The 72,089-nt window shown below is 46.2% G+C and overlaps 1 protein-coding gene across 1 annotated transcript; it reads left to right on the forward strand.

Moving 5' to 3' along the window:
* Positions 1–41,710: 41,710 nt before the first annotated feature.
* On the forward strand, positions 41,711–46,388 carry FZD1 (frizzled class receptor 1). The gene has a single exon (XM_069648421.1). The coding sequence runs from the start codon at positions 42,191–42,193 to the stop codon at positions 43,907–43,909; it is 1,719 nt and encodes a 572-aa protein (XP_069504522.1). The 5' UTR covers positions 41,711–42,190; the 3' UTR covers positions 43,910–46,388.
* The last annotated feature ends 25,701 nt before the right edge of the window (positions 46,389–72,089 follow it).

Raw genomic sequence — 72,089 nt, forward strand, 5'->3', positions numbered from 1 at the left:
CCACCTGGTGCACGTGCAATCGGTGCGAGCTAATGCCAACTGAGGAGGAGAACTGCTGCTGCCGTGAAAATTCCGGGTGCTTGGCCTACATTTCGGAAGGCGAGCCAAGTCCGCAATGCATCACCGAGCTGCCAGAGTTCAGGGAAGCCTGCCTCTCACGGACCGTGTTGAGGATGATGATGGTGCTTATGGACGAACTTCGCGGCACTGTTCGTCCGCGTAATCCGAGTAACGAGTAAGTATACTCTGGTTGTGATGTCAGTGATGCCACTACTATTTCATGGTCGTCTCCCACATATAAAATTACATCTACATATCATTCGAACGCATGTAAATTGGTTCCATATTGTGCATTTTCTAGATAGAATTTTTTTCAAAGCAGAATGACATTTTTTACCTGAATCGACATTGATAAGAAAGTTTTGTCATTTTAATACAGTTTGCATCTTTCTTTTTCACAGGTGGTACAGGCTGGTGGCCTATCTTTGCTTCACTTGGTGGCTTCACGGTAGGCTCGGACACCGCGTTCGGAGAGTAATACCTGCCTGTGCGGTACTTGCCATTAGACAACATTTCCCCAGCGACAGTGGACAATTCTGCGGATTTTCCCTGGATGTGCTGCAACCGGAACTTTACAATGTGTAATGTTTATTATTTATGTTCAATTGTCATTAAGATCTAAAATAAAACCCAACATATATTTTAACAATGGTTGTTTTGATTTTTTAAATGAATCTAGTGTGTCTCAATTGAATAGTCTTCCTGTGCCTTGTCTTGTCACACCACATGTCTCCCGCCAGCATCCTCCCTCACGCTGGCCGCCCACCTTCAATCCACATAACCGTTGAACCCATATGCAGCAGACATACATATGTTATTTTGCGGGTTGGCATCAAGCCTCCCGGCCTTGCCTCCTCCCCCAAAAATACTTACCACACCACTTTGTTCAAGCGTTGGCAATAAAAGGCCGTTGGATTTTATTGATACAAAACATGGTTATAGGTAAATAATCCATATGGTTGATCATAATAAATCATCCTTTTGGGCACCGGGTACAGAGATGACCCCCTCTGGCCCGTGCCGCCTTGCCACCACAGGCCAGCCTGCTGCTGACTAACTGCCTAGGCATCCAGGGTCTCCAGGGTGAACTGCACCCATATATTCTCCTGGGAGGGTGAGGTATTTATAAACTCACCCCCCTGCCTTCCATGTACTAGATCCTGTAGCCTGCCTCTTACATGCAGTTAGATGGCCTCTCCTTGGTGAGGCCCTGCGGCAAACGAGTCTTGTTTGCACGACCACCGCCCCAATCCACCCCCCCCGCCCTATCAAAGGCAGTTCGCACTGGGGTACTTGTGCTGGCAAGTGGAGCTGTCAGGGAGCGATAAAGGCCAAGAGGTGCCAAAGACCATGTACACTTCAAAGTGGTCTATAGAGCATGGGTTGTTGTCCCATGTCTACCTCCAGACCCCGTGTCTCCTGCCAAGCATCCCCCCTCACGCTGGACGGCACCCTGCAATCCACATAAGTGTGTCTCCATTCACGAGTCTTCCTGTGTCTTGTCTGCACGACCACCGCCCCAATCCACCCCCCCCGCCCTATCAAAGGCAGTTCGCACCGGGGTACTTGTGCTGGCAAGTGGAGCTGTCAGGGAGCGATAAAGGCCAAGAGGTGCCAAAGACCATAACACTTCAAAGTGGTCTATAGAGCATGGGTTGTTGTTCCCATGTCTACCTCCAGACCCCATGTCTCCTGCCAAGCATCCCCCCCTCACGCTGGACGGCCCCCTGCAAACCGCATAATGCCACGACATATACACGTCATTCATTCACAAACACACCCCTGTTTCGAATTCTTTATAACCCACTTCATATTTCTAATGAGAACTTCTTTGCGCTTTGCTAGTCAACCCGTGAAGGTGCTGGTTATCTGCTCTTCATCTCTGTGAACTTCCGTGACCACTTCGAGGAAACTCGTCAGTTTGCAAACTGCTCCCTGTTCTACGACAAGAAACTACTCTGATCCCTGCATCTAACTATTTGTTCGTCAAGGTAAGGCCATGTACCATAATCATTTTGGGTCCAATTTCTTTTCGTTCAAGACAGTACATGCAAGGAACTAGTCACATGTTCTGAGTTTAGTCAAATTATCTTTCTATTTTTTTTAAGTTATTCAAATACTTATCCGCATGTGAATAACGTGTATAGTTCCAAGAACCAAAACAAACCTTGCATTGAACCTTTTATGTGTCATTTAATTTTTTAACACATTGGTATTCATAGAGAATTGTTGATCTTTACTTTTCAGAACTTTCCACAATGCCTGCCTGTTCCATTGGCGGTTGCCCTTCGAAGACCCATAATAAATCTGAAGGTACTATAATGCATGTTTTCCCTAAGACAATAGATCAGATAAGAGAATGGGTCCGATATTGCGGATATCCACCGTCTGAGCTTGAAAGTAGAGTCCTAGAAGTCTTTGCGGACAAGAGGGGTGATCGATACCGCATCTGCAGCAGGCACTTTAGCTCAGACATGTACTCCACATCATTGCTAATAAAGAAGAAAACACCGCGAGCGAGGCGAAAATTGCTCTCAACCGCTATTCCCACTCTATTCGTCCACATCCCTCCACTGGTGAGTCAAGTTTACGTATTTATCTCTCGGCCTTGCGGTAGTGTGTTGCATTCGCTAACAATAATTTCCCCATTTATGTATCCACTCAATATGAAGGCGGAAGATTCTCCATCCGTGTCGTTATTGCAGTCATCAGCCACTTCAAGCGCCTATCGGGTAATCTTACTTAGCTATTCTGCCACTGGCTTGTTTTGGGCATGTAAATCAATAGTTTTAATTTATCGTGTGATTATTTTACCTAATGGTATACCCTTGCACTCGTCCTCTAGTCTTTGTTTTCAGTTATAATTATTGTTATCCAAAATAATGCAAGTACTGTCTTTCAGGGAGATGCTGAGGATTCCAACGTATTGACGACAACCGTTGATGTCACTCAGATGCTCGAGGTACGTTTCCGGACAGTTCCATCGATGGAGATCATCAGATCTTGCATTCTTGTAGCGTGATTGTTACACACAATGTTTCTTTCGTTTATAGCCATTGATATGTCCTTCTGTCGTCGCCCTCCTATGTGTCTTCTTTTTTCAATATTGTGTTCATTACTAATGAAAGTCCTATGTTTCAGGGAGTCTATGGAGCATTAGTCCAAGAAGAAGGGGGAGCATGCAGTTACGGGTCGGCGCAACAGCTTGCAGAAGTGTGCACCGCAGTTACATCGTCCCTTGATGTTCTTATGCATTTCGAGGTATGGATACTGACAGTTCGATCAAGCGAAATCATATGACGTGATTACATCCGCTATACTTCCTTCTTTATTAACGCAAGTACTATGTTTCAGGGAGATGACGGAGCTTCTTCTACAAGAACACCACCCCTAGTAGTTGATGCAGATCTCTGGGTGGTGACACTTCCAACGATCGAGCAAATCGAATCATATTTACATATCCATTATTTATTTTAGACAACTGATCATTTGTGCAGGTCTGTTTAGATGAGCCGTTGACGCCTGCACAAAGTTTATGTTCTTTTTAACAAATAGAAAACCATACTAATGCAATTACTGTGTTTCAGGGAGTTACTGAAGCATCATCTTCAATAATATCATCAATGGAAGTCTATGAGGAGCCCGAGGTATGGATCTTGACAGCTCCATCTAACTAGATCAACAATGCGTGAATAATTGTCGTTTGAATGTTCTACACAAAGCGTTCATTCGTGTTTTGCTATTGAGATGTACGTGGGTATTGGTCCTCAAGTACATTTTGTGTTTTCAATATTATTATACATACTAATGAAAGTTCTATGTTTCAGGGAGTCGATGGAGCGTCAATGCGTGATGGATGTGCTTATCATGAAAATATAGTCATTGCAGCGCAAGAGGAAGTGGAGACATGCACACACGAGTCGGAGCAACAGCGTCCTGATGTTGAAGTTCGAGGCAAGAAAGTTTCAAAGAAAAGAAAGCAAAAGAAGGTTAGTGTCCTGGTCACTATATTATGTTGTTTTTCACTGTTAATAGTTCAATACTGTTAAGTTGTGTTTAAACTGAACATCCCTTTTCCAATCTGTCCTCTAGTTGCGAGTGGGTGTACGAACTAGATCTACACAGACAGTGAAGCGAACGAGAGATGTTGCTTGTCAAACCTTTTGGCAGGGACTTGAGACTGGAGATGCATCGTGCCAATGGGAAGAATATGAAGTGATTGACAACGGAGCTATACCACCACCAGCCATTGATAGTGAATGTCCTCCTGGTAGTTCGGATGCAGTCGGAGATCAATTTACAGAATCCACACCCGCAAAAACTAAGACCGCGAGAAAGTTGAAGAAATTGTTTTATTCACCCATCGCCGGAGAAGGAACAGATGTTGCAATGGAAGAGAATGAAGTGGACGACAATGAAACACCATCAATATCACTGAACATAGCGGAAGACGATATCAGAGATTCTACCTTTCATGTGAGTGACATGTCCTCAACGCTACAGGCCGAACCAGCTGGGATGCAGAGTGACAGTATAAGGAAAGAGGCCAAATTCATTGTATTCGATAGTTGTTTGATTGATATTATTATTCGGATGAAATGTGGGCATTCGGTTGGTGGGGAAGTATGTGGGGAGCCATTGATTAATGTGACTCGTGCAATTCGAGGCACTAACTTTAAAATACATGCCACCTGTACAAAATATCATCCTTTCTCATGGTCTGCGCAACCCATGCTGGGGCAACTGCCAGCAGGCAATCTACTTTGTGCAGCGGCTGCACTTTTTAGTGGTTCAAGTTTTAAAAAGTTAGAGTCTTTCTTTCAGTTTGTGGGAATCCATTTCATTGCGAAAACTCAGTTCTACAAATACCAAACCGATTATCTATTTCCAGCCATTAGCGAAGCTTGGAGAATGGAAAAAATGTCTATTGATAGTACATTCGCGGGCAAACGGTTCAGGCTAGCCGGTGATGGACAGTGCGACAGCCCAGGATTTTCAGCCAAGTACTGCACCTACCACTTTCAGGACATGGAAAGTAAGAAAATTGTGAGTTTGGTGGTCGTCCAGGTGTCACAAAGTACATCCTCAGTGGCCATGGAGAAAGTTGGCTTTGTAGCATCATTGCAAGAACTACAATCGCGGGGAATGGTGATCGACCTGATAGCCACGGACAGACACGTTTCAATTGCCAAGACAATCAGAGAAGAGTACAAAAATATAAATCACCAATTTGACGTTTGGCATCTTGCAAAAACAATCAATAAAAAAATGTCGGCTGCAGGTAAAAAAAAATATATGCAAGGTATTTCACAGTGGTCCAAGTCAATCGGCAATCATCGTTGGTGGAGCTCAAAAACATGTGGAGGGTCGTTGGAAATTCTACTGGAAAAATGGCGGTCAGTAATGCTACACTGTAGCAACGTTCACCGCTGGACCACAAACCAACATTTCCACAGTTGTGAACATGGCCATTTGTCCACAGAGGAGGCACGGAAGAAGAAGTGGTTGATTCCTTCATCACCCACTCACAAAGCCATTGAAAAGATTGTATTTGATAAAACTATAACAAGAGATTTGAGGGGACTCACGGAATTCTGCCACACTGGAGATTTGGAGGTGTTCCACAATATGTGCCTAAAGTACAGGCCAAAACGATTGCATTTTGGCATGGAGGGCATGATAAATCGGACTCTTCTAGCGGTCTTGACACATAACCATAATGTTGGCCGTCAACAAAGTAGGACGACCGGAACTTTAGGGACGCTTCGCTACAATAAGGCCTTCACTAAAAGAAGTAAACAATGGGTTATCAAACCAGTGTTTGAGGATATGCAATATGACTTTATTGAGAGACTTATTGTTGATGTCCTAGATAGGCACATACATGGAGTTGTGAACGAACCTGTGCAGGGGACAACTGCATTGCCACCCAACATTGCCTCTGTTCCATGTCCACCTAAAGAAGAGCTCATTGAGAAATACACATCACGGTTTAAATGATTGTAATTTGATTGTCTCTTCTCTCGAGTCTCCTCATGTCGCAGGCCCATTGAATATGTGTAGCTATGCATTGTGTAAATAAAAGTGATTGCTCTGTGAGTCCTGTGAGATGGCCTTACACTGAATGTAGCTAACTAGGAATGTGTGCTCGTTCAAAGTGAAGGTCAGCTGCTTTGATTTTTTCTCGGGTGCCGGAATGGCGCACGACTCAGTATAAGGTTCTATTGTTATTTGACCTTGACAGGCCGGGACCATCCCGAAAGACTTATTTTTGGGGGTGTGGGGCAATAACGTAAGAAACGATAATGAATATAATTTCAGAAACGAAAACCATTTAATGTTCGTTCATTAGAAGAAATAACGTCGGCATAGAAGGAGTGGTATTTCGGGGCTGCCCTACGCACAGACACAATGGAAAATGCAAATATAATGTAAGTAACTCTTTAGATGAGTTTATACCGCAATTTAATTACTATAGAGTAGCTTTAAAGACGGGTTAAGTTGTACTTGTTCGTGTTATGTGGCATATTGTTTTGTACCGCGCACTATCTTGAGGAGAACCATCTCCTTTTACGGAAGCACCTCAAAACCTTCCTCTTTGCTTCTGCTTTCTCTCTCCCTCTCCCCTGCTACAACTGGTCCACTGTCTGCGACCTCGGTCCTGGGCCCTTCCACTCTCCACCTGCACTGCCTCCCTGTCAACCCCTGCACTGGGGGACTGTCTCAGTATCCTACAGCCCCCCCTTGACGTATAATACCCAGTTGCACTGTCCTAGCTAGGAAATAATTTCCCGACCTAATATATAAAATGAATAATTTTAATAAAGATCTGATGGTGAGACTAATTTCATTTTTTATGTTTTTAAAACAGGTACATCCTTCATTATTGTATGTGTCACGAGTACCAGACACCGGCGGAAGGCTTTTTCAACTGCCAGTTGCTTCTCCGCGTGAACAACGTTACCACCCTGACCATTTTATGGGACGATCGCCAAGTACAAGTATGCCCTTACGCGGTACTAACGGCTAGATGCAACATACAGACCGTTGTGGTGGCCTAGTGCCTCGTTGTTGGAACAGCCATGCGATTATCAGTGCGACCGAAGAGCTTATTTTATCGTAAACCAACACCCTGTGTACTGCACACGAACATCGCTTGCCTCAAGACAAACTATTTTGGATCGAGAGCAAAGAAAAATGCAAATCGCTGAATATTCTCTAAACATTTGATGTCCAATAAATGTACTTTGCCAAATGGACAATCTTGCCGTTTGCTTTTAAACCACAGTTTCATATTCCGAATTGTGGCGCTGTATTGTGAGATGATCTAAGACCCTGTGTACAGCAAAGGAACATCGCGTGCCTCAAAACGAACTTTTTGGAACGTGAGCAAATAAAAATGAAAATCGCTGAATATTCTCTAAACATTTGATGTCAAATAAATGTACTTTACCAAATTTACAATCTTGCGGTTTGATTTAAATGTACAGTTTCATATTCCCAATTGTGGCGCGCTGTGTTGTGAGCTGATCTGTGTTGGTTTCCGGGTTCTGTGTGGAGTCGCGTAGAAGACGCCTGGGCGCGTTTGCCTACGCAGCACAGTCACGTCACGGATAGAGGCGGGGAATATGAATGTTTTGATAAAGTCTGTTTCAGGGGCGGGGGATTTGATTTAGTGCCGCAAAAGCAGGTGAGCCAGGTCGATGGGGGGAAATGATAGGATTATCAGAAAATGGCGGCTGATTTCGAGTGCGTTAATGGACGAAAAGTCGGGTAAGGTCCATAGGAAAGTTTTCTACGATCTACCGATTTATGCTTAAAAACACATGGCCGAACCGTAGGGACAATAAAAAAAAAGTCCCGGAACTATCCTTTAACTGCATCAAGCTGTAGGCCTAGGGCACCATGATGGAATGTGAACAGCAGAGCAAGCGTCGGGCTGTGCCCGTCCTGAAGGACAAACCAATTAGAGCCAGATTAGAGGTCTCGAGTGCCAAAATGCTTGATCTAGATTTAGAGCACCAGCACTCCCCAGATCTTGGCCATCACAGTTGTACTGCCAGACGGCTGGACAATATAGTGCCTAAATCCATTAAATTTAGGCCAATTAATGTGGTCCTCCATGGAGCAGGGAGGTGTACTGTGGGTAGGCAACTGATAAAGGGGCAGCAAGAAGCAGAACATCAGTGATTTATGATACGAGGAGCAATAGGTGATGCCAACAAATCTAGTCCTGGGACAGGGACGTTTGATTGTGGCGCCTGTGTTTCTGGTATCAGGAGAAGTATACTATTATTTCAAAGGGCGAATTTGACCTCAGATTTGTCGACTGAGCACATGCTAACAACCAGGTGCATACCACGTGACTAGGCCGATGGGGCGGGTAACATCCTAGATGGTGTGATGAATGCTATGGAATTCTCACAAAAACTTTACCTAGAGTCTACTCGTAGGTGGCCAGGGAAAGGCAGATGCTTCCTGATTCTGACCCTGGTGGTGGCGTTAGCCAGGAGGATCACCTGGGAAGCGATGGGTCCCATGGCAACAGGAGGACTTCATGGGATGAGACGCAGTATTTGTCTTCATCAAGGAAGGGAATATCATTCATGCCAACCATTGTAATGGCATGTTGTCAAAGAGAGATATTATTCCCTAAAGTCAATTGTCAGAGTATGAGCAAAGACAATCACAACCAGTCATGTATTAGGCATGAGAAAAACTCTTGTAAAATTGCTAACAATCTCAGAGATAGAAAACCCTATGAGTCCCAAGGAAACTATGTCAAGAGGTTTTGATAGACTTCCTATTTAAATTCAGAAATATATCATTCCCCTGTAAAACCAAATATGTCTTTTCATTCTTAAAATAATCCTTTAAGGAACATATAAAAGGAGAGGAAAAGGCTTGGTAATGAAAATACTATTGAAAAAACGAATTTTTGTTTTGTGGACTTTGAGTCCCAGAATTCCAAAAGCATTAAGAAGGCTGCAGAGGAACAGGGTTGCAGAGTGCAGCCAATTAAGGTTGATGACCTGCACATGATGGTGGCTGAGAATCATAAAATGCTCCCTCAGGTGCAGACCATGAGATCAAGATGAAGGAAGGAGAAGAAGCTGGGGTAGCAGCAGGGCAGTAGTAGTAGTAGTAGTAGTAGTAGTGGGTGGAGGAGTTTCTAACTCTCCACAAAGCAGTAGAGAAAGAAATCATGGAAGAACCAGGATGCTGGGACACAGCAGCAAGTGAAGGTAATGCAGAAGCCAGAAAGCAGAGGAGCTGGAGGCAGCAAGGCAACTGGAGGTGCAAGCAAGAACCTGTGAGTTCACTGTTATACTGTGACCCCCGGAGTAATCCATGCCTGCCTACTGGCCGTGTCCAGACCCCCTTTTGCATACGTGTTAGGGAGAATTCTCTGTTTAGGCTGAATTTCCTAACCTAGTGAGTCCCCCAGCAGCTTTGCTGGATTTCTGGAGTTTGTTTTTTCCATCCTGCCAAGAGTGTGACCCTTGTTTCTCTCACTCTTGGACATGTATGTGAGTAATTCCTTTGAGATGTCAATGTGTTCGATGGGCTATGGGGTCTTTTACTCCATAGGGTCTCATCAGTTTTTCTATGTGTGTCACTCTGCACCCTACGTGTCGTGACACAGGGGCGCCCTAGCAGGTCCCCCACCATAGACTCCATACCCGGGGACTGACTACTGTCTCCCCGGGCATGTAAAGTCACCATTGGCTTTACTAGACCCAAATTTGCTAACAGAACTAGTACCAACCATCTTATTGTGGACGTGCTAGTAGGGGTAATTCGATTACTCCTGGATCTGTTAATCGAGGGGGCACTGTCCCGTCCCCCCTCGTCGAGTTTTGGCTGGTGGCAGTGGAAACTACTTGTTATGTTCGACCCCGAGCATAACCCTATGGGATTCGTCCCATTGTTGAAGATTGATACTGTTTTTCGTTAATCTCCAACGTACCACCGATCTACTTATCTTAAATAGGTTTATCGAGTGGTATTTTCTGCCAGAACTCGGTTTGTAAAATGGCGTCTGTGTTTATCTCTGTGACTACTAAACCAAAGGTTGAGCCCTTTGTTCCACTTTTGGCGGGCCTCTGGACAGAGACCCTCCAAGGTGGCGCCATTCTGTCTGGGTTACCTCAGGGGTGTGGGAGGGGGTTTAGACACCCTGGACCGAGCTGCCTTGCCAACTCAGGTCGCACTCTGGAGTGATTGGCCCAGGTGGATAGCCTTCCCGCTCACCACTTAGCATGTGTTGATTGACAGCTAGGCTGAATGAATGGGGGGCGTCTGCATAAAAGCAGGGCTTTTGGGACTGGATCTTCGGAAGTCGCCACTGGACCTAAAGAATCCGACGAGGGTAACGCTGAGCCGACCTGCACGACGACACCTCCGGTGGAGCCCTGCGGAATCGTCTTACAATCTCCCGACGACAGAAGAGATCTCCCTGCCGGAGAGTCTCTTTCCCTGGCTGGTGGGAACAACCAGTCTTCTTCTTTGTGCTTTTTGTTCGCCCTGGACGCAGTGGTCGAATTGCCCGTGCAGAGCACCCGGCAACCGGATAGCCACTACTCCTGTACCGTGAGCGAAAGGTGGTGCCTTGTGACGGAGCACTCCGCGGCTGGTTTCTTCCCTGGTGGTGCACCGGACATCTTCTCTTCGACGACGAGAGCATCTCTTCTCTTGGCCAAGACCCGTCGTGCATCCACCACCAGGAACAACTGCCCCCGCCGGAGCTGCCCTCCACAACAAGCCTGGCTTCCCTTTTCGATCGGTTCGTGTGAGGTATCTGATTCCTCTCCGTTCCGTTGGGTTGCCTCCAAGCTTTATTCACTCTTTGTTCTGAACTGGTTCAACCTGTCGCTAACAATTTGCTAACCGAGACTTGAGTGCATCGTCAGTAGAGACTTTCTAGGACATCGTGCCTTGCCTCTCGCCGAGTGGGCCTGGCCGCTGAACTTTGTGGTCTAATGTGATTAATGCCTTCCTGCCTTGCATTTTTACCCGCTTCAGTACGAACCGTGTTGACTTCATTACCTGCCTATCTCTTCTCTCCCTTCCTCACTAAATATTCGAGTGTCATCTGGGTTGAGGTATACACCTCTGTCTGAAAATAAGTGGTGCCGTAGAACCTAGAGTTGTCGATATTGTGTTTCGGGGGATTGAGCTTGATTCCATTCTGCAGAGTAATTGTATTTTGATTTGTTTGCCGTGATTTGCTTTAGTATTTTTTTATAGACGTTCTGTTATAAATAAATAACTTACTATCTTTATACTAAGCCTTGTTGCGTGCTTACTCGTTTTGCTGCGAAGAATTGCCCTATATTGTATGCTCCCTATACTGACCAACTTTTCTTGAGAGAAGTCTGACTGCTCAGCCACAGCTACCAATTCAATCTGTGTGGTACAGACTGCTACCAAGTGGGTTCATCGCAACACCTGTAGTCCTAAATCTTTTGCAGTGGTCCCAAAGGGAACTGCACAGGTTTCCGCCTAACACTGGTGTACAGCGGTGGGATTAGTATCGAGTATACAGTTTAGAGTGCTTTTCGACGCTGTAGGACGACTAACCACAAAACTTTACAAAAGCAACTTTCAAAAAACATGTCTACGATGGAAATTTACAGCCAAGAGTCTTTGTCAGATAAAAATACTGAGAGTCTGCGAGCTCTCTGTAGACAAGAGAATCTTCCTGTAAAAGGCAAGAAGTTAGAACTGATAGAGAGATTGCTGGCGAACCAAAGTCTGGGTACTGGTTCAGAGGAACCAAACTCTCCAGCAACTGTAGATAACAGTAATGGTGTTGATCTGAATCGTAATTCTGATGATAGCGATGAAGAGGCTGACGAGGACGGCGAGGCTAACGAAACTGTCTCCCCCGCTCCTCTACCTGCCTTACCAACTGTGCCTACGGGGCCCATACCAGGTCCCACAAGTAACCCTGCTTATTTTGATCTTGAAAAAATGAAGCTCGAATTAGAATATAAACGGTTCTTGGCTCAATCTGAACGAAACCAAGAGCTCGAGTTCAGACGAATGAATGCCCAGGCTGAGCAGAAACAAGCTGAGTTAAGACTCAGAGAAATAGAGCTTAATCATGAGTTACAAATGAAAAAGTTGTCTATGGCAAATGCTTCTCTCTCCTCTGGTTCCTCTAGGAGCTCCAGTCCCAAAAGACCCCGGATGCCGAAGGAATTAGTGGGTATGTACGAACCGAGATTGGATGTGTTGGATTGGTTGAAACTGTTTGAATACAATCATGGGCTCCAGGACATCACCGGGAACGCGTTGCTTCCCTGGATGTTCTCTAGGCTTCCTCCTGTTGCGACTGATGTGGTAATGGAATTGGGGGAGGTGGATAAGACGGATTACGAAAGTGTGAAACTAGCTTTGATAGCTAGATTCGGGAAGACCCCTTGCCAGTATCTTAAGAGGTTTAGAACCCTCAAAAAGCATGATGGTACCCCTTGGGCTACCTGGGTGAGTGAAGGGTTGAAAAACTTAGAGGGATGGATTAAGGGTTACAAAGTTGACACTTACGAGGGTATGCGAAATCTTTTTATGTTGGAGTCGATTTATGATGCCTGTTCTCCTGAGCTCAGACAGCACTTGGCTGATTCGAGGGAATTAGATTCCAGGGCTCTTGCTAAGGCTGCTGACTTGTGGGTTGCCAACAGGGCTACTCACAAGGATTCTGGGGCAACTCAGAAAAAGGACTAGGGAAAACAGCCTAAAAAAGACTCAAAGGAGAATTCGAATAACTCACATTCCAAAGAGGGCCCCAAACAAAACCAGAAGGGTAAGCCACCGGGAAAACCACAGCAGAATAGTGTGTCTTCTGGTGCCAAACCGGAAGGAGGTCAGAACAAGCCACCATTCCAGAAAGCATTCGGGAAATGCTTTGTTTGCGGCTCGACTGATCATGTGAAAGGAGATCCCAGATGTAAGGGTAAACCTTCAGGGGTCCAGCTTGTCTCCTTAGCCTTCGCTCCAGAGGAGGAAGTCCAAATGGCAAGTGGAAACTTTCTACTGCTAGCTGACGAACCCATTGGAGTCTCAGCCAGCGTTTCTTTAGTATCTCTGGGGTTGTGGGAACAACAGAATTTAGATGTCTATAATTCTATCCCCGATAATACTAAAGAGTATTATAAGGACAGTGTCGAGGTGAATGGTCAGGAGACGCCTGCCATTAGGGACACTGGGGTCAGCATAACTGTGGTGGATAAATCGTTTTTTCAGGCTGAGGATGTTGCTTAGGCACCCAAACGCCTCACCAAGTTAGCTGGAGGGCCTGTGCAGATGCTTCCCCAATTACCAGTTCTCATCCAGTGTAACGACATTACTGTAAAGATACCTGTCAGCATACAGAGTGAGGTACCAGGACGCGTACTGTTGGGTAACGATTTGAAAACTCTCGGAGTTGTATCGCATACTCCCAGACCTCCTAGTAAACGGTTACAGGAGCTAACCAGACCTGCAAGAGAGAGGACCCTGCGCGGTACTCTCGGGGAGATGATGAAGAAGGAAATCACTCCTGCTCCATTGGAAATGGCGGCCGCTGTCTCTAGGAACACAGAAGTAAAAGGGAGACCTAAAACTTCTAAACCGAAACCAACAGCCCACATTCCAATGCAGCCGACACAGACTTCCCCGCGGTTGTCCAACGTCACACCCGTAACTCCACCTCCAGCGCAGGCTGAGGGGGAAGTACAACCCTGTATGGTAGAATTAGACTCTGAAGAAGAGCTAATGGAAGGCCAGGAACTCATTGGAGATCTGGATCCTGTTGACCATCCTGAGCTGCAGTCGTTACTGGTAGAAGGTGGACCCAGCAGGGCAGACTTCAGTAAGGGACAGAGAGAATGTCCAACTCTGGAAGGTCTTCGCCATCAGGCAGAAACTCAGGCTGAAGGGCAAGAGCCTGGGAAACATAGGTTGCACTGGGAAGATGGCCTCTTCTATAGTGAACCGACCGAGTCTGCACCTGGAGACTACAAACGCCTTGTAGTACCCCAAGAGAACAGACCACAGTTCTTGCAGTTAGCCCACGAGATTCCTTTGGCTGGTCACTTGAGTTTCAAGAAGACTAAGGAAAGGCTCTCGCTCTACTTCTATTGGCCAAAGATGGGGGCCGAAGCAGAAAAACACTGCAGAAGCTGCCATACCTGCCAGATCTCTGGTAAGGTTGGGTCCAAGAATGTGGCACCGTTAGTGCCTCTTCCCGTTGTGGGAGTCCCATTTGAGAGAGTAGGGATTGATATCGTTGGTCCCCTTGATCCTCCAACCTCCTCAGGCAACAGGTTTATACTTGTTGTAGTAGACCATGCTACTAGGTATCCTGAGGCAATTCCTATGAGGACTGTTACAGCTCCGGCTGTGGCTAAGGCCCTCCTTGGTATTTTTACTAGGGTCGGATTTCCTAAGGAAGTAATCTCTGACAGGGGGTCAAACTTTATGTCCCACTACATGAAAGCCATGTGGAAAACCTGCGGGGTAACTTACAAGTTCTCAACGGCTTACCACCCACAAACCAATGGATTGGTAGAACGGTTCAACCGAACCATGAAGAGCATGATAGGTGCTCTAGAAGAACCCCTTAAGCGTAAGTGGGATCTTCTATTGCCATGCCTTCTTTTTGCTTATAGAGAAGTCCCTCAGGAGGGAGTAGGTTACTCTCCCTTCGAACTGCTCTATGGTCATCCCGTCAGAGGTCCATTGGCCCTGATTAAGGAGGGGTTGGAGAGTGCTCCTTCCCCCAAGCCAGTCAGAGTGACTGACTACGTGATAGGTCTCCGGAGGAGAATGTCGCACCTGATGACAGAAGCAAGCGATAACTTGAAAGCTGGACAAGCATTGATCAAGCACTGGCACGATCAAAAGGCTAACATGGTTGAGTTCGCTCAAGACCAGCTTGTTCTTGTTATGATCCCCACAAGGCAGAGGGCCTTGCAAGATAAATGGATGTGACCCTACCGAGTAGTGGGTACGCTCGGTGAGGTTAACTATCTGGTGGACTTGGGCAACCCCAAGGAGGCTCCGACAGTCTTTCACACCAACCGACTTAAAGCGTATGTCTCACGACCTGATGTAGGAGCGTTGCTTCTAGCATCAGCCGAGGAAGAAGAAGAGAGTGAAGCTCTTCCGGATCTCCTCAGAGGCTTACCTTTAGATGAAAAAATTGAAGGAGTAAATCTCTCCTCCAATCTGACACCCGAGCAACAAGAAGAGTGCAAGTCTATGTTGAATCAGTTTGCCTCTCTGTTCTCGCTCTCACCAGGCTTGACCCCTTGGGGCCAGCACGAGATACTCACTGGTGACTGTCTGCCTGTCAAAAGCAGAGGATATCGCATGTCAGAAAACGTAAGAACCCACATCAAAGGTGAGGTCAGCAAGATGCTTGATCTCGGGGTAATAGAGCCCTCTACTAGTCCATGGTCTAGCCCAGTTGTGTTGGTACCAAAGGCCGGATCTAAAGAACTTAGATTCTGCGTGGATTATAGAGCTCTTAACGCAGTCACCACGACTGATGCCCACCCTTTGCCAAGAACAGATGAGTTGGTGGATAAACTTGGCGCCGCCAAGTTCCTCAGCACATTTGACTTGACGTCAGGCTATTGGCAAATAGCCCTGACCGACCATGCCAAGGAGAAAACTGCATTTTCTACCCCCGTTGGTTTATACCAGTTTACGGTAATGCCTTTCGGACTAAAAAATGCACCTGCTACGTTTCAACGGATGGTAAACCAGGTTCTAACCGGGATGGAGGACTTCTGCATGGCATACTTGGATGACATCGCAGTGTTCAGCAATTCCTGGGACGAACATGTAACCCACCTGAGAGATGTTTTGCAGGCTCTTGGACGAGCCAATCTGACCATAAAGGCGAGTAAATGCCAAATTGGACAGAGTAAGGTAGTCTACCTTGGGCATGAGGTAGGCGGTGAAGAAATAAGGCCTTTGCTCAGTAAGATTGAAGCTGTGCAAAATTGGACAACACCGACTACTCAGACTCAGGTGAGAGCCTTCCTAGGCCTCACCGGGTATTACAGGAATTTCATAGAGAACTATGGGACCATAGCTTCTCCACTGAATGTCATCTCCTCGCCCAAATTCCCTAAAAAGGTTAAATGGAACGAGGAGTGCAATCAGGCTTTTGAAAACCTGAAAAAGGCTCTTTGCCAAACCCCAGTACTCAGAGCTCCTGATTACCGCCAACACTTCATTGTGCAGACAGACGCTTCCAATGTAGGGATAGGTGCCGTACTCAGTCAACTGGATGGGAAAGGTAGGGAGCACCCCGTTTGCTACATCAGCCGCAAGCTGAAGGATCCTGAAACAAGGTGGGCAACAATCGAAAGAGAGTGCTTTGCCATCGTGTGGGCTCTGAAGAAGTTTAGGCCGTACTTGTATGGTTCTACTTTTGTTATTCAGACTGACCACCAACCCTTGAGATGGTTAATGCAAATGAAAGGGGAAAACCCGAAACTACTGAGATGGTCGATCTGCCTGCAAGGGTTCGATTTCACCATTGAGCACAGGTCAGGGTGTCACCACCAAAATGCTGATGGTCTCTCTAGGATGTATATCATCGACTAGAGGTATGAGATTCATCCAGGAGTGGATTAAATCCTCCTGTCCCTTAGTCTCGGGGGGGGCGAGTGTTAGGGAGAATTCTCTGTTTCGGCTGAATTTCCTAACCTAGTGAGTCCCCCAGCAGCTTTGCTGGATTTCTGGAGTTTGTTTTTTCCATCCTGCCAAGAGTGTGACCCTTGTTTCTCTCACTCTTGGACATGTATGTGAGTAATTCCTTTGAGATGTCAATGTGTTCGATGGGCTATGGGGTCTTTTACTCCATAGGGTCTCATCAGTTTTTCTATGTGTGTCACTCTGCACCCTACGTGTCGTGACACAGGGGCGCCCTAGCAGGTCCCCCACCATAGACTCCATACCCGGGGACTGACTACTGTCTCCCCGGGCATGTAAAGTCACCATTGGCTTTACTAGACCCAAATTTGCTAACAGAACTAGTACCAACCATCTTATTGTGGACGTGCTAGTAGGGGTAATTCGATTACTCCTGGATCTGTTACTCGAGGGGGCACTGTCCCGTCCCCCCTCGTCGGGTTTTGGCTGGTGGCAGTGGAAACTACTTGTTATGTTCGACCCCGAGCATAACCCTATGGGATTCGTCCCATTGTTGAAGATTGATACTGTTTTTCGTTAATCTCCAACGTACCACCGATCTACTTATCTTAAATAGGTTTATCGAGTGGTATTTTCTGCCAGAACTCGGTTTGTAAAATGGCGTCTGTGTTTATCTCTGTGACTCCTAAACCAAAGGTTGAGCCCTTTGTTCCACTTTTGGCGGGCCTCTGGACAGAGACCCTCCAAGGTGGCGCCATTCTGTCTGGGTTACCTCAGGGGTGTGGGAGGGGGTTTAGACACCCTGGACCGAGTTGCCTTGCCAACTCAGGTCGCACTCTGGAGTGATTGGCCCAGGTAGTGAGTCTTCCCGCTCACCACTTAGCATGTGTTGATTGACAGCTAGGCTGAATGAATGGGGGGCGTCTGCATAAAAGCAGGGCTTTTGGGACTGGATCTTCGGAAGTCGCCACTGGACCTAAAGAATCCGACGAGGGTAACGCTGAGCCGACCTGCACGACGTCACCTCCGGTGGAGCCCTGCGGAATCGTCTCACAATCTCCCGACGACAGAAGAGATCTCCCTGCCGGAGAGTCTCTTTCCCTGGCTGGTGGGAACAACCAGTCTTCTTCTTTGTGCTTTTTGTTCGCCCTGGACGCAGTGGTCGAATTGCCCGTGCAGAGCACCCGGCAACCGGATAGCCACTACTCCTGTACCGTGAGCGAAAGGTGGTGCCTTGTGACGGAGCACTCCGCGGCTGGTTTCTTCCCTGGTGGTGCACCGGACATCTTCTCTTCGACGACGAGAGCATCTCTTCTCTTGGCCAAGACCCGTCGTGCATCCACCACCAGGAACAACTGCCCCCGCCGGAGCTGCCCTCCACAACAAGGTACCGTAACCGCCTGGCTTCCCTTTTCGATCGGTTCGTGTGAGGTATCTGATTCCTCTCCGTTCCGTTGGGTTGCCTCCAAGCTTTATTCACTCTTTGTTCTGAACTGGTTCAACCTGTCGCTAACAATTTGCTAACCAAGACTTGAGTGCATCGTCAGTAGACACTTTCTAGGACATCGTGCCTTGCCTCTCGCCGAGTGGGCCTGGCCGCTGAACTTTGTGGTCTAATGTGATTAATGCCTTCCTGCCTTCCATTTTTACCCGCTTCAGTACGAACCGTGTTGACTTCATTACCTGCCTATCTCTTCTCTCCCTTCCTCACTAAATATTCGAGTGTCATCTGGGTTGAGGTATACACCTCTGTCTGAAAATAAGTGGTGCCGTAGAACCTAGAGTTGTCGATATTTTGTTTCGGGGGATTGAGCTTGATTCCATTCTGCAGAGTAATTGTATTTTGATTTGTTTGCCGTGATTTGCTTTAGTATTTTTTTATAGACGTTCTGTTATAAATAAATAACTTACTATCTTTATACTAAGCCTTGTTGCGTGCTTACTCGTTTTGCTGCGAAGAATTGCCCTAGATTGTATGCTCCCTATACTGACCAACTTTTCTTGAGAGAAGTCTGACTGCTCAGCCACAGCTACCAATTGAATCTGTGTGGTACAGACTGCTACCAAGTGGGTTCATCGCAACACCTGTAGTCCTAAATCTTTTGCAGTGGTCCCAGAGGGAACTGCACAGGTTTCCGCCTAACAATACGGAACTGAGATAAAAGAAGTTAACAATTGTCATGCATACCAAGCTGATTTTAATCAATGTAGGTAGCATAATATGAACTTAAACATCCAAAATGAAGGCTGTGTCTGTCATATATTGGATTATGGTAGAAGTCAAGCACACAAAAAGGCAATATATCAAAAAGGGAGCACAAACCAATATTGCCAAAAGCCAACCCAGGCTCATATTACGGCAATTGATAAACAACCAGTGTAACCCAGCCCAAAAGAAGATCATTGATCATTTAAGTGTTTTGCAAAGAACATTGCCCATGTGCAGAGGATCTTAAGATGGTTTAACAAACATTGCCAAAGCCAAAGAAGTGTGAGGGGTAAAAAGAGTTATTATCAGCATTTGGTTAATAATACAAAGGTGGAAGAAGAGCGGCAGGAGGGGTTGAGCATTGTCTGTCTAGCACTGTCATGGTCATGAAGTCAGGGGCACAGGCATGAAGTGGTCGCAAGCACAGGAGACCTGGGTGGACACTGTCCTGGCACCTTTGGCGCCAGGCTCATGAACAAAAGTAAACAAGAACATCCATTTAACACCAAAACGCTTTTATTATGGACATAGCACTTCAGATGCATTAACCTTGAACATTCCATCCATTAAGCAGGTGGCATTAACCTTGAAAATTCCATCCATTAAGCAGCCCCAAGTGTATTCTTGGGTGTGGCTGCTTATGGATTGCCTTCACACGTGCTCACTCTCTAAGAGTGGCAGGATGTGGCTGGTAAACCGGCCCTAAAGGGTGTGCCCATGATTTCAGCTATATAAGCTGCCCCGATCCTCAAGACAGACACTTCGCCTTATTCTGCACTTGCAAGCAGTATAACGCTCACCGTCGCCCGAGATTAGACTTACCTTTCAAGATCCTGCTTCCTGCGAGCATACTTACCAACTGGGGGAAGCTGTTCTTACCTGTACATCTCTTACGTGAACCCAGTATTCATCTTTACACTTTCCGGAACCCCGAAATATTAATCTTGGCACTGCAGCATGACCCGCTCCATCGTCGACAGCAGCGCCTGCAAGGAAAAACAGAAGACAAGGTTAGACATCGATAAAACGGTCCGTTTAAGTTTGCGCTTCGCCATACTTCGCGCTTTTCCTTAAACCATCACTTACCTGCTGTCGAACATTGCGGTAGCATCCATCTTCCATCCGGCCGCGTCTCGCTTCTCACAGCTGCATTGAGGCTGCATTTCCATCTAATGGAAGAAAACAGAAGAGATACATTATTGCAGGCACAAATAGGAGCAACATATAAAGACATTAAACAGAACGAACAGCATCACAAGAGCTCAAGAAAGACATACCAATTCTAAGGTGAAGCATAGTCACAGCTATACTGAACTAATCCTTATCAGGGATCCGTGAAGGAACTAGATCCCATTTGACGCGCCCCTGCCAGAAGTAGCAGGATGGAGAGCTTATCTTCCATAATTCACAGGTGAGCTTTATGGGCCGGAGTATGCTCACAGAAACCGTACTTTGGGGTGAGGGGTTAGAGAGGTACAACAATCACAGTTTGGTGCACTCACACACTTTTATCTCCATGCAGGAGCAGCATCACCACGTACCACTGCTCGCAGCTTTTCTACTGAGGGAGAGGCCTGAAGGGAGTAATTCAAGTTCAGGGAGGGCTGCAACCATGCCCCAATGCCTCCGCAGAGACCAGGTGAGCGTAGCAGAAAGCGAAGCCTCGAATACTCTCTGCCTGGGCGTTATGGAAACTTCAGAAACAGATCAGTTAGCCCTCTTACTAGGGGAATTATGGGCTGAAGTAGATGCTTCAAGACAGGAAACCAATGCATTACGGAGGGGTCTTATTGTAACTTGAGAAAGAACTGACAAATTGGCAAGACAAATACTACAACAACAAGCAGGACAGGTTCCACTGCCTGGATTGACCCATTCTTCTCATTCTTCTGCATCACAACAATCAACACCGGTTCAGGTGTTTCTTCCATGAGCATTGCCTCTAGCCCCTCCCGAATGCTTCATCGGCGACCCAAACACCTTTGCTGTATTTATGAACCAATGTCGCCTTCATTTCTTGTGCAGACCAGGAGCCTTTACTAATGACCAAGCCAAAGTGGCTTTTGTACTCTCGTATTTGGGAGGTAGTGCAGCAGACTGGCCTATACCTTTGGTAAATCAAGATGACCCTTTACTCCGGAACTTTGGGAATTTCCAACATGAGATGGTGAAAATTGTTTGCCTGTCATACCCAAGGACAATCTCTGGACAACGAGTTGTTTTCACTCAGACAAGGGAGTCCATCATAGGTTGCAGAATCGGAAAATGGATCGAGCTAGATCAGAGGGATGGTCAGTTTGCATACAACCTTGTGAGAATCAGACTAAACCACATGAACAGTCTGAGTCAATGCAAATTGGCAGATTACAAAGTCCCCTTACCAAAGCAGAAAGGGAAAAAAGAAGACAACAGCTTTGCTTATATTGTGGACAAGCAGGTCACTTCCTCTGTGACTGCCCGGTAAAACCACCCAAGAAAAAGGTTGGGGCAACAGACAAAACTGATGAAGAAAAAGAACAGAACTCGGGAAACGCCAATGCCTGGCAAGTGTAGGGGTCCGCTTGTCAAGCATGAAAAAGGAATCCGTACAGACCTCACATCTAGTCCTTCCAGTGCTTTTGGTGAATCACAAGCAACCATCAGAAATACATGCCTTGCCTTGGAGGCATATATTGATTGTGGAGCTGTGGGTAAATACATTGACCAAGATTTACCTCTCTGAATAGGCCTTCCTCTCTGACAGAAGCAGAAATCGGAAAACGTGACTGCTGTGGATGGTTCTCAGCTATCATCCGGCCCAGTGACACAATACACTGAGAAAGTCAAGCTTCTGTGTCAGGACGGGCATCAAGAAGACATTACTTTCGATCTCAGCAGTGCTCCTCAGTTCCATATGATATTGGGAATGCCCTGGCTGGACACCCATAATCCTAGGATTGACTGGCGAAAACGAGTTCAAACAATTCCTCATAATTGTGACGACACATGTTACATAAAAGATGACACCAATCTGAAACTGAAGAAAGGAATCGTGTTGGGCCTCATCAGCTCCTTACCGCTTGAATACCAAGATTACCAGGATGTCTTCAAAAAAGATAAAGCCAACGTTCTGCCCCTGCACAGACCTTACGATTGTCAAATAGATCTTGTACCCTGCGCCCAGATCCCTTGCTAGCCGAATTTACGGTCTGACAGAACAGGAAAATCAGCATCTTAGAATTTATCTGGATCAGTACCTGGCGAATGGTTTCATTCGCCCGTCCAAGTCACCTGCCTCCTCGCCCTTATTCTTCGTGCCTAAAAAAGAGGGGGATTTAAGAGCTTTCATCGGCTATAGAGCCATCAATCAAATCACAGTAAAAAAATCGATATCTTTTTCCACTTATACCAGAGCTCCTGGACCAAGTGAAACATGCTCAAATCTGCAAAAAACTGGACTTAAGCAGAGCATACCATCTTGTAAGAGTAAAAGAGGGAGATGAGTAGAAAATGGCCTTCCGCATGAAGTACGGCCTCTTTGAATATCAGGTCATGCCCTTTGGGCTATGCAATGCTCTTGCGGTGTTCCAATTCTTTATGAATGATGTACTCCACGAACTACTGGACGTTTGTGCTCTTGTTTACCTTGACGACATTCTTATCTACTTAAATTTCATGGAAGAACATGTAGGCTATGTCCGGGCAGTCTTAGAGAAGCTTCGACAACACCAATTGTATGCCAAGTTGGAAACATGTTTTTTCCATGTAACCGAGGTCGAGTTTATCGGTTTCATGCTCACACCACAAGGTGTACATATGGATACACGAAAGGTGGATGCAATCCTCCAATGGCCCTCACCAACATACACGAAAGGAGTGCAAAGCGTGCTCGGATTCACCAACTTTTACCGTCGGTTTATACCTGTTTTTTCACAAATTGTACATCCAATTACCTCCTTGTTAAAGAAAAATCAAAAGTTCTATTGGTCGACAGAAGCTGAAGTAGCCTTCCAGAAGTTGAAGCTAGCATGCACTATAGCACCAGTCCTTTGACACCCACGACCAGACATACCTTACATAGTTGAGACAGATGCTTCAAAAATAGTCATGGGAGCAGTATTGTCACACAAGACCCTGACACAGGACAACTACACCCTCTCACATTCTGGTCCCACAACATTTCCACCCCTGAGTTGAACTACGCAATCACAGATAAGGAATTACTGGTGATTAAAGCAGCATTCAAGGCCTGGAGACATGACCTTCTTGGGGCGAGACATACAGTCACTGTCATCACGGACCACCGTAACTTGCAATACGTGAAAATCGCCAAAGCACAATCCTCACGTCAACTTCGTTGGGCTCTCTTTTTCACGGAATATGATTTTATTATCACTGATAGACCTGGATTACGCAATGGGACAGCGGACGCGCTATCACGCATGAGTGAAGAAAAATAGGCTTTTACAGCATCCGACCCCGTGGCCCTAATTCCTGAGGAAAGGATTCAAACCACAATCTAGACAACAGGAATGGCTGTTAAAAAGTGACCAGTACACCATTGAAGACAATTTACCATATTTCCAAGGACGCTTATATGTCCAAGACCAAGAACTGCAAAAGCAAATCATCACAAATGACCGTGATTCATTAGTGGAAGGACACCCAGGAATAGCCTAAACTCAGGCTAAGGTAAAACAAAACTAGTGGTGGCCAACATGGCGAAAAGACATCACCCGATTTATTGAAACCTGCGGTGTCTGTGCACAACACAAGTCTCAGAAACAGAAATCTGCTGGCTTACTGCATCCCCTAACAGTACCGCCAGCACCTTGTCATACCCTGTCGATGGACTTAATCATGGATCTACCACACTACAATGGATACAACACCATATTAGTCGTTGTGGATTTATTCTCCAAAATGGCCCATTTCATCCCTCTGAAGGGACTCCCAACTGCGTCAACCTTCGCTTCTGTCTTCCTAGAGCAAATTTTTTGATTTCATGGATTTCGATCAATATTAGTATCTGATCGCGGAAATCAATTTGTTTCTGCCTTTTGGAGAAAGTGTTGTACACTTGCCAAAATCGATCTCCGGTTGTCCACAAGCCATCACCCTCAAACTGATGGGCAAACTGAATGAACCAACCAAACTTTAGAGCAATATCTCAGGTGTATGTTGCAACAGTCCGAGGATTCTTGGAAAAATATACTCTGGATAGCTGACTATGCATACAACAACTCAGTTCACACAAGCACAGGGCAAACTCCATTCTACACTGTGCACGGAAGACATCCGAGGACATCAGTATTTGATCCACCCGATACCCTGGAAATGCCAGCCATAACAAACTTGCATAAAACCATCACTCAGGTTCTTAAGGAGGCGACAGAGCATCTGACCAAGGCTAAGGAAAGACAAAAACTGTTTGCTGATCGACATCGGAAGGAAGCTCCCGCCTACCACATTGGAGAAAAGATGTGGTTAGCATCCAAATATATTCCCCTGAAGGGGCCAAGAGCTTTCCGCCCAAGATACCTGGGCCCCTATACTATAAAGTCCATAATCAAACCTGTCGCCATGAAATTGGAGTTACCATCTCACATGAGAATTCACCCCGTATTTCATGTCTCTCTCCTCAAAGCAATGAAATCCAATACACGGCTTAGTTCTCCGCCAGAGCCCAAAGTCATAGATGGAGAACCAGAATATGAAGTCAAATCCATCTAGGACTCCAAGGTGGTTCAATCAAAATTGTATTACCTAATTGACTGGAAAGGTTACAGACCTCAAGATCGAACTTTGGAACCTAGTGAACATGCCCATGTTCCGCGTTTAATCAGACAGTTCCATCGCAATAATCCCACCGAACCAGGACTGGGAGGAGAATCACCCTTGAGACGGGCCTTGAGGGGGAGTGCTGTCATGGTCATGAAGTCAGGGGCACAGGCATGCAGGGGTTGCATGCACAGGAGACCTGGGTGGACACTGTCCTGGCGCCTTTGGCACCAGGCTCATGAACAACAGTAAACAAGAACATCCATTTAACACCAAAAAGCTTTTACTATGGACATAGCACTTCAGATGCATTAACCTTGAAAATTCCATCCATTAAGCAGCCCCAAATGTATTCTTGGGTGTTGCTGCTAATGGATTGCCTTCGCACGTGCCCACAATCTTAGCTATGTAAGCTGCCCCGATCCTCAAGACAGACGCTTCGCGTTATTCTGCACTTGCAAGCAGTGTAACACTCACCGTCGCCTGAGGTCAGACTTACCTTTGAAGATCCTGCTTCCTGGACATCCTGCTTCCTACCAGCATACTTACCAACTGGGGGAAGCTGTTCTTACCTGTACATATCTTCGGTGAACCAAGTATTCATCTTTACACTTTCTGGAACGCCACAATATTCATCTTGGCACTGCAGCACACCACGCTCCATCCTCGACAGGAGCACCTGCAAGGAAAAACAGAAAACAGGGTTAGACATTAAAAAAACTGTCAATTTAAGGTTGTGCTTCGCCATACTTTGCGCTTTTCCTTAAACCATCACTTACCTGCTGTCGAACATTGCTGTAGCATCCATCTTCCATCTGACCCAGTCTCGCGTCTCACAGCTACATTGAGGCCTGCATTTCCATCTAAGGCCAGAAAACAGAAGATAGACATTATTGCGGGCATAAATAGGAGCAACATATAAAGACATTAAACAGAACAAACAGCATCACAAGAGCTCAAGGAAGACTTACCAATCATAAGGAGAAGCATAGTCGCAGCTGGACTGGATTCATCCTTATCAGTGATCAGTGAAGGAACTAGATCCCATTTGACGTGCCCCTGGCAGAAGTAGCAGGATGGAGAGCTTATCTTCCATAATTCACAGGTGAGCTTTATGGGCTGGCGTATGCTCACAGAAACTGTACTTTGGGGTCAGGGGTGCAAAAGGTACAACAATTACAGATTGGCGCACTCACACACTCTTATCTCCACGCAGGAGCAGTATCACCACGTACTACCGCTCACAGCTTTTCTACTGAGGCAAAGGCCTGAAGGGATGATTCAAGTTCAGGGAGCGTTTGCAACTGTTCCCCAACACCTCCGCAGAGACCAGGTGAGTGTAACAAGCACCAGTGTAATTCTTGTTTCCCTTAAAGAAGTTCATAAACCTAATTGTGTGAACCAGAAGGCATTGCTAATACTTTTGAAGTTGACCCTTACCACTGAAGTACTCAGAAACAGTAGTTTGGTCTGGCAAGGGAGTATACCAGACCATAGGACTATGTGCCGATTGGTTCTGTGCGGGCAGGAGAGTATAACCGAACAGAAAACTGCATTAGTTTGTCTTGACTAGCAGGAGATGATACGAGGTCCACAAACTTTTGTAACAATTGGTGTTGTTCCAGCAAGGAAGTACACCAGTACAGAGAGTGGCAGTAGTGGTAAACCTGGCATGAGTGTAAACCAGGTGAATGCTGTTTAAGTACTGTGGTGGGTAAAATGTATGAAAAAGCACTTAAATAATCACTCAAGTGTTTTGTCAAAATAGTATTGAAACTAAAAGTGGTGCCAAAATATCCTGACAAAGACTTTCGTTTTGAAACTGATATTCTTTGTTGACGACAAGAAACTGTTTCAAGATCTTTATTTGAAATAGACATTGTAGATGACAAGAAGCTGTCTCAGGACCTTGACTACAAGTGAAAGGAGGAAAGATGTTAACCAATTGTGTTTCACACCTTTGGACTCCAAGTTGGAACTTTGTGTTGTCAAGTTTGGATTAAAAGAGAACTGAAGTTGAACTTTTTGTTATGAGCCAGGATTTCCTAATCCTTTTTGAACAGCTAAACAAAAGCCTGCTTGAATCTGGATAAGGGGCGGGGGGTTTGCCCAGGTTATAAGAAGAAGCTATTGTGATGTAATTTATATTGCCATATTTGTTATTGTTGAATTGCCAGATATTTACTTATTTATTCAGTGTGTATATAAGGGTGAAGTACATAAATCTTGTGTTTATTCATTTATTTATTACTTTATATTCAAACAGAACATAACACGTAAAATATCAACATTCAAACTTATACACAATTGATTCACAATAGATTTAAAAAACATTTAGACTTCCCAAAGGAAATTCCCTAAAAAATTCAGTACCAGATTTTTACAGAATAACATTACAAATGTCCATATTTCATTTGTTTCACTATATTCACAATACTCAAAGTTTTAATTTTCGATTTTCATTCATTATAACATTATGCTAAAAAAAACCTTCTTAAAACTCTATGAAGTATTTAAAATAATTCAAATTTCAATTTTGAATTCATATTTTAAAATTTAGATTCAAATATAAATCTCTCAATTTAAAAATGTTCACCTTTCATTTAAGTTTCTCTAATGTTGGTTTTCAATTTTCCAACACAGTCCCCTCTTTAGAAAACCCTCAAATAGACTTCCGAATGTGGGGCCATACTTGATATATTGCAATATGTATGGATACAGAATAGGTATTAAGGATGTAAGTCCAGAATTCCTGCTCTTGTGTTGCCTCATACCTATGTACCAAGTGGGCAAAATAAATTGTATGCAAATGGCCCAACTTAGGGCATTCTGTAAAAAGATGTTCCCAGTGATGTTACAAATTCTACAGAATTCGGACTCCTCTTGCAGTTTCAATCTGGTTCATTTTACCGCCAGCACTGGTAGCTGGTTAATGCGCATCAACTGCCTGAGCTACAGACCTTAGGGTCGGGAGAAACCATCAGATAAGGCTGAGTTCTCATGAATCTGTGTGTCACATTAGATATTGCTGGATAACCATGGAGTAAAGACAGATATTCGTAATTACAAATGCAATCCCATTTTTCTACCATCTTCGCAAAAATTCTTTTCAGCGTTAAGTATTGTTTTTTCTTGCTGAAGTCAGGTAGCCATCCCACGGAGTGGAACATATGCCTTATCATTTGCAAATATCTATCCTGCTACTGTGGCACAATGGAGCCTTATCCTACCATCCGAGCCGACCTATTTTCTTTATTAATGGTATTGATTTGGAGGAATAATTCACCTCTCTGTCTCAATATCATTGCCTTCATAGACTTCAGACCAAGCTCCAACCATAAATACTCCATCGGAGTTGACTGCGCTAAACAAAGCATATTCCCCCCGCAAAATGATTTAACCAATCTAGGTTTGTCATTCCCAAGGATTCCACAGCATACAGTATTGAGGGGCAGAACCACTGTTTATACAGCGGTAGCATCCACTTCATGGAAAAACTGGCGCTCTCTCGGGCAAATCTCTTTACTGGAAATGTTAGCTGTGTAGCCTTTGCTGCTTTGGTCTTAATAATGTTTTCATAGTTTGCAGGGTATGTCAACTCTAGTACAAGGTATTTATTTGATGAGGTATAATGGATTAGACCCAGAGTGGTATCTATGGCTACTCTATTCCTTTTCTTTATTGAGGCCGGCATAACATTAATTTTCTCTAGATTTATTATTAACTCATTTTCTTTGCCGTAGTGATCCAATTCTCTGAGGAGTCTCTTAATTCTGGTAACTGAATATTACTAAGTCATCCGCATAAGAATTGCTGTGATTTTTTTCAGAATTAATGTGGGTGACCACTTGACGGCAGCCTCTAAATGCTGTATCAGGTTGGCCAAATATAAATTAAAAAGTAGCGGGGCCAAAAACACCCCTGTTTAACCACTCTGTTTATCTTTATTTCCCCTGATAGGAAGTTACCATTCCCTAAGTGTATTTTTGCTGTCTTTTTTTATGCAGGGATATAACCAGTTGAAGAAGCCAGGGCAGGCAGCCCCAATTCATCATTTTTGCCCACAAATGGTCTCTGTTCACTAGGTCATATGCTGACTTGAAATCAACTTAAGTGATATACAATGATGAACTCTGCTTTCTATTTGCATTGGAGATCAATGTATCTGAAATTCTAATGTTTAAATTTGTACTGGCCCCTGCTCGGAAACCTGTTTGTAAGGGATGTAATCATTTGTTGTCCTCTACCCATAATTGCAAATGTTCAAAACACCTTTCCTGTAGAATCGAGTAGAGATAATAACTGATATATCTCGGTCTCCGGCTTTAAAAATAGGGACCAGTATAAGCCGGGTCCAGTATTGTGGTATCACCCCGTGCTGGCATACCTTTCAAATAAAAAATATATTAGTACAGCCCATTTTTCTGGATCAGCTTTTAGAACTGACATGGCCAAGCCATTTGGGTCAGATGTTCCAGAATTGTTTGCCTTTGCAATGATGTCCATTATTAGCCCAACATTAAAATACAGTATCCACAGATCTTTAGAAATCATTTTACTATCCTCGTGAATTTCGTGACTAAACATTTTTCCTTCAATATACTTGCTCCAAGTTTTTTCTTGGATTGGGTTTATGAGCTTTTTCATATTTTTAGGGTCCTTAGCTAATGAGATGGTGTGCCATATAGTTCTTGGTTTCCGACTTAGTATTACATTAAGTGGCTGCTGCTATTTGGATGTTGTGCCTTCGATCTTTCATCTGTTGTACCAATTTCGATAGGTGTTCCTAGCTTTCTTAATATTAGCCAAGGCACCACTGTCGAGATTCAGGCGCAACTTTAAATGTCGTACCTCTCTACGTAACTTACCTTTGGCCAGCTACACCTCCATATCAAATGGGACATCACCGTTGTTCGTAGTCAAGGTTAATGGGTTGCCCTTTCTGTCCCACACCCTACTTGTTAATGATCAATGCTTCAATATCTTCAGCATTTGACCGGGACAGAAAATGTAAACCCCCCACTACAAACCATTCAATTCCTTACATGCCTTTTTAATGTTGACAATTGACCAACATATACAGTTTGCACCTTGGTTGACTTCCAGTGCGTCGGAGGCCCTTTCCATAGGGGTCTCCCCAGTTTCTTGTATGGTCAATATCATCATAGATTGGTCACTATACTGTGTTGAAACCACCTTTAACGACACGGCCCACTCCAAGAGAGGAACATTGCCACAAATATAGTCAAGAGTAGCTAGTTTCTTGCCCATACTCTGGGTTGATTTACCGGGGATATCGTTAAGAATCCAACCATTTAGGGGCATGATTTCCCAGTCTGTCAAAAAGTGGATCCACTCACAACCCTTAATGTTTTATTCTTTCAGAGCTAAGTTGTTTTTCTTTAGTCTATTTGTGTATCTTATCTTCAGGATAGATTCCCCGAATTGTGCATTTAAGTCGCCTTCAACCAAGACCCAGTCCGAGTCATGATCCACCATCCAAGAAAAATTAGGATGTCAAAGTATTCGAAGATGGCGTCTGTGTTATCCGTACTGTTAAGGGACTTCAATTCAGCACTCCAACTAAGTCAATGCCTGGTCTGGGATGCCCAAGGGAAGCCCTTATTTATATATTTTTATGACAAGTTATAATCTGGATGATAAATCCTTATAGAAGCCCCTCTCTTTGAATCCCCCTGACCTCGCTGAGCCAAGAAGTAGGTTTGTTTTGCAATTTACAAATTTATTGGAAAATTAAACAAGATATATATATCACACTTGTATAAATAAATTAATATTTGATAACACACTTATGAAGATAATGTTGATCAACAATGGATCCTAGCACACTTTTTTTCATCAGTTAGGAGTTGGTACAGAAAGGATAAAATAGCTGGGAATGCTTTATGGTTTCAAGGAAGAGTAATGGTGGACAGGAATGCAGTACAGAAATAAACTGATATGGTTTCAAAAAGAGATAATATAATCACTTTTCCGCTTTGTGGCAATTCACTCCCCCCTATGCAATATAAAGAGATGGAAGGAAGCACACAGTTTTCAGGAATACAATCACAATACAATACGAATTTCAGTTCCCCCCTAGCAAGCTTAGAGCACAGGGATGATTTTAAAACACAGGCAAAAATACTTTAATGTGACTTACAAAGAAGTGAAAATATGCTAAAAATGATTTTAATTCCCTATAGGCGATTCGGGGTAGGTGACAGCTACTTTGAATTAGTTCAGGTCAACACTATCAGTGATTCATGAGGGATTATTAGGTTGAAAACGGATTTCAGCAATGCAAAGCAAAAGACAGCAATTTTTCACAGGTGGTGAAATGAGCTAGTTGCAAGTCGGTTTAGGGCTTGTTGGAAAGCTGAGGATCTTAGCTTTAAAATGAAAGTTAAATCTCATTCCTAGCACACGCGGTTCCAAAGATACGGACAATTTTGTGGAGGTAGATTTTCAGAAATAAAGTAGTGATTCAGAATGGCAAATTACACTTTCACAGGTTTAAAGTCAGAGAATGGACACGATTTCTATGATGCAGATCTGGACAGGTTAAAATGGTTTGAATCAGATTATTTTAGACTAAGAGATGGTTCTGGCACAGTTTTCAGGATACTCACTCCTAGTCTTGGAAGGAATGGGCCTCCGTCACGGATCTGGTCAACAGGTTTAGCTGCGGTTCTCTCGCTACGGACGGTCTCTGGTACCGGTTCTGCTCACAGTGATCTGGGTCAGCTCTGCTCTGCTGGTCTGAATATCTGGTTCTGGCAAAAGGTCTTGCCACTGCACAGCGGTCTGGTCTGGATACAGCACTGCTTTCTGGGGTCTGGCATAGGGTTCTAGCCAGAATCAAACAGCACAGGCCGGCTGTTGAAGAGTCAGGTTGCAAAAGATTTTGAGGCCTGCTGAAAAGGATTCAGCTTGTAGTTCAGGCCCCTCTGCTTAAAGTTCTGGATCTGAAGTCTTCTGGATATTGTCTGGTCCGGCAAAATGCTTCGCAAGAAATCAGTTTGAAATGGAAAAGTGAATGTCCCTTCCTGGGTCATAGTGGCTCTTTTTATGTCTTTTGAAAGTGGGTGGGAAGGCTGACTTTCTATGCCCAACCCCCTGAGGATCCTGATAGGTGAGAGAATTCTCTGTGCTCTCACTGGAGAACAGAGTTGTGAGTCAGAGTGTTGCTACATTTTACAATCTATTGAAGAAACACCCCTTTGCTTTTACTGGGAAAATCAATTTTACCCAAAACACATATTTCCCAGATACACATGTTGTTGAAAATACATGTACACATGATGGATGAAGTAAGACAGGTCTCTGATCAAGCCCCATGTTCCTGCAAGCTTGGGTTCAGAAATGACAACATTTTGTGCTTTTTATTAGCCTTTGCAACATTGGTTTTTCCTCAAAGTTTACACAGAGGTACACCCCCTCCCTGAGCACATTACAATAAGTTTTCAATTATCTAGTGTAAGCACAGTGTCTGCAATATTAATAAATAGCGGGGTTCGGCCTCAGAACATCGTACGGAGTCCTAACACCTCTTGAAATGTGCACAGAAAAATCACAGGCATCATGATATTATTGATATAATTTTGACACTTTTGTTCTATGAATTAACCATCTTTTTAAAATTATGCTCTGGCCCAGATGGGTGTGGTTTAGGTTCCAAAGCACATGGAGGGATTTCTGTCTGTCCCCGCCTCCAGCTCAGGTGGCTCTCAGAAGCACTGCTCCTCCCAGTTTCTTCCAAGAGGAAGCCATTTACGACCCCCCTAATTTAACATTTGCCTGAGCCAAGGAAAGCTCATTGTTCTGTTTCCTGCAGCCCCAGGTACCCCACCCCTAATTCAATCAGAGAGGTGTAATCTCCTTTTGGTGGGAACAGCAGAAGGCAGCCAGGACTGTGAATGCAGCTGCTGGGTAAGTTTCAACTCCTGTCGGGGGTAGTTGCCGGGCAGAATTCAATCTCTTCAAGCCAGGCTTCAGCTAAATGTCACTTTTGTTCCAGTTTCGTTCATGCAAATCAAACTTACAATTTTGACACATGCAGCTAGAACACTGTTTCTAAGTTCAAAACTATGACATTTAAACAGTTGCAACCTATGTGACACTCCAAAGTAAATCACTCATTTATTTTAAACATTTTGATTTTAGTGGCTTTAAGTCCAATTTCACTTGAGCTGCTGACATCCCCAGCTCAGCCAGTTTTGTTATCAACATTATTTTAGTCTCTTCATCTTTCCAGATTTTGTATGCACACAAGACTACATTCTGCCAAATGTCTGCTGGTGTTCAGTGAGATTTTTGAATATCTTGCAATGTTTGGAATAGGCATTTTTAGCTTGCATTTCAGAGAAACAAATGTGATTTCAAAGCGCTTTTTGAGCTAACAGGCACTGCTGTTTTTCCTTTGGCACCACGTTTCACTCATGGCGCTTCTGGCCCATCACGCTCGCACTGGTGGGTGGCAGGTCAGGTGACCATTTTGGTGTGCGCAAAACTGTGCGGTTTTCCTGGATTCTGGCGCAAATGTGGGCTTTTCGGCCATCTTGGATTTTCTAAGCCCACAGCACCAAATGTTGTAGCCTAATAATTCAAACGTGGGTAAAGACACCTGACAGTACCCGGCGGAAAATATGTACATACAATTAAGAGACTAATTGGGCCACATTCTTGCATTAAACCGACTTCCACAGCCAAAACATTCCCCTCAGCATCCAAGGGTTTAATCAGCTCAGAGGACAAGTCTTGACTTACCCCTATCAACAGACCCCCTGAGAGATGACCTATGGGACCCTTTATTTGGTGGGGCCTGGTATATCGTATAACCATCCAAATACAACACTTCACATAGCCATGTTTCCTGTGATATAAAGATGTTAGCAGGCCTCCAGATAAGATGCATACTAGGCCTTTTTATACATGAAAATCTTGTAAATATGACAGCTTTATTATTTTCTTGTGTACATTTACACACAAGTTTAGAGCAGAGGGCAGTGCAAATGTCAGGTTACTTGGCACAAAACAGAACACTTCTTTTGTTTTTTAATTATATGTATGTAATTACAAGCCTTGGATAAAAGCCTCTGAAACAGAATGTATTTCTCTGAAGTTGTTAACTGCGCACTGTGATTAAAGGAATGGTTTATTTCCATTCCGCTTCTGCTTTGTTGATGCTCATGGAGCAAACAGGAGCACTGTGCATATTTATTTTCCTATCATATTAGGATTGTATAATTATTAAGATGGAAAACTAAGTTGCAATTGAGAATTAACATTTTGTAACAAATTATGCTTTTTTTCCATTGAAAGCAAACCATTTTACAATTGTATTTTTCAGAGTTCCTGTGCTGTGTGCATAATCATGCGGAGGCAGATCATTTTTACACTTCTATTTTAATTTACACTCCAATTATAAAAACAGTGTGTAAAATGATGACTATGAATGGGTTAATTTACGTCCATTCAACCTTGCAGTCAATGGGGTGCATTACTATAAATGGTCAGTGGCAGCAGAGTCTTTGTTCAAGGGTGAGTGATTGTCATTACACCAATCACAGGTGTTCCAGCCTCTCAAATATTCGGTGCTACAACTAAAACATCCAAAATCTGACTCTCCAGGAAGTGCAAGCGCTGTTCAAAAACAAACAAATGAAATTTACATTTGTAATTTAAATAGAAACTCAGCAAAATGTGTCCCTGTGTTAATCTAGATAGGTATTTAACTTCATGTAGCGCTTCATGTGTGGTTCATTTACCATCTAGGCACTATGATTATTATACCTCAGTCGATACTCAGTTAACCGACCTCTGAAGGTTTTTAGCCAATAAGATGGCTCCGCCAGTTGAGCAGTCGTTGCTGTGATCTGTAGGTTGCAGGATTCGACTCCCGGCAAGCTCAAGTAAGCCTTTCATCCTTTCAAGGTCGATAAAGGAGTACCGACTTTGGTTTGGTGACAATTGTGATAAATTTGCTCTATGTACAGTGCCATGCCAAAAGCGCTATATAAATAACCATTTGACCATGAGATTAGATATAGAATTTAGCATAGAGTCCGTGCCTCTCTGCAGTGTTGTATCATAACATTGGCATACCATTAGGTAGTAATAGCTCCAGGAAATGAGGACTTTCATTAAACATCAAAAGACAATTCTGCTATTGAACCTCAAAACACACAATACAGTTCATGTTTGATTTAGTATGTAATTGTGTTTTCAACATTTAAATATATACAGGCGAGATCACATGGCCAGACCATAGAGAAATAATGAAAGGTGTATTCTGTCACAATGCCGAAAGCTGCCCGCATAGTAATGATGTCCATACAGTTTTTGCACACGTCTGCTGGATGTCACATATATTTTACTCTCTTGCAAAGGAGAAAAGTCATTTTTACTCTCTTAAAATCACATTTACTCTCAAAATGTAAAAATAGGGAGTAAAATACTCCCAACTCAAAATCTTATCTGGAGCACTGGATATTAGAATTCACAAATAAATCAGATGTACCCTTATCTAGTACAACATGTGAATGTCCCCAAGTGTTCCATGACAGTATATTAGTATATTAAAAGTGCAATTACCAGTTAACATTCCTCCCGGGGTGACATTCTTTAGCCACCTCCAACTTTGGGTATTATTGAAACTGGCAGGATCATTTGCCTTTGGCGTTTTTTACACTACCAGCATCTGATCCCTTAAAGCATCATTTGCAATGTTCAGAAATGTTGGCACTGTTATTGAATAATAAAGGGGCATCCAGCGTATACCCTTAAAGCTCCAATGAGTCTGCCTGTGCCCATACCAGGAATGCAGTAGAAGGTAATGTGCAATGGATTTCTGTCATGCCCTCTTGTTTGAAACCCAAGGGTTGGACAAAGTTCATGTTTTCGGAGCTGAGGATATGCAGTGAAGGGATTTTCTTAAACAGTTTCAGCAGAACTGGGTGATTTATTACCTTCCTGATATTCAGTTACTTTCAATGTGTGCAAATCTGGCTTGGCTGGCAAAGAGGTCTTTTTTGTCACTTTTACTTTCTGTGCCAACCCTGGTAAATGATCCTTAATAGTTGAAGATTGCTGGCCACAGGACATTTGTGCCAGATCGAATACAACGGTCATCTTCCGAGTCAGTGGACCCTTCTTCGTTAGCTATGACATCTTGGCAGGTAGGATTATCTTTTAATAGCCAACTAGTTATGCCTCCACCACATTGTTGTAGGGGTTTTTTCTGCTGCATTGCTTTTTTCCTGGCTTTCTTTGACTAAGGGGGGGCCTCCACTGAAGAGACATTTGTCAAGTTCAAGGGATGAATGTCAACCTCAATCAGAGGAGTGGGAGCCTTAACTGAGGCTTTTTGGCGTTGTCCTTGTTGCTTCTTTAAGCACCTTTCTTTAAAAGTAGAGTAGGACAGTGGTGAGGCCAAACCGTTGTTAATGATCCCATTTGGCTCCTCCATCCCTTGAGAGTCAATCACAATGGGCTCTACCCTGGCGAAGTCTCTAACATTGTCATCCAATGGGTTTATCTGCTCCAAGTAGCTTTTTTGGTCCGGTCATGTTAGTAGAGATGCCACTGTGTGGCCCTACCTCATCAGTTCCTTATGGATACAGCCAAATAGTTTCAATAAAATCTTTATAGAAAAATAGCAAAATGCAGCACCTCACTGTTAGGTTCCATCAAGGAGTTTGGCTCATTCAGTGAGCTGCTAGACTGGTTGTTGGGAGCCAGAGTTTGAGTTGGGGGTTTGGGGGGTGGAGTCTATTAACACATTTGGGGAAGCCAAGAGACATTGTGTCCCATGGCTGTTAATAGAATTTGGGTGGGTAGAGGCATGCAAAAACGACCCTGACTCCACCACAGCTGGAGCTTGGTTACCATTGGTATTATCCCTTTCAGGGTCCAAACCAGGTCTCAAAACATTGCTCACCAGGTAGCACAGCTCAAGCAGAAAGTTGTTATATATGCCTCCGTAAAAGGACTGGAGATCCGTTATAGTCACTGGGTGTTCCTCGTGAAGAACTTGGGCAACAGTTACCTCAGGTTCTCCCCTTGTGTCCTGTTGAGCTGCCTCCTGTTTCTTTGAAAAGAACATCAAGATTTTCTTAGTTGTGAGTGAAGTAATGTTTAAAGACTCAGTGAGAAATTTGACTTGTTACTTCTTGTTGTTCGGTCACCATAACAGTTTAATGCAGGGGGCACGTTTGTATTCATTGGCTTTCTCCTGCATTTTTTGCTTCCACAAATTATAATTTCTCTCAATCGGGGGGGCTTTCGTCGGCATGATTCCATCAATTGGTATTGGTTATATACCGCAACACCGCCAATAACTTTGGTCCGGTCGTGCGGTACAGTAGGTGGCTGAAAAACATAAGATAACCGAACAGAAGCAATTTCCAATAGGCAACCACTTACTGTAATAGCAGCTGATATAGTCTTTCAAAGGGTTGGGTCCAATGTAGCAGGATGGATGGGGGTATCCAATGAAGAGGCCCTTTAAGACGAGGTAACAGTATCTGAGATGGATGGGGTTGCAGATCTAATAATGAGACTGACTCAGGAAGTTGGCAAACATTATCTGTTTTAATAACACATTTTTCAAACAGGGAGTACAATGGACATTAACAGATGCCGCACAGCTCGCTCAACGAGTTCTGGAAAACATTTCATTAAAAAACATCACTTTATATGAAAAACTTGCCATGAGTGACGTCATACTACGTGGCAAAAATAAGAAAACCTACTACGGGATATGATAGACTTAATAGGAACATCTACATATAGTTTCTATGGTATATAGGGTCGTGATTGGGTCTCTAAAGTCAGGTGGAAAAATAAGCCCACCCCAAGTGCAAGTCATCTTCTGTGTTAGACTAATACATGATATACTATTGGCTTCTCAAACTATAGGGCTCCTTAATATGTGGCCCTCTACAATTGGTTGGCACACTTGTACCCTTCTGGAATATTCCACATGCTAGCAGTACACAGGTTGGTACCCCAGGTGCTGAGGGGTTTGCCTGGTCATGCCTCCCCACCCAATTAGCCCAACATCCATCATCAGTCATGTAATCTGCCACTCAAATGTGTTTGAACTCGTCCTTGTGGAGGCTCTCTGTACCTGACAATAAAAGGGAGTGAAGGCATGACCTTATCTTCTGGTCTCGGTGTAGCTCGCCCCAAAGTCTATTTTCATCTGACCATGTGACTAGAGACCACGTTTTGAGCTGCTTCGTTGCTTTTAATAATATTAAATGCAGAAAACCTGGGACTGCTGGTGTTTTTCCATTACACCTCAAACAGGAGCTCTGCTCGCTGTCACGTTATCGTATCTTCTTGAGTAGATAGCGGGGCTCTCGGTGGGCCAGACTCTTGACACTGGGCCAGGCAAGCCTTCTCGAATCTTCCTTTGCCAACAGCTATTCTTATTCTGCTGTGCCACACTTCCAGCCCTTTCATTCACAGGGTCCAAGTTTGCTAAAATATGTTGTGGAACATCCAGATTCTATACATTCCTATATATCTACATTGGTGCATTGCCTTCAGTCTATTCACTATGTAGCCAGCCTCATGATTACTTTTTCTACTTGCGTTACTGCGTCTGTACAATTGTAAAATGGTTTTAAATTTTCTTCAGTGCTTCTCTGCATGTGCAATCTTCATTTTGCTCCCAAAATGTTGCTTAATTCGCTACTTCCTCACCATATTCTATAAGGTCTATATTCTTTATTCAATGACATCTCTTCTGTGTGCGTCATTTCTACTTCACGTGACGTCACCAGTCTTCTCTTTCATTCACTTTCACACTTCTTCCAGAACTTCCTCCAGAAGACTGTCATTTCTCTGCAAATACGTGTAGGGTTTTCTCAATGGATACCTTGTTCCAAGGACTCTTCGTGGTATAGGTACCATTACTGGCCTTGCGCATGTCACAATTTCTGGCTGCCAACATATAGGCAGGATGGGGCGGGACTTCTGGTAGGGGTGGTTGGCTTCTCCTCAACAACACGCTGCACCACTCTGCTGGGGTAAGGTGCAGAGTGTTGTGCTGCATGTTTAGGACCAACATGCAGCACAACACTCTGCACCGCTCCGCTGGGCCAAGGTGCTTTTGAGTGTTTATGACTGTCTCCAGGAATCCAAAACAGTAGCAACTGACGATAGACTGCCTCAAAACAGCTACAGCTTGTTCTCACACCGGAAAACTCAGCACAACACTTCGCTGAATACTCTGAAATCTTTTGTTAGAATGTATCCTTTAGTTTACCTTAGGCAGGGAAATCCTTGTCAGTGAAGGGATAGTAAGGTGTGCATCCAACCTCTTGAGTTAATAAAATGGCATATTTTGAAAAAACTTCACAAAGTTGTCCACCTCACATTTTTGACTCCTCATACTGGGAACCAAGGTGAGACAATAGGGGACCCACATGTTAAGAGGGCAGGGTAAATTAGGATGTGGGTAATTAGTCAAGCGACTATAGTGGACTGGGAGTTAGTATATAGGTGGTAACCAATGAGAGTGGGGGATTAACACTGTGTATTGTACACATCACGAGTGACAATTTCTTTCCTCAAAACCTTGTACTTGCTTAGAACTAATACAGAACTCTGTGTCTGTTTGGTTCTACAGGAGCTTCTGACACCTTTTTTCCTTTTTGTAAACAAAATAAATCTTGTTTTCCTTGCAAAGACGTGCACCAAGCCTTTTTCCTTAGAGTGTTTTTATTGTTTGGAGTTCTTGCTTTACACATGCTTGGTTAGGTATTTTGCCCTTTAGTTCCTCTGTGCCAGTGGGCACTGATTATGAATATCATTAAGACCTGTGAGTTCAGCCTCCGATTGCTGTTTGGGTTATTTCACCAGTAGGACCATTAAATTCAGCCTGTTCATCGGTTACGTGGGGTGGGACTGTATAATAGGGGTTGCTAGATCGGTGTTGCCTAGTTAACCACTATATCTTCCACGGTGCTTCAAGGCCTCTGGCTCACCGAGTCTTAAACACATGCTAGAATGTGACGGTCATTGGTGCTGTACATTCATCAATGCCATAAGTGGGGAAGAGGGGCAGCTGGACAATCACCAGCCAGCACCACGGGGGCAAGGCTTGGGTAAAGGCTACTCCCAGGAGTGCCTGTGCTGAGTGACAACCTATACAGGAAGATCTTGCTGCACTTTTTGACGGGGAAGTTCATGAATTCAGTAGTGGTTTTGCCACAATTGACAATCAATTTACTATCGGAATAAAGTGGTTTTGCTTTAAGTTCTGTGGATAGTTGGTCAGCACATTCCCTTTGCCACCAATAAGGTCAGTGGAAAATGATAAGGGGGAGGATGTATTTAAAGAAGCATTTCACGATTTGCTGTATGGTTTCCAGGCACAACTCATGTGCCCGGCTATTGGATGTTATGTTGATTGGCTCTTGTAAACCGCACACCTCCATCACACCGAACGTGCTGGTGGGCATTGCAGCTCCATCGGCAAGATTGTTTACGCTGCAGGGGGCAACCTTTGCTGGTGCCACCAGTAGTAGTTGTGGTAACACGCTACGTGGCACAGCAATGCTGGAATATACTTAAAACCGGGCCCCTTTTTTAAAAATATTTTTACAAATTAAGCATCTAATGCAAGTAAACACGGGGCATTCATTCCCTCTAAGCCTGTGTGCTGGATTATGTATGGGGATTTGCCGGCTACAATGGCAATATATGACATATGGTAACAGTTTCCCCATTCTCAAAAGTACCAATGTGGGGTGTCAAAACAGACAGAATGTGTTTTAACATTGTAGCTGCAATTGGTCTTTGGAAACAAAACGAGTTTCCGTCGTCGTGTTACTAACCCTCTATCTGGGGCACCTAGTCCAGAAAAACAGAGAAAACAATGTAGACTAGTAGCACAGATGTTTAGGATATAGCCCAGATGTGTCTTTAACCGGATTGTCAATGTTTAAACCCGTTCCGCGTGGCCTTTCTTTGCTATTGGAACTGCCCGGTGGGTGTGGCGAATTCCACGAGCCAGTGAAGGGTAACAAAAGGACGCCGTGCTCCCCTGGAACAAAAGTGTGAGTGAAGCGCACTAGATCTCCCAGCGAGAGCCCTTCGTTTTCTCGCTTGGAAGCAACGGGGCGGGGGAGAGATTCCCCGGAGCACAGGCCAGATCCACACCCAGCTCCACCTGGAGCCAATCACCGCACTCGCCCGGGCGGGGCAGCAGGCAGAAGGAGTTCTTTCGCAAGGGGCCGTCGTAAAAGTTCAGCGAAAATAAAACACGCAAACAGTTTGGGAATGTGTGTGTGTCCCACTGTGTGCTGTCAACTACTCTACAGCTGTACGATGAGTGCTGCCGGGGTAAGGGGGTGGATGGGGGCAGCTCACGCGTGCCCCTTCTTAGAGCTGAGCGGTGGTTACACGGACGTCCGCATTTCGCGTTCTTGTTTACTTTGATGTGCCCGATACTATTGCTGGAGTGCACAAGAATGCGTGTGACTGTGCATGGGAAGGCACTGGTGCTTGCAGCTACGTATTAACTTTAGTCCGTAACACAAGCAGGGTTTATATGCCATTTAATTTTTTTTTTAAAAAAACACAATTTCGCGGAAGAAACCAGGACGTTTTGTGCATGCATTCACTGGCTAGTCTAAAAGGACTTGAAAAGTGTATGGGGTGTAAAAAGGGGAGAGGGGTTTGTACCCTTGCATAGCTAGAGCGGGGTGTGCTCATAATTACCCCAAGGAGCCGCCTCCCCATACTGTGTGCAGCTAATTGTGTGTACATTGAGCCAGCCGCTCCGCGGGGACTAGAGGGGGCGGAGGTACATCTGCTTCAGCCCCGCGCGCCGTGCTGCACACGGCCCCCCTTTGTGCGCTGACAAGTGCAGCGAATGTGCTAATGTTGTGCCCATTATCGCGCGGCGGGGCCGCCCGCCCGCCCGGCCTCCCCCCTCGCCCCCTCCCCGCTGCGCCGGGACTGACACTGCCCCGCTTTGTGTGCAGCCCCGAGGCCGTCTGAAGTCTGGGCTCTCGCTCGCAGATGGTAACTTGGCACTCGGTCCCCGGGCCTCTGAGGGCGCGCGCGTCAGTCAGTGCCAAGGCTCCTCCCCCAAGGCAGTGTAGTAGGGGCAGACGGCGGGGCGCCTGGAAAACTGGTGCGCGGCGGCAGCGACGACGGGGAGAAGGGAGTTCACGGGCTGGCGAGAGAGTGCAGCGGGCTGGGGAGGAGGAGCTGCTGCTGCTGCCCGCCGCCCCCGCTGCAGCAGCGGCGGCGGCCACCTACCGGAGCAGAGCGGCGGCCGCTGCGAGACTTGGGTGCCGATTCCTCCGGCTTTCAACTTTTCAGAGGGTCACCGCACACCACTCACTGCCTGATCAGACTGAAGGACAACTTGTAGCGATGATCGCAACGCGGGGTCGGATCGGCGGTCCCTCCCACCGCAGGGCGGCGGGGAGAGAGGAGTGAGCCTCGCCGGCGACCAGAGACCCGCAGGCAGCCACAGACATGAACGGGCGCCCTGGAATGCGGGCCCCGTGGCCCGGCTCCCCCCTGCTGCCGCTCTTCCTGCTGCTCCTCTGGGGGGGCGCCCTGCTGCGGGCGCAGCCCTTCAACGGCGAGCGGGGCATCTCGATCCCAGACCACGGCTACTGCCAGCCCATCGCCATCCCGCTGTGCACGGACATCGCCTACAACCAGACCATCATGCCCAACCTGCTGGGCCACACCAACCAGGAGGACGCCGGGCTGGAGGTGCACCAGTTCTACCCGCTGGTCAAGGTGCAGTGCTCGGCGGAGCTGCGCTTCTTCCTGTGCTCCATGTACGCGCCCGTGTGCACCGTGCTGGAGCAGGCGCTGCCGCCCTGCCGCTCCCTGTGCGAGCGGGCGCGCCAGGGCTGCGAGGCGCTCATGAACAAGTTCGGCTTCCAGTGGCCCGAGACGCTGCGCTGCGAGAAGTTCCCGGTGCACGGCGCCGGCGAGCTCTGCGTGGGACAGAACACCTCGGAGCGGGAGGCGGGCGCCACGCCCAGCGCGGCGCCCCCGGAGCTCCTGACCAGCAGCCCGCTGCAGGGGGCGGCCGGCGGGCGCAACCCGCATCGGGGCGGCCCGGGCGAGCGCTTCACCTGCCCGCGGGCGCTGCGGGTGCCCGCCTACGTCAGCTACCACTTTTTGGGCGAGAAGGACTGCGGCGCCCCGTGCGAGCCCCAGCGGCCGCACGGCCTCATGTACTTTGGCGCAGAGGAGCTGCGCTTTTCGCGCATCTGGATCGGCATCTGGTCGGTGCTGTGTTGCGCCTCCACGCTCTTCACGGTGCTGACCTACCTAGTGGACATGAAGCGCTTCAGCTACCCGGAGCGGCCCATCATCTTCCTGTCCGGCTGCTACACCATGGTGGCCGTCGCCTACATCGCCGGCTTCCTGCTGGAGGAGCGCGCAGTCTGCAACGACAAGTTCTCCGAGGACGGCTACCGCACAGTGGCGCAGGGCACCAAGAAGGAGGGCTGCACCTTCCTCTTCATGATGCTCTACTTCTTCGGCATGGCCTCCTCCATCTGGTGGGTCATCCTGTCGCTCACCTGGTTCCTGGCGGCGGGCATGAAGTGGGGCCACGAGGCCATCGAAGCCAACTCGCAGTATTTCCACCTAGCCGCCTGGGCCGTGCCGGCCATCAAGACGATCACCATCCTGGCCGTGGGCCAGGTGGACGGCGACGTGCTCAGCGGGGTCTGCTTCGTGGGCATCAACAGCGTGGACGCGCTGCGGGGCTTCGTGCTGGCGCCGCTCTTCGTCTACCTCTTCATCGGCACCTCCTTCCTGCTGGCCGGCTTCGTGTCCCTCTTCCGCATCCGCACCATCATGAAGCACGACGGCACCAAGACGGAGAAGCTGGAGAAGCTGATGGTGCGGATCGGCATCTTCAGCGTGCTCTACACCGTGCCCGCCACCATCGTCATCGCCTGCTACTTCTACGAGCAGGCCTTCCGCGAGCAGTGGCAGCGCGCCTGGGTGGGCCAGAGCTGCAAGAGCTACGCCATCCCGTGCCCGGCTACGGCCGGGCAGCCGCACCTGAGCCCCGACTTCACCGTCTTCATGATCAAGTACCTCATGACGCTCATCGTGGGCATCACCTCGGGCTTCTGGATCTGGTCGGGCAAGACGCTCAACTCCTGGCGCAAGTTCTACACGCGGCTCGCCAACACCAAGCACGGGGAGACCACGGTGTGAGGCGCGACGTCTCTGGAGCTGCTTGGAGGCCTGTCGCCCAGGGCCGGCGGCTCGGGACTGCAGGCGGCTCCCTGGGATGGACGCACATGGCCTTAACGAACACACACACTAAGTCGTTCTTGTAAATAGCCGCTGTAAGATTTTTGTAAGTATATTTGTATTTAAGACCAGACCAGGCTTTTTTTTTGTACCCGTAGGGAGCTTTAAAGACTTAATGGGCACCACCCCATGACTTATCCAGAGACAGTCACGATTGCTGGACACACACAAACGTTTGGTGCCATCTGCTGGGACATTGTAGTGATCCTAATTCAAGTGAGTGAATGCCTGCCCTGGGCAGAAAATGTGCCTCGCCTTTACTGATACCTCGCACCCTTTATGCCCACCCCTGGCATCGCAGCTCGTATTACCTGCCTGACCCACCTGTGCATAGGGAGTCTGTATATCCGTACTACACACACACACACACCCTCCCTGTGTTTAGGACTTGTCTTGAGTTCGCCCTAAACTTGTTTACATTGGTAACTGTTGCCTCTGAAAGGAGGTCGGGGGCCCGAGTTACAATGGGGCCACCGTCGCCTCTATTTACTCTGTATTTTTAACGCACTTCAAATATTGTGGTTTTAGCCGAATCTGGTTCATCGGCACTCACAGTTCGCCATTAAATGTATTAACATTGGCATTTGCCACACCCTCACACACCTTTTTTTTTTATTAAAGGATGGCTCTTAAAAAGTTATGACAGCTCCTACACCCCCCCATGCCATTCATGTTTACTTTGTTGTGTACATTCATTAATTCATTCATTCATTTGAGAACGTTTACCCGGAAGTTGATTAGAATGTGCTGCTGCACTACGCATCCCCTATGTGCATGCGTGGGACCCACCATTGCATGGCCTTTGACATGCATGGAAAGCGGCCCCGCTATCGCTGGACTGCGGCCCAGGGAGCCAGGCGTTTAGGGAGAGAGTACACTTCCACGTATGTCACATTGTAAGAAAACGGAAGCCTTTCTAGCTATGCTTTTTGTGTAGTGTGTGTGTCTGTATACAAACGACCAGGAGAGCAACCTGTCGCCTGGCCTGTGAGTAGAAAATGTCACTTCTCTAACAGGAAACGCTTTTTTATGCCTGTGCTATAACATCGCGCACACCCACTGCATTCGACTTAGAACGTGTTTACTAATTAGCCGCAAATACATTTTAACTGTGTCTATTGTCAACCCACATGGGCACGCCCTTTTTTTTCTTTCTATCTGAAGGTGACTCTGGCCTTGGTTTTAGCAGAGCTTGGCGTGTTTTGCTCTTAGCCGAAGCTTCCTGTTATCGGTGGCGTTTTACATTCTCCTGTTCGTCGCATTGTAGTTTAATTATTTTAAACGTGTGTATTGACATGTACTTCACTTCCTGTAACAATGTTGCTTTTTTCACGTTTGGTAATTTTCTTTTTGCATGCAATGTGTCACTTTAGGACGCCAGTGGACACCTCCTAGGGTGAACGAACGCACGTTGCCAGGGTTTCTTTCTGTCAATTGGCACAAGAGACATTTGAAGTCACGCTACACCTCTGATAGCTGTTGTGTACTGGAGGTCGGCAAAATGCCATGCCTCCCACGCCCCCTCAAGTCTTGGCTGCTACTCCTGTTATTTTCTTTACAGCACCAGCAGTACTTTACACCATGTAATCTTGTATGTAAATGTGTAAACATGCTCATGTGTAATCGACAATATACTGTTACAGCTTTGCACACCTACAGATCACAAGCCTTGTCCAACAGGCCTGTCTCCTCCCATTGTGTATACCCCTTGGCTGGGCAAACAATTGAATACAGGTGCGGGAGATAACATTTGTGTTAGTTGGAAATGTTTTTTAGCTCCCAAAACAAAGTTAATTTTTATCAATGGTACGGTCGTCTGTAAGATGCCAAAAATGTGTCGGGCCCAGATCAAGACCGGCACTTGACGTGGGCGTTAATTCAATATTGAAAGTCTTTCAGTGATGGCAGCCAGCGAAGAATGGGACACGGGGTGCAGGCCCAGGCACTCCATGGTTTACAGGGTAACTTAACACGTGAATTGACTTTTTCAAAGTAACCAACTCGCATATTACAATGAAAGAATGGGAAGAAGTTGCCACACTTGACTTCATGATTGTGTTGTTCATTTTTCTGCAATGTATCTTCCCGGAGTGAGGTTTGTAATTTCTGCAATTTACCCACACACCGACAACTGTTATGCCCCCCCCAATATACTCTTTCTGAAAACCTAGACGGGTAACGCGTTTTTATACATATATAATAAAATGCTCTATTTTTCCTTTTATGATGCACTCCAAATAAAACCAGCACACAGCGGTGTAAAAATAAACGTGTACACTTTTTAAAAACGGTATTCCTCAGTGAGGACTAGTGCCTTTACCAATTTTGGTATGTACAGTAATAAAGAACGGCTATGGCATGTGTGCCAGCCAGAATCACATTTGCTGTCATGTGCTTTTTACTTGTGCTTTTGCTTGTGGTCTAACCAGTTCTCTCCCTTCGCGTGTTCTAGGTGTGCAGAGCGCACTCGCAGCGCTAGGATGCGCGATATCTGCCCGGGGTATTCGCTGAGACCGCCTGTCCTCGCCCGCTGGCATCTGCTTTCGCTTATCAGGCAGGCTGTCTTCTCGAAACGTCGAGGGGATGAGTGGGCAGGTCTGGCTGGTAACCATTTTCGGCAGGTACCCCGTCAGAAGCCTGGGGGCCCGATGAGAGAGGGTTGGGGGGCGGTGGAGTCAGACCTGGGGAAAACCTGGTAACATGTATAGATTTTGGTTTTGGAATGAAAAACACCATTTGTTCATGAATTGGTATTTTTTATCTTATTATTATTATGTTTTAATTATTATTTTTCACCGTAATAGAGCCATGGAGTTACATTTAAGAGTCTTGGGGTGGTGAACCACGATTCTTCTCCAACGCTAAACGTGTCGAAAAATCGCCTGAAACTGCAATGGCTACACCCCGCCCCACCCCGAAAATCCACTTCTTCTCCAAAGACCTGTTTCGGTTTTGGCCGTGGTCTTTTAGGCAACCCGGTGTCTGCGGCCGTAGGACCGCCCGGATTGTCACCCACGCAAGCCTCGTTCGGTCGCCTCTGCGGGGGTCGGCTTGGCATTCAGCCGACGTCGTCCTGCACTGGCGCTGCACGACGGGCTGCATGCGATTTATGAAGACCCGGTAAAGAGGGTGGGTAGAATTCCTAATTTGACAGTGGGTGCAATGTTTTCCTACAGGGAGTGGCCATGCAAGTTGCCTTTTACACACACTAGTGGACGCAGACTGCTCGTGGGGTACGATTGGCTGGCAAATGTAACAATAACCGTAAAAATGGGTGCTAATGGCGCAGTAAATGAGATTCGGTTGGGTAGAGGGAACAACAAAAAAAGTTCATATTAAAAACGCATGCTGGGGTTCGCGGAACACACGTCCCTCCTCGGGGGTCTGTGTTTCCATGGCACCCCCTCTATCCTGCAAATCCCAGTAAGTTTATTTAAATGAGCAATCCTGGGAATGACGGCGCAACGCTGTCGCTGCAGGCCCCTGTGAAGTGGGATTGCCTCTCTGGATTCTTTTCTCCCCCCCCCCCCCAAACCGGAGAAATGCCATTGGACGAGGACACGTCCTCTCAGTCCGGGGAGGTGTGTGGAGTTGTTTTAATGAGGCGTGGGGGAGGTGGGCCCTGGCTGCTAGCAGCGCGCAATCTCCAGTGGGCCAATCATCCGGTGCCTTGCACTCGTTATGGGGGCATGGGGGCCGTGCGTGGCCTTGGAGCGCCCACCGCAAGCGACGCTCTGGAGAAAGTGAGGCCTGACCTCATTCAGACTGCAGCCCACACGTGCAGTTTCCCTGCTATCATACATACCCGGACACGTTACTTCATACTGGGGCCTGCACCGTTTGCGAGCTTTTTGAGGCGTGCGTGTGTGCGTGCTTTGCAAATCCCAGAGAGGCAGCAGAACACGCAAGTCCTCCTTCTTTACCCGCTATTCGTTCAGATGGTTAGTAGGACCTAACTGCCACGTGTAACCATTTGCGCTGTGTAAAGCAGTTAATACCTTAAACAAAATCACTCGCTCTCTTTACGGGATATCTGCATAACGCGCAATGCAGTGCGCCTTTTCAATATACTTCCAAAGATCGGCCCGCATGCTACGTTAACGTTCATGGGATATTTGCCTGCCGACACAAACCCCGATTCTTGGAACCGTGCAAAGTGAATTTTTGCTGTGATAAGTCCGGAGAAAGTCCTTTTGTACTGCAAAAATGACTATGCGCTGAATTTGACCGGACTTTGCACTGCAAAAATACCCTTCGCACAGTTCCATGTATCGGGTTCGTGTTGGCAGTGCAAATTCATTTTGAACCGGGCATATATTCCATGAATCGGGCAGTGTGTGTGTGTTTTCTTTACTGCAACCTGTGCGGGGCAATAAGACGCGCTGTCGGCAGACCCTGGCAATTTCCAAAGCCTTACATCAAACTAGCCATTAAGCTGCCAGGCCAGGTCAGGTGTGCTGGAACGGTGCTGGCGAGACCGTGCACGCGATGGGCAGATGGTGTGGTATTTATTTATTTATTTTGCCTGCTGGACTCCGGTAGAACATTGTCTTTGTTTCCTTGTGTGAATGGATGTTTTTTGTTTTGTAATTAACAAGCAATCGGCATCGCTCTGCTCTTTGCATATGTCCTTGTCTGCTTACGTGTGGGGACCTAAAGAACCGTGCTTGCCTGTGCCAATGTGTTGTATTTTCACAGCCTACTCTTCACGTGTGTCCATGCACGTGTCTTTCAGCGGGGAAGCCAAACTACCTGCACTGGTGCCGCTTGCTTGAGCCCTTTGCCCGGAGTTGGGGGCGGGGGGAGGGTGGTCGGTATGCTGTTGAGCGCCTAGATACCCTGTCACTTAAGGCCTGTGAGGGCTCCACCTACCTGGCCTAGGTTCATAGGTCAACATTCAGTAGCTTACATGACCGCAAAAGTTGATCTTCCTTATTCATGCTTAAAAGTATTACATTTTCCGTTTTTGTGGATATTTCTTATAATGTGGTTCTCGGGTGTGAATTCTCATCAATTTTCCATAACTGTGCTATGTATAATAGTTTTACAAGTCTCCATTATGAACGTAAGATAACCTCCACACGTGTTTCACCACCTAACATTTGGCTCTTCAGGAGGTGAATGGGATTATAAATCAAATTAACCTCTTTTCTGTTTAGTATTAGTTGATGCTTTAGCATAAATCCTTCGTTTTTAAGCTGCTGATGCACGTAGTTGACTGCCAATGTTTTTTTTAGTTGAAAGTTTATAAATAGTTGAAGATCAGTCATTCCCTGCCTACTGTGTGCAAAATTATAATTTGCACAGGTATGGAAAATTGATGAGAGATTTCACAACTGAGAACTATATTATAATATCCACAAAAATTGAAACTTGAATACTTTGTCATCCTCCACGAAGATCAACTGTTTCAGTCTTTAAACTACTGTTGGGCAAAGGCATCAGGGTATCTTTGTAACAAGGGAAAAGGAAAACCAGAAATCTGATAAAGAACTCGCTTAGAAAGGGAGTGAATGTTTGCATCATTACTTTGAATTAGTGACGTCATGCTTTCATTTCCCGGGGTGCACCGCTTTCCGACGAGCCTCGTACACAGCTTGGTTTTGCCTGCTTCAGAGTGAGAGCGACTTCACATCTGAGGGGCTGTTTGGGAGGTTCAGTGAATTTGTGAGGGCCCTACTGGTCTTCCCCTTGCTTATGCGTGTCTGGGGCGCACTGCACTCCTACTTTTTCTAGCTGCCAATTGAGGTTTTGTGTTCACTCCTGCATGGCCTTTGTCGTCGTTCGCCAACTTGAATGCTCAATTCAATACGGCCTCTTTGTGGGTGACACACACTGCCTTCTGGGAAAGGAGGAGACCATGTATTTGTTTGGTACAACCTCTCTAATCACCCCCCACCACCGGAAGGCCTGTTCATTCTAAGTAAACCTTTAAATTGCATGCACCCATTTGCGGGAGTTGCTAGCAGACTAGGGGGTGGTGGGGAGGGTGCCGCCCACACATCTCTAACTTGCTGGTGATCAGCTGCCCTCGTCTCTATAGTTTGGGCTCCTGCGTATCGTGCAAGCCTTCTAAAATACCAGGCCGGAGGAAAGACGCCAACATCATTCATTTAGAAGGCGCTTCATCTCTGTTGTGGAACTTTTTATTTCTCTAAGAACTCACATCTGCATTTTTTTAGGCATATCCTTTGGGAAAAACCTTTGGTCGGCATAAATGGCAGAGCATTTTGGACCCCATCCACACGGGAGCTTGGAGCAAGAGTTGACCCCGTTGCCAGGCATTGCTTCCTGTTCGTCAACGAGATTACTTTTTGGCGCTCAGACGGGCAGTTGTGTGCTTTGTCTTCCCAGTAAGACACCTGATTGGCGTTATGTTGCACAGCAGACCCGCTTTGCCCTGCATTATATCACTCGTGGCTTATCCCCACTGATTGATTAATCCTTCGCCTTCATTTTGGTAAATCCATAAAGGCCCGTGGGTACTGCTAATTTAGAGCAGCCGTTTTGGGGTGAACAGTTTACGCCTACATGAGTAGCATTAGAGTATGCTCTTATAAGGCCGGTAAAATAGCTCAGCGGGTTGAGCGCTCACCGCTGCGATCTGAGCGTGAAATGCAGGTCGCAGGTTCGAATCCCGGCAAGGCATTTCATCCTTCGAAAGTCGATAAATGAGTACCATTTTAGGTTGGGTGAATATTGTATGTAAATATGTAAAGCGCTTTGGATAAAGGCGCTATATAAATATCACATCATTATTATTATAAAAACAGGCAAAAAGGCTCTGCAGCTGTCACTGCCACTCTTGACATGCTGTTTTGTCCCCAGTGGACTCGCAATATCATCAACCATGAGACGGTGTACCCAAGACGCCCACATCACATTCACCCACTGGCTGATTAATTTCGCAAACGACTTTATTATCATTGACGTTTCTAGTAGTACTAATGTTGGGAAAATGTTCTTATCTCTTTTTTATTTTGACTATTAGATGGTGCTTAAGCACCACCTGCAAGCAAAACTATTGCATTGGAGTGCATTGAGGAGGGCGATCTCATGCGAGGAGAAATGCACAGCTTGTGGATGTTTGGTTATTTAGTTGCCCATTGATTTTTATCATGGGCATATGTTCATTCTCACTCGGCATCTGCCCTTCGCCACTCAAAGCACATCTTCCTGGGATATCTTTACGCAGGCTTTATCAAGCAGGAGCTTCAAACTTTTACTGCCAGTGTTACTGCTCTGCTGAGAATAATGAGGTCATTTCATCTGCAAATGCGCTGCGGCATAATAAAAATGCCTTAACCAAGTGTGCCTACAGCCAAATATCAGCTCCTTGCGCTGCAGTCCTGTTAAATCAAGCATTGTCAAAGCCAACAGTTTGGCCTTGTGTATAGGTGTTACTGCTTTCCTATGCCCAGGTTATGTCACCATTTTCCAGCTGTTGCCCTTTGGAGGTCAGGTGGGACCATTCTGGCAATCCTTGCAAATGTCCATCCCATGCTAACAAAAAAAAAACAAACCTGTTGGATTCACCAATTCGTTCTTCTTTGTGTAAGATGGAGCTTCATTTCTAGTGAAACGCTAATGATAATACAAGTGGTGTGTCTCGATGTTGCCTGTTTTACTGCTTCGCCTGATTCCGAGTCGGGGGTAGTTTACCACGTGCTGAATTCGCTGCAATACAACAGAAACGCTTCCAATTTTTACACCCACTCGAGATGGAGGTCAAAACTGTTCAAACTTCCGAGGCGCTGTTTTCTTTGTCAAGAAGGGAATTACAACCTCTCCTCTTTACAGTGGAAGCGAGCACATCTTCTTGGGGTTGCCAAGGGGATGAGAACAACCGTTTACATGCAATGCACAAAGGCTACGGAATGGCCGTTTTTTTCCTCATTCCTTTTCGTTATCATTTTCGCTTTTTGAAATACCTTCCCGTCCTCAAAATGAGACCTGGATTTTGCATGCATACTTTCAGAAAATAACCCGTGTGGTATTTCAGCAACTCTGCATCCTTCTGAAACTACAGCCTATGATAATTGCAATGAATTGCATGCAGTCTTCTGGTCGCACATCTGCTTAACTCTTACGTGATGCGCACAGTATGTGTTCGTGCCTCTTTACACATTTCCGTGCAGAAAGCACATTATCGGAAACGCAGTAGGATTTGCCACACTAACATGTCTCAGCATTGTACTAGCCACACCTGCTTATAAACTGCATGTCTTCAACGTCAATTATTTAGAAAGTCTTTCAAGAAAGCATCGTCATCCCTTATGTCAATATTCCTACTAATAACACAACGTATTGATGGATGAGGGTTTGTATTGATTACCTTTGCTCATTACCCAACTACAGTATACAGCTGTGTGATATATTGACAACATTGAAGGACCTGCTGTGTGCAAATAATTAAATGTGAGGGTCAGTGGTCTTCAAACTATTCTGTTCAAAGTCCCTGTTAAATAGAAACACTTGGTTCAGGGCTCATCCCAAAGGAAACAACTGTTTTCTAAACATGATTTGTGAAAGTATTCGGGGGGAAACCAAGAACATGTAAGGGGGGAGGGTTCAAGGTGACACTGGCGAAATGATGCTTTGTGTAGCACAGTCATCAGTGTAAGGTCTTCATGACGCAGAGCAAAAACCGATATTCCGTGCCGCACAGTCACCAAGCCCACGCATTGGGTACCACCTAGGTAGCTGCATTGCAATCGTTTCACCAAGGCCATGCCCAAGGAGGCCTGACCTCAGCCTGTGGCGTGACAGCTCTTAGGTGCCAGTTTTGATCACTGCACCACACTCCTGCTTTCTTCTCAAAAAGGACTAACCAACGTTGCCAGCAAAAGCTGGACAGCCCCCAATCCAGATGAACTTGGAACTCTAATGCAGGTTGCCCATCCAATTGATTTAGCACTAGCTCATTGGCTCCCAGAGGAATATGTGAAGATCCTTTACAAGTGGATCGGAAGCCCTTGCCATCCTAACCCACTCCGGGAAAGAAGCAGCAACGTGCTTCACTCCCCAGCTATGAGCCATCAAGAAAACTGATTGGAAACTAAAACGAGCATGGTGGAAACTCTACAACCAGCATGACAAAACTGCATACCAGTGAAGCATCCTGCACTATTAAGCAATATCTTAATTGCCGATAGAAAACCTCACAGAATGCATCCAAACTGCAAGCAACCCAGTCATCAAGAAGATGAGAAACATGACCTCCTGCCAGAAAACCCCAACACCTTCAAATAAACTGTGACAACCATGCCATTCTGGTCAGAAACAAGGTAAATATTCAGCAAACCATAGACACTACACTAATCAATGGGAGCAATGATATTCTTGACAACTAAGTCCCCCAGTCCTAAAACTAAAACATTTCAAGATCATCTCTGAAGTGGATTCTCTAAACTGCTGAAGGATGGCAAGAACCCCTGGCCGCACCCCACCCCAGATGCCTGTCCTCTGACATATCCTTAGCAAGGACACCATGGCCTAGTTCTACCATGAACATTTGCACTGGAAGACTTTTTAGGACGGCCTGTGTTAATCAACAGCTCAAACATCCATTGGATGAACACATAAAATGACCACCCCATTTCCCAACATTCCAAGCAGGGCTAACCTCATGGAAATCATTTCATAGTCGAATCCTGGAATATTGTGATGGCAACAACATCATGGACCTTCCACAAGTAGGTTTCAGACCAATGAGAGGCACATCATCTGCATGTTTTCCCATTTAGAACAATCTTGAAATCGATCTAGATGCCAACATTCCCTTGGCTCTCATACCCATGAGTACCACAGCTTTATACACTGATAATCGCGCATTGAGGCCAGAATAAGCTGGTCTCTGCGACACTGTGCTACATTGGGTGAGCTGCTTCCCTGTGGACAGAACCTAATGGACCTTGATAAACACAGCTGCAGCATTCAGTTGAAACTCATGCACCATAACCTATCTAGTCTGTTTTATCACCTCATCGCTTCACTATTGTTCAAAATGACTGTCAACAAGACACAGACACCACTATCACCAGTTGCATGAAACAAGTGAGCAAACGGATGAATGGAGGAAGACCTAGATGACTAAACCTAACAGGGTTTTCAAATGAAGGTTGCAAAAGCAGGGGATAAATGCAGCTCCTGGGTATCCTGCCGTTTATCAGTGACCAGGAGCTACCACTGGAGAATAAGGCGCTAGCACATAGCTTTCTGCAAATCTCGCTTCCATATAAGATGCCAGTGTATACTTTCGGCCATGTATTACTTTCCTTTAAGCTTCAAAGGTGAAGGTGGAAGGTGGGCCAATAGTTTGTTAGATGAGGCCTTTTCCGAAGTGTTGATCCAGTCCTCCACATCCATCTTGGTCTTTACTCTCTGCGGCTGAGGGGATATTTCATTATACATTCTGCTAAGTGGAAATACAAGCCTCTATATTATGGGGTACAGAAATAGGTTCCTTCCAGGAAACCCCAACAGAGATTGTGATCCTCTCTTATGGACAATTGGCATTCTTTAGGACCACAAATCAATGCATTGGTAAGGAAATGTTTCTGCCACCTATTTTTGATCAGACTGATGAGTGCCATTCCTTAATTGCCGGCAAAGGACAGTCTCCATCATATTGTTGGTATCGTCAGGCATTGACCATGCAAACAGACAGTCAAGACCTCCTACCCCCTGTCCCTTCTCCCCAAAACTACCCCAACTGTTTCCCCCCGCCCCATTGTTACTGATTCCGTCCGACCAAATCATCGTTTTTAGTCCCTTCAATAACCCACTTGAGTACAAAATAACCTATTAGCCTTGGCACCTGGTCTCTGCATGGGTGTAGTAACCATATTAGTCTGACATTGGTCCATGCCCTGCCCACATTCATTTACTGGCCATCATCAAAACCCTCTTCCTATCATACCCCGGCGCAGCTCACTGCTGGGTAGCGAAGGAGCAGGGAAGAGTATGTTTTTGGAAAGCCTGATGTAATCCCCGTCCATCCCCTCCATGTCAAACAGTATCAGCAATGGTGATTTAGCCCGGGCAATCTCGGCAATCTACTTAATCCAGGCTAGGACTTCATCCCAATAGATTTGTACCCAGGCCATCTCCACCACATATACCAGTAGTCTGTCCTAGTCCTGCATTCTCGCCAACATATGGGGCTGGTATTCTGAAACACTTGGAGATTGTAGTGCCAACTATGAAGAAGTTTGGTGGCATGTAGCTTGTATTAACTAGCGGTTGAGGTCTTTGAAGCTCCCCTACACAGTCTGTCCCACTTTGCTGGGTCTATGTCCAGCTCCATGTTTTCTTCCCACTTAGTTCTGAGCTTCTCCATGGACAGATTTCCTGACCCCAGTAGGACCCCGTACATTGCTGAGATTAGTCCCTTCATTTCAGTGCATTGTCTAGGATTTCTTTTCGAAGGTGGGTGAGGTCCCTCTGTATCTGTTCCCTCCATCATGCTCCCGTTAGGATCCCCTTCAGTTGAAGGTACTGGAATGCCCAGGGCCTCAGTTACCCTCCTTCCAGAGCTGGCAAGGCCGCTCTAGTCCCACCTCGTACCATTTCTGGAAGTGCTCGGGGTCCGGAATGGCATCCCTGACCCCCAGCACGCAAAGATGCCCTAGTGGGGAGGGCCACGTTGTAACCGCTTTCATGTCTGTGCTAAAGCGCTAAATGTCCCAAATAGTTCACGCAATCTGGTGCTCACGAATTCTGTGAGGGGAGCTTGCCTCTCGGCATCCATAGCCATTCCTCGACTGTGGCCGGGCAAAACTGAACGTTATCCAGTGTGACCCACAGAAGATCCCTTTCAGCCTTGAGATGAGGTATAAGAACTCTAAGCTGGGCTGCCTTATAGTAGAGTTTAATATCAGGCAGGCCTACTTCCCCTTTGTCTTGGTGCAGGATCAGTATTTCCCTGAATATCCTGGGTCTCTTCTCGTGCCAGAGAAATCTGGATAGCGCACAACTTCTTTCCCTGAAAAATGGGTCTGGTATTTGAATGGGGAGCATCTAGAAGAGGTAAAGGATCTTCGGAAGAACAACCATTTTAATAGCATTGAGGTTCCCCAACCATGATGTTGTTAATTTAAACAATTTTTCCATATCAGTCTTAATTTCAGTTATGGGGGGATGGAGGAGTTGACCTCAAATAAGTCTCCTACTTCCCTCGGTACATTAATTCCCAGGTATCTAATAATTCTGAGATTAACCTGCAAGCCCAGGGCTCCGAATCTCCCCATCTTTCCTCCTATCCAGGGGGAAGAGGACTGACTTCGCCCCATTAATTTTAAATCCTGCTAAGGGACTATATTGCTTGATCAGTTGGTTCACCGCTGGAATGGAGGACATAGGGTTCCTTACGCACAGAAGGACATTGTTGACATAGAGGGCCACTTTATAGATCTCCCACCTGGAAACCCTCTACGCCGGGGTCCTCTCTGATCTTCTGGGCGAGAAGTTCAACCGACAAACCAAACAAGGTCAGTGAAAGTGGGTAGCCCTGCCTCGTACCTCTTCCCAAACCAAACCACCGGGTGTACCACCCATTTACCATGACACATGCCTTGGGTGAGGAGTACAGTGCCATAATCCCCCTGAGAAACCGTTCCCAATACTGCATTTAATGAGCACTGCTCTGTAGAACGCCCCTTCCACCCTGTCAAATGCTTTTTCCATGTTTACTGAAAGGAGGGAGGGGCCCCCCAGGAGCACATGAGCTTTATGGACCAAGTGTAAGGTTTTCCTCATGGTGTTTGATCCCTAACGTCCCTTAATGAAACCCACTTGGTCTGGGTGAATCAGTTTTGGCATATACTCCTCCAGCCTTGCCGCCAATACTCGGGTCTAGACCCTGGTGTCTAGGTTCATTAGGGAGATTGGCCGATACAAGCCATACATCCGGGCGTCCCTCCCCTCTTTATGTATCAGTGAAATAAGCACCAGGGCAAAGGACTCCGGAGCTCTGCCTTTGTTCAACATGTCATTAAATAGTTCCATCATAAACGGGAGTAGTACGGGGAGAAACAACTTATATAACCATTGTCCCACAGAGCCTTTCCCAACGGCAACCACCCCACTGCCTTCTTGATTTCCTCCTGTGTTATGGGGCCCTCCAAGACACCAGTTTCGATCTCGGACCGCTTAGGAAGATGGATGTCTACTAAGTATGTGTCTGAATCGCCCTCCCCTGATTTGGAGTCTGATTTGTGCAGTGTCTCATAAAAGGAGGCAAAGGCCTCCTGAATCCCTTCTGAGGAGGACTTGTGCACATTATCCCTCCCTTCAATTTCAGTAACCCATCTTTCAGCCCTCTGCTACCTTAGTCTAGCTGCCAGGAGTGCTCCCGCCTAGCCCCCCTTCTCATAAAACCTCTGCTTCAAATATTGCTGGTTACAGGTTATTTTCCCCTCCTCCAAGAGCCTCGGTTCCTCTTTTCCCTCTTGCCTCCAAAATCTGCTCGTCATGTCCCACCAATAGCTCCAAAGCCCTCCTTCCACAGACCTTCAATTAGTGCCCTCTCCCTCTTTTTCCTAGCCCCCACCCTAATCGGAATCCCCCTCCATGTGGCCTTCCCCACCTTTCAAACTGTTTATCCCCCTCCAATGTGTTTGTTGGCATGGAAAAAATCCTCATTTTCTTTAGTCAATTCGGTGAGAAAGACAAGGTCTCTCCAGAGGGACTCATTACACCTCCACATCAAGCCCATGGGGCATATTCCCCCCCAGCCTAAGTTGACCGTTACCATGTCATGGTCCGACCAGGTGATCGGGTGAAACTCTTAACCCTGTGCATCCTCCCACAAGTCCCTTGAAATATTCATGTAATCAATTCTTGTAAAAGTAACATGGGGGGAGAGTAGAAGGTGTACCCCCTTTCCTGCTGATGGAAATGCTGCCATATGTCCCTCCACCCAAACACCCCCACCGTATCCTTGATCTCTGCTATCCGGACCTTGGGACATCTTGTTCAATGGGAGATGACCCGTGCCTATCTAGGGTGACGTCGGCCCACATGTTGAAGTCTCCTACCTGGAAAAGGTGCTCTGAGCTTTTGAGCATTATTTTCAAAACAGTGGACTTCAGGAATGTTGGCTGTCCCTGGTTCGGGGCATAGATCATGGCAAGTGTAAAGCTCAACTTTTTAATGGTGACTGAAACCACAAGGGTCCTACCCTCAACGTCTGACCAGATTTTAGGGGCCTCAACTTTAATTGCTCTGCTTATTAGAATACCCACTCCCTTTTTCCATAGGGGACCAGATCCCTAGTATTCCTGGCTAACAAGACCACAAGGGATCCTCCGTTCTTCTTCCTTAATGAACGTAGTCTCCTGTAAGAACAGGGCACCCAAGCCTGTTATCCGGAATGCCCTTGCCACCAGTGACCACTTTGTTGGGGAGTTCAACCCTTTAACATTGAGGGTGCCTATCCGCAGGTGGTCAGCCTGTGCCCCAACTGCTGTAACTGCCATCATGTAACCCCACTACTGGAGCACCCTCCTTCCCACCTGTTGAGCCTCCCACTGCCAATTCAAACCTCTTCAAGAAAGGATAGACCAAAAGGAGCAAACCTTTACCAAGATCCCCATCCCCCTGAACTCCCACAATTCCCCCCAAGGGTGCCCAGTTATCTCCGGTCATCTTCACTAGGTCGATGCCGAACCACCAGTTGGACCCGTATCGACAAGCCCTTCAGAACAAAGCACATATTCTAGAGCCCTGCCTTAACAAACTCTCATAAAACAAACTCCAGGTCTCCCCGAGCTTCGGCCCCGACCAAGTCACACTATGAACATACTGAGACTGGTGCGTGAACAGCAGACCCCATCTGGGGCCCTCGGCTTTGATACACCCCCCCCTCCAACCTGCACAAGGCATCACCGGCGTGTCCACTGCTCATTCTACACCAACATCATTTCAGGTCTCTGCTGTGGGAGATGCGTTCAGCTTTCTGAATTTCCAGGATCCAGGCATTTTTTGCCTCCTCTGGCCCTTGAATCTCCATTGTCTGTCTCCTGACCCATTTCCATTTGGCCAATGAGGAGTTATAGGTTCTCTGGCTTTCCCCAGGAGCTCCCTAGTAACCCACCGGATTTCCTCCTCTGTGAATAGCTTGTGTTGGTTTCTGTCAACCTCGAACGTGATCGAGAATTGGAACCCCCACCTATACCGCCCCCTTTCTCATTTAATCACTTCATGAGGGGTTGGCACAATCTTCTCTTTTCCTGGATCAAGAGAAGAGATCCTGGAAGATCGATACTCTAGCTGTACCATACATTACCAGATCCTTCTCTCTTGCTTTCTCCAGGATCTTGAGCTTTTCCGCATAGTTATGGAAGTGAAGCAGGACCGATTTAGGCCCTCTTGCAGACCCACCCGCTCGATGGATTCGATCAATTTTTGCTTCGTCAATGAAGATAAGTTTTGTGACTTCATGTAAGTTTCTTCTAAGGTCCAACTCTGACTCACCATCTCTATCCAGGATCACAAAAAGTCTCATTCCCGGTTTTCGAGGTCGTCCAACTTCATTATAACTTCAGCCTCACTTTCTCCATTTCAGACATGTTGACATCTATCTGGATATCCAGAGTGTCATGAGAGGATTGATTGTGCTCCTCCTCCAATCTCTCCTCCATTTTGTCGATTCTATGGGTCATTCTGTCCATCTTCCTCCAATATTGTCCCTCATGTTTCTGATTTTTTCCACAAGGGCTTCTACATCTTTTTTGGTCGCCGCAGTCTCCTCTCTTTCAGAAGCCATGTTGCAACGTGGGGGGGTCCCCTCACCGGTCCTCCTTGGTACTTATTCAAATCCAGCAAATTTTGCTCTCCCTTCCATGTGTCAACAAGAATATCCATGCGAGCCCCAGTCTGAGTGTGGCGGACCGATGAGGGACCTGCGCAACTACCCCTTTGTGTTACTGGGGGCTTTTACATCCTTTCAAGGCCTCCCACCCTAAAAGATAGTGGGAGACTCAGGGGTGTCTCAGTGGTTTGTCTACTTCTTAGTGTCTCTCCGGTGTCCCGGGCAGCCGACCTACTGTCTTTGTAGGCCCACTGATGTCACAAATTTGGGTTGAGGAAGCCGTGGCACTACTCCAGGACCAGTATCATCAGCAGAGGGGCGAGCCGCCCTTTTCGTGCACTTCTACAACATGAGCGTGGGCTCCCCGAAAAACCCTGAGGACTGCCCCCCCCCCCCCCCCCCTGCCACAGCCAGGATCGCTCTGGCCCAGCCCAGGAAAACCTCACCCCCTGAGCCTTGCAGGGCCTCAGGTTCCTTCTTCACCCTGGGAGGGTTGGGGGTGACGAGGCAGGCACAGTACCCTGGGCGGGTGGTGCTGGGGCGGGGACCCGATATTCTGCTGCCCCTCGCAGGCCTTCCCTGCGCAAAAGGAGGGGCTGCTTCTCTGCCTCAGCCCCTGGAGGCTTCACTGCTGGTGTCCGCCTCTGGGGGCCTTGGCCCAGGGTGGGGCTGTATCCAGGATGCTGCATCCCAACTTGCAGGAGTTGTGCCTGCAGCTCTCATCTGCTTCGCTCCACTTTGCCCTCCTTTTGTCATCCTCCTTTTCTCTACGGGGGAGGGGGGCACATGCCCCTGGACCACTGGTGTCACGTCTGTCCCCTTTTCGCACCCCTTCCAGACACCGCGGGGGACCCAACTCTAATGTCCCGCTTCCTCCTACTTGCTGCCCTTTGTCCTCCCTCACTCTTCAGGGACTACTCGAGCCGCGTCCTTGCAGCCTAGAACTTACTTGCAGACCTTCTCAAACAGTTCCCCCTCCTCCTGACCTGGATGTCCTAGCACACTGATAATGCATCGGGCCTACAAGCATAGGGCAGTAGTTTGTTTGTTTTATTCATTTATAATGCGCGCCAGACCCGAAGGTATCAGGGCGCATCAGTACAGGATATGCAAGGCTTAGGTTACAGGGTTACATAGTATGCAAACCAGAAGTGTATACATGACAATCGTGGGTCAAATAAGTAGATATATATGATAAAGCTTACATGCTATATATGTATTACATATATATATATATTATATATATATATGTATTACATTACAATATATATATTACATGGCCACGGTAGTTTTAAAAAAAACGAAAAAAATGTAAGTGAAAAAAATGTGTGATATCTGTGTTTGCTTCGAGGACACACTTCCCTGTTCGCTCCGTGGACAGGACGGTGATTGGGCAAGCAGCTTGCGTGATGTCCGCGGACATCTGACGTGCTCTCTCATTGGATGCGGTGAAAGCGTGCAGTGCGTCGTGGCTTCAGAGACGCCCGCCATCTTTGTTCCTCGCATGAGAGGCTTTGTCAGGTCAGCAGGAGCGGGATCTGCCGCCTGCACAGTAAGTCCCCCACCCCCGCTCATGCCCGTGTCTGTCTCCTGCTCCTCCCACCCCCCGCTCATGCCCCGTATGTCCTTCTTGTCCCCTCCACCCCCACTCATGCTCTGTGTCTCCCCTGTTCCTCCAGCCCCCCGCTCACGCCATCGGCACACGGTGGCCAGCGGAGGGCCGAGGAGCGGGATCTTCCGCCTGCACACAAACTCAAGCTTGCCATGTTGAATATGAAATGATAACTGTTTTCATATTAGAGTTTTGCGTACAGTGAAACTTGTGATAAGTAGGTAATAAAACCCACTTACTACATAATTGCATTATTATAGACAAATCACAAAGAGACAACACCACATACAAATATATACAAGGGAATTGAAGTAAGAAAAAGAAACAGCAATAGTAGCAGAAAATGTTCATAACCTAACTGATTACCTTTATGCAGAGAAATGATTGCTCTGTTTCAAAGCTGTTACTTACCCTATCTATATATATCACATAATGTGTCTGGACCCTAAGGAAAATAGTGTGAGTAGAACATATAAAAATATGAGCATATACAGGGAAAGTACAGTAATAAAAAAACATCAAAAGTATCAAACTGCTGATAATTTTAATGCACAAAAAGGATTGCTGTCTTTCAAGGTTGTGTCTTCCCCTATGTATATGTTTCATATGATATGACTGGACCATAAGGGAATTATAGTAAGAACATACTTGAAGGATAAGTCTACGAATATAGTAATTTACAATTTTTAGTTCCTGATTGTTACTGAACAAAATCATGTAGCCTAGATATGTCAGGAAAGGAAAAAAGGGGGAGTCAGACATGTGATGTCATCAGTGATGTCATCAATGACATTTGTGATGTCATCTTTGATGTCCTGGGTGTTAGGCTTAGCAGTGCACGGTGGTGGCGCGAGTTATGGTTGCTTAGCTTACCATAACTAGCGAATTTCAGGGGGTTTTCGGTTTTACTTGGAACCATAACGTCCCGTTAACAAAGTTGTTTTACTGAATATATATATATATATATATATATATATATATATATATATATATATATATATATATATATATATATATATATATATATATATATATATATATATATATATATATATATAGCAAGGGTGAGACAGGGAGTCTTGTGTGCACTAGTGTAGGACTAAATATCCAAAGATTTCAACCAGTTTATATAGTTAGATCTGAATTTCAGGTAGGGCTGCTCTTATGGGATATTGTGGTTATACTTGCACAGGGGGAACGGCTATTGATGGTTTCAGTGGCACAGCCTTTGTACCTTCTTGCAGATGTGTATCTACATAGGGGGTTCTCATCATGTTCGTCCTATTGATTGCAAGGTTAATGCTGGGGTTACATATTTTCTAGTTATCTTATGCTTTCACCTGTATGGGGCATTTCACTTGTAAACTAAGCAGCCCCGTGGGTGTCTGGCCTGGCAGCCCGATGCAATGTTATCAGAGCATTCTTTTTTGAAACATAAATAAGAAACATAAATAACTACTGTCATGATATTGTTCATCGTGCTGCTGTGGTTCTGTTCCTGCTGCCTGGATGTTGTTGGAGACTAAGCTCTGATTATATCAATTAATCCTGTAATACATTTTGTGTTTAGTGTAGTACAGGCAGTTTGTGCGTTCACAGTGTAGCCTTTCCACTTAATTTGGGGACTTTATTGATCACAGTAACCAAATGGAAATTCATATTGATGTGTTTTAACTGCCGCAGTGGTTGAGCAGATGACATGTAGGACGGAGGCCTTCAAGAGATCTGTGCAAATATGCCAGATTACAGTTTCAAAGCCTGGCAAGGCAGACTGTTGTGGTTCATTACAGTCACACCCAAGTCTGGGAGCTCCTTCCCCCACAATGAATGTGGCGCACAATAAAATGATTTGGATTTTTTTGTAAGTTCAAGGTGGTAGGCCTCCAACCCGTCTCGCACACAAGCCCAACAAATATCCGGTGCCACAATGGACTAGGAACCCGGCCAGTGTGTATTAAGAATACATTGGATTAATTATTTTAGCCAAATATCACAAATAGATTAAATCAGCCACCAATGTTGTGGCCAACACAAAAACAGAATAACCTTTTTGGAAAGTGCCAACACAGATGACACTAACCTATGCAGTTACAACAGTTCCCTTGTAAATCATCCAACAATACAAGAAAAGAACAAATAGCAGACTGCCATTTCAAACAGGGTTATGCTTTTCTCCCAGCAACCCTCACCCTCCAAACATCAATTAGGCTCGAATCCTTTGAATGGAAGGCAGTGGCAGGGAGTGGGAACTCAATGGGAAATCGTATTTGTGGTCTAGCTCTCAGAAACCATATGGGGTACAGAAATATAATGGGAAAATTCGTTTTGCCGAGCACAATGGGGAAAATTTGGTTTTGAATTATTTAGCACTGCTGCAATGGGAAATAAATGAGAGAAATGGGAAATTCGTTTTTCTACACCTAAAAATAACGCACAGGGCTTTGGGGTTTTTACCAGGGCCCAATGGGAAAATCTATTCTGGGATGTTTAGCACAGATGCAATGGAAGACAAAATACAATGGGAACACAGGGACAATTTCGTTTGGCACCTTGCACAATGGGAACACAGGGACAATTTCGTTTGGCACCTTGCACAATGGGAATACAGGGACAATTTTGTTTCTCCAGCATGGGGTCTCGCATGGATTCACATGCTCATGAATATTCCCCGTTGTCAGGCTGGGAATTCTCGGTAAAGAAAAAATCAGTTTCAGTTTAACTTCTGAACTGTCTTTCTTCTAACAACCAATCCCTGGTCTCTGGGTCATACTGCCCCCAGCCTATGACTGCGCTCCACCTAATCCCCTCCTCTGGCAGCCATCTTCAGATTGTTACTGCACTTTAGAGTGGTGGGAGTCCTCGTGATTAGCTCTCAGGATTTTTACTGCATTTTGTGCTTTTTTGCAGAGTTTTACTCTATTTTTCGGTCAATCGAGCCTCAAGCTCCATCAACCCATCATCTGATTAACAGGGACCCGTTTTTGGATTTTCCAGCGCCCCTCAAGGGTTGAATTTTGTCGAGTTAGGATTCCAGAAGATTCTTCGATACCTACTACGCGTGGACATGGCTGAGGAGCAGGAAGATTCGACGCCTCTGTTCAGGGTTTGGCCAGGATGTGGCCTATGGAACATCTACTTGGACGATGGGCATTCCCTGTGCCTCTATTGACTATATTCAGACCAAATGCACGTGGAGGAAGACGGTGCATTTTGCAAGGAGATGGTCCCCTGCACTGTGAAGGATCGGCACAGGCGTCTCATTGAGTGGCTCCAGGCCAAGGCCCCTGCTACGGGTGAGTCCCAGCAGCATGCCTCCCCCAGCCACAAGGAGAAAATTGGGCGGTCTTCTAAGACCTTTGAGGGCGCTCGGCGACGGGGGCCCAACATAAGGCTAAGCACCGCGAGTCCATGCGCACCAGTAGCGCCGTTGCGATGGGCTCCCTGGGTGCCAGGGTGAGCTCAGTGTCTCCAGCATCTTCAACCACGAGCCACCACTCCGGTTCGACAAAGAAGAGGAAGTCGGACCACCCGAGTAAGCTTCTGGAGAAGTCCCGGATGGGCCAGTTGGAGAAGGCCAAGGGGCAGCGGGGTGCTGACCCCCCCCCCCAAGGTGAAGGCTTCTAGCTCGACCAAGGTCATTCAGGCCCAGATTCACCCAGCAATGCCTTCCATTGAAGGCATGGTGGCGTTCCTAGTAAATGCTGCGGACGCGGGTTTGCAGGGTGCGGTCCCCAAGGCGAGAGTTTCCCTACCTGCCAGGACGGAATTGTCTTTTCAGCCCATAGAGAAGACATCAGAGAAGGTGATGCCCATCATCTCCGCAAAACCGTCTCCCCTGGTCGCAGAGAAGGGGAGGGCACGGACATCTCCTCTGAGTAGCTTTCTACTCTCCAGACCATTTTGGACAAGAAGTTATTCGAGGTCAAGTCCTATGGGAAGGATCCCGATGAGGGAGACGTCGAGAGTTGTGACGAGACCGATGAGGAGGAGCAGGCCGCAGGGAGTTGGAGAACCCTACACCGCTGCCTCTGTCGCTCCCACTTCCACCACCTCAGCAACCACCTCAACCCCTAGCGGACATTTCAGTGGACATTCTCCAGGCACTCCACACCTTGTGTTCGGTGATTCAGACAAGGATGCCCCTTCCGCCGATGGAAGATCCCGCGGCACCGGGGCCATCAGTTGCGGCCCCTACCAAAAAGAGGAGAGTTCACCCTCCACTGCATTGTCACACGTCACCCCCTCAATCACCCCACCGAGGGAAGATACTGACCCGGACACGGCAACGATGGGCACGGACAATGGCAAAGGCGGGTTAGGAGGCCTCTCATCTCCGCCGCCCAGAGCATCACCCCCTGACGAGATAGGCTCATTCCATGCCATGATCTCTAGGGCCTCGGACCTGTTTCAGCTGACCCCTGAGGAAAAGAAGAAAGAGGATTTCCTGTACCAATGCAGTGAGGCAAAGAGGAACACCATGCTGCTGAACCCCCCTGTTGGATGATATTTGGGACAAGGGGCTGTCCCTTATGAAGAACCCGTCCTCGGCCCCGGCGAAGAGGGACCGGTACGAAAAGTACATGGTGCCAGACTCTGCACCCAAGTGTTTGAGGTCCCAATCTTCCCCGGATTTGGTAGTCTCGGCGGTATCGAGGAAGAAATCTTCCGGGTCTGCTGCATCAATGACCTCCTCCCCCCTCGCCCCCCCGGACAGTGACGGGAAGAATTTGGACACCATGGGATGGCAAGTCATCACATTGGCAGTGACGACCATCGTGGCGCGCTACGACAGGGAGCTCTGGTTTAAAATCGCTCCCCTCCTGGAATTCCTTCCCGATGACAAGAGCGCAGAAGCGTTGGAGATCCTGCAGGAGAGCAAGGTGGCAGGAGGGCAAGGTGGCATCGGACCATGCCATCACAGTGGCCACAGACTTTGACAACACAGGGTTCCGCCAAATGGGCAACAGCGTTTGCCTTCGTCAGCGAGGTTGGTTAAGGGCTACTAACTTTCACCAGGATGTGCAGTCGAGGGTATTGGACATGCCCTTCGACAGGGACAATTTGTTTGGCAAAACCTTGGACGAGTCTCTTTAGGCCATCAAGGTGGACTCTGAGACGGCTCGTGCCTTGGGCACGCTTCAGCAGCAGCAGCCATCCTTTCGGATTTCCGGGGGTAAACACCAAGGATTTTCCAAAGGGTTCAGTGGAAGTTCTTTGTCCTACCGTCAACCGTCCCGCTCTTTGGCCCAGAAGGCCTACAGGGGCCGCAGCAAGACTGGAGGACGCCATCGTCGACAAGGTCGCCAAGGTGGCACCTCCACTGTGAAGCAAGATTGAACTGGCCATAGTGTTGGGTCCCCACCTGCGCACCCTGGTGGGAGGCCGGCAGGTGAACTTCGTCAGCGTGTGGAAGTCCATCTCCATCGACCGTTGGGTGTTGGACCCTTTGGCCCCCAGACACACCCTAGAATTTCAAGTGTCCTTGCATACCACCAGTGGCCAGGCAGGAATACCACATCCCTCAGCTTCTGCTGAAGGTGCAGGCCATGCTGAAGAAGGGTGTGATAGAGCTCATTCCAAAGAGGCTCCGGGGCTCCAGAGTTTACTCTCGGTACTTCCTCGTCAAGAAGAAGACGGGCGGTTGGAGGCCCATCCTAGACCTCTGCTATCTGAACAAATACATCAGATCCCAGAAGTTTCAGATGGTCACCCTTTAGCACATGCTAGGACAGATGTAAAAAGGGGATTCCCTATCGTCTCTAGACTTGGAGGATACCTACTTTCACATCCCCATTCACAAGGGACACTGCAAGTTTCTGCGCTTCGTGGTTCAAGGGCAACATTACCAGTTCAAGGTCCTTCCCTTTGGATTGAAGTCAGCACCAAGGGTTTTCTCCAAGTGCCTGGCACCAGTGGCGGCGCAGCTGCATCTATGAGGGATTCACTTTTATCCATACCTGCACAATTGGCTCATCCGAGTGAAATTGAGGGAGATCACCGTCGCACACATGGCAAAAACCGTCCAGCTGCTGATGGAGCTTGGGTTCTCGGTGAACTATGCAAAATCTTGCTTGGTGCCATCGCAAGATGCACTGTTTCTGGAGTCTCCGCTCAACACGGTGTCATGCCTGGTGTCTTAGTCAGAGGAGAGGATAGTGGCCATGCTGGGCAAGGTACAATGGCTGTTGACCATAAAGATCGCAAGGGTGAGGTTCATCAAGTCCCTTCTCGCTATGATGTCATCATGCATATACCTCATTCGGCTGTTCAGGCTGCGGATGTGGCCACTGCAAGAGTTCCTCGACACTCGTTGGATTCAGGTATCGGGAAGCTTTGAGGACAAGATATCTCTCGACGAGAGTTTCCATCTAGCGGTACGGTGGTGGGGAGTCCGCGCACATTTGTCGGCGGGTGCAGCCTTCCAGGCACCACCTCATCAGGAGACGGTCACGACAGACGCCTCGCTGGAAGGTTGGGGCGTGCACACCGGAAGTCTCCACGCAAGAGGCCTGTGGCTACCAAAGGAGAAGTCGTTGCATATGAACGTACTGGAGCTGCAGGCAGTGTTTTGGGCCCTCAAGTATTTCCTTCAGTCCCTCAAGGGCAAGTCTTCACAGACAACACCACCATGAAATTCTACATCCGGAAGTAGGGGGCACGAGATCCCCAGCGCTCTCCAGAGAGGCGTAGGACCTATGGCACTGGGCCCTTGCCCAGGGGATGTTCCTCGTCCCGTTTCATCTGGCAGGAGTGAAGAACACCATCGCTGACTCTTCAACAGGGAGCTGCGCTCTTGCCACAAGTGGGAACTTCGGCCGGACCAAGTGGATCTTCTTTTCCATTGATGGGGCAATCCCCAGATTAATCTGTTTGCGACAGTGACGAACCAAGTGTTGGAGGTTCACCAGCAGGTTTCCTCAGCCAGGGAGCATGGGGGACACATTCTCATTCCCCTGGGACGACCTGTTTCGGTATAAATGTGATTATTAATACATTTTTCAAGGATCTGCTGAAAGGTTGTCAAGATCAATCTTGTTTCACTACTGCATCTGTTATCTCCCTTTTAGGCATTTTGGCAGATACACATGGAGTACGAACATGCCTGGATTCTCCCATTTATAATAATAGCTTGTAGTGTTAAGTTATCTGTGGTGGGAGTATGCTTGCTGCTGGCAGGAGAGAGACAGACTATAGGACCCACAGGCAAGTTCTTCCATGACCACTGAAGTGCTAAAGTATGCAATTCTTCACTATACTAAGACTATTTTTCCAGTCAAGTGTCTATGATGGGAGTATGTTTGCTGGTGACTGGAGAGACCTGGGCTTTAGGACCTGGGAGCAAGCTGATCGATGGAAGGCATGCTGCACTCAAGTAATCATTTGTGACTTTACTAAAATAATAAAAAATAAATAATAATTTCGCATTTATATAGCGCTGCCTATAATTACCCTGGGTGTGTGGTGCTCATTTATCGACCTCGGAAGGATGAAAGGCTGAGTTTGGCCCTGCCGGGATTCGAACCTGCTAGTTCTGCACAGGTGTCAAAGCAAGCGCTCTACTCGCTGTGCCTCTTGACCGGCAATAGATTTTCCAGCAAAGCGCTGCAACATGGCTGTGGTGTCAGTGTTTTCTGGAGGTCTGGGGGTAACCTCTTTTCACGTTACACGGTAAGAGGCACGTTTCGAGTAATTAGTGCTGATAGCCTGTGAGAAAATAACACAAAATTATTGGACTGGCTAAAAGCTACATTACAGTCTAGTTAAGTGTTGAGACCCTGACCAAGAGAGTGAAGCTGTTATCCTAATATCCTGGAAAAGGAGAGGATATGTACATTATCATAAATCAGTGCACCTCCTTGGCAGTTCTGAAATAATCTACTTCCAGGAAATCAGGGCAACAGAGAGTTTGAATCTGCATAGGAAAAGATGCCTTAATCTTCATGTGTTCGTGGGTGGATTGATGATATGAGCCAATGACGAACTGAGCGAGTTCTTCGAACAGAATTCCTTGATAGGCCGCTTTCATCAAACGGCAGCCTGCCAAGTAACTGCACATGTGCTTACTGCACACTACGTGAACAGGAAGAGGCGGCAGACTGTGAGGTAAGGAGGGGTTTCGGGGAGGGGTGTGTGTGGGGTGCCTGTGTGTCCTCTGCCTGATACACACATCTGGACATGGGGGCACAGGAGCAGGAAGGCGACGAGAGTTGCAGTGGTGTCCCCATTAGGGAAGGGGCACAACAAAGGGAAAGCCGCAGTGCCAAAATCAGACCTGGTCAACCGGGCTTCGAAGAAATGAGCCTGAAGGGAAACAAAATAGAACCGCCAATGGTGAACATTCCAACAAAAAACTTCTTATATCTTGAGTAGAATAACAATTAAATCAGGTCCTTGATACACCTGATTTTACAAAATATTTATTATTCGCCTAGTTCTTGCACAAATGGAAAGTTACAAGAAATGGACTTTGACATGATCTCAGGGTGGAGAGTGAAGAGGCTAATTACAATCCGAATGATAAAAGGGGAATACATTTCGTTTTTTATCCAGAACAAATAATTATTCTAACGGGCATTGCCTGGATGAAATCATTATTAATAATGAATATGAGAGTTATAAATTGAAGGATCTGAGTTAACATGCCATCCAGTTATACATGGATAACTACCAGGTCATCCTTAATGTGCATTGTGGTGCTGTGTCAAGGTGTAATATGTTCACATTCTCTCCAGTGAAGCCAGTGACCAGTCAACATTCTACGCTGGCAAGTCAAGGGAAAATGTAGGGTGGTGACCAAATATTAACTTACCATTGAGTCCAGGCCAACAGAACCTAATGTTAAATGGACACAAAACACAATACACAAAGTACATGCGTTTAGGTGCTCAGCATGGACTGCTCATTCAAGCGATCAATTCTAAACCCCAACATCTGCTAAGAGAACAATTTAGTTGAACAGATGTCTACCTAAACTGGTGCTTGGTTAGATATCTCGACTAATTCCCCAATATCAGATTAATGGAAAGAACAGCAATTGAAAACATACGATTTGATTAGAGTAAGAAGGCGACACGAGTTATGCACTAAGATGAAATTAATAATAAAATATACAGAATCTTCTTTAGAGGCATGCAGAGTTAATAAGGAAAGAAAAGCAGAGTTATAATTGGCAAAACATTCAAAATAGTCTGATCTAATGCAGACATGGGAATACATGTTGCTGATTATTCTCACAGTGATGGTTACGGAATAATCCTGTAGTCCGATAATTATCCAGTCCAAATTAATACATCACGGCAGATAAATTGACCTTTTTGTGATAAAGAATTTTGGAATCGGAAAATAAAGCCCATGAAAATGCACATCTGAGTTTAGATGACAGAAAAGCCAAACTCAGAAATTGAAAGTGAGAAAAGCGTGCTCACATGGTTTGCCTGTTAAATGCCTTGTTCTTTTATAAAGAAATGACCCGCTTCAGTTATTTTTCCCGACCTGTTGAGCAATGATTTGTATAAGACCCTATTACTGAGTGCTTATCTGCACAGGCTGTTTGAGAGAATTTGGAGCAGTGCATTGATTCATTTGACATAGACAAAGAGCGACACGGACAAAATCTAAAATTTTTTTTTAGTTGTGAACCAGGTCATTATAGATTGTTGGCTTTATTGGAATCTTCATCCACAATCTTTGTGAGATCATTTTTTCAGAAGTCACAGCATGGACAGAAAAAGGCAATTATTATTGGTTGGACAAACTGGTTTTAGATCAGGGCTGTCGGACATACGTATCATGGCTAAAACTATGCTGGACAAGAAGGCAATCTGTTTAAGCCTTCCTTTATGCACAATGTTTATTGATTATTATCACTGTATTTGATAGTGTTCACCCTTGTAAATTATTGGACATGCAGTACAAGAGGATAATGAATCCTTAATTATTCTATTTTACCAGGACGCTCCATGCAAGGTGCCCCCTAGCAAGGTTTAAGACGAAGTTGTGAGCTGGTGCTATGCTATTCAATTTATATTTGGTGGTCCCCCTAACATATCTGGTTCTGTCACAGAGGTTTCCTATGAAGATGGGAAGCCTCTTCATTCAATGGCTAGCCCGTGCAGACAAATTGCTCCTATTGGATAACCCGACATTGGGTTACAGGGATTGTTGAATGCCCTTCAAACTTTCTATACGTACAGCTTTGAAGTAAACATTTCAAAAACAAAAATTATGTGATTTACTAAAAAAAGAAAATCTTCCATTTAATGATTTCTACGTGTTTGCCGGATTAGTGTGGCTGCAATGTGTACATTCCTTGGAGTTACTCTAAAGGAAAAAAAATGAAATGGAACTTGCACCAATGAGAAATTAGGCGAAAAGCTTAACTGTTCTACGCGATAAAGATTTTTGATGGAAAACAGGCCAGATATTCCATGTTACCACTGGTTAATACAAGCAGAACTGATACCGATAGTATTGTATGATGCAGTAGTTTGTGTTTATGCAGATTTTATCTGGTTAATGGTAATTAAATTCTAATGGTTTCTGTATAGAACGCCTTTGGGCTCTGCTGAAATTACCCTACAGCCATTGATTACGGCAGAGCTGGGAACAATGATGTGGGCATGATATCAATGACTACGGGCATGAATCTTTCTGTC

Source organism: Ambystoma mexicanum, chromosome 2q (genome assembly GCF_040938575.1).
Source record: "Ambystoma mexicanum isolate Mex_15411 chromosome 2q, UKY_AmexF1_1, whole genome shotgun sequence".
NCBI lineage: Eukaryota > Metazoa > Chordata > Amphibia > Caudata > Ambystomatidae > Ambystoma > Ambystoma mexicanum.

Excerpts from the sequence above, each read along its gene's own strand:
- FZD1 (XM_069648421.1), top strand. The coding sequence starts at position 42,191 with ATGAACGGGCGCCCTGGAATGCGGGCCCCGTGGCCCGGCTCCCCCCTG.